This window comes from Myxocyprinus asiaticus, chromosome 45 (genome assembly GCF_019703515.2).
Source record: "Myxocyprinus asiaticus isolate MX2 ecotype Aquarium Trade chromosome 45, UBuf_Myxa_2, whole genome shotgun sequence".
NCBI classification, from domain to species: domain Eukaryota; kingdom Metazoa; phylum Chordata; class Actinopteri; order Cypriniformes; family Catostomidae; genus Myxocyprinus; species Myxocyprinus asiaticus.
In genome coordinates, this window is record NC_059388.1 from 1,452,811 (window position 1) to 1,524,899 (window position 72,089).

The following is a 72,089-nucleotide window of genomic DNA, read 5'->3' on the forward strand; positions in this document are numbered from 1 at the left end:
TCCCAGTAGTGTTCACAAAAGTTGTTCCCTGGTTGACTTCCTCTGAGCTCTGTGGCAGTCGAGTTTTCGGAGAGACTCGCTGCCGGCCCAGTACACGCACTAACTAAGAGCCCGGTTCTGGGGTAGGTGCTCCGCATGTGGTGGTTCCCTGTAAGGCTAACCCCATGCGATCTATATCTTCCGCTAGTTCATTTCCCCACTGGCAAACTGCGTCTTCCTTGGGCAGAGCCCCTCAGTCTCCATGTTGTAGTAACTCCTCCCCCATTGGGCAGGATCTACCTTGAAGGCTCTCCACATGGTTGGAAAGACCATGTGATGTATTCTTCCACTTAAATATCCCCCCCTCTCTTGGGGCGAGGTGTGGTCTCCGCGGTGTCCTCCCCTTGGGAGGGACACCCCCCGACTAGACCTGGTGGCCCAGTCAGATAATCCCCCTTCTTTTTTAGGGAGTGGAAAAAGAGAAGGGGAAAGAGGCCACGACTGCGTTAAGCCTGTCTCTATCTCTGGGTAGTCGACTTGTCCCCAAAAAGGGCCGTTCGACACTCATAACTGTGTTGTGGGAGGTTATGTGTCGACCTGGTGCGCTGGCTATGAGGCAAACAGCAAGTCTGCCCACCACACACCGCCAGTTCACGTAACACAGTTCAGCCTTGTGGCATTTTGTATAGGGACCCCTAGTGTCACTACATCAACACCAACGTCGAGTGAGTGACAGATAGGGAACATCATGGTTACTGGTGTAACCTCCGTTCCCTGATGGAGGGAACGAGACGTTGGTCCCTCCTGCCACAACGCTGAACTACCCGCTGAAATGGCCGGACCTTATATCGGCTCCTCAGCATAAAACCTGAATGAGTGGTTGCATACCAGCTCCTTTTATACACGTATGTTCGGGGGAGTGGCATGCAAATACCACTCGCCAATTTTCATTGGCCTTTTATCAAAGACCAGAGGTGTCTCGGGCTCCCAAGAGTGACCCCTAGTGTCACTACATCGACACCAACGTCTCGTTCCCTCCATCAGGGAACGGAGGTTACACCAGTAACCATGACATTTTACTTGAGTATTTTTCACATGAGCAGCATTAAATGTAATGTAGTCATTTACCATAAAGGTATCTTTAATTTGACTTAAGTATGACAGTTGGATACTTTATACAACACTGTTTAGGACTGTCACCTCACATATGTACATATACAGTATATATGTAGTACGGTCAAACATTGTATTATAATGATTCATAACAGGTTTAAAAATGTTGTAGACATTATGTAGACATTTTGATAAAACAGATGAAAAAATTAGCTTTCAGGGCAATTACTTGTTTGTATGTTTTGTACGATTTAATCACTTGTTTGTTCTGTTTAGTGTCCCTTTATTGTTTATGTTTTTCATTTAAATGATCAGTAACTCAGTAAATTTTAATAAAGAAAATGTTTGGTTTTGCATAATTGTTTTACCTGTATTATTATTATGCAGTGTGGCTCCTAAAGGTGAGTTGTGAAAAACTTTGAAATTAAATAATAAGTCCTTTTATGAGGCATAATGATTTTTAAAATTATTTTATTGATCAATGTGAATAATTTAAGCTTCTCATTTACCCTGAAGTTTGAGTTTAAATTCATTTAGTAAAACATTCTTTAAAAATGGTCAAACACTCATGTTATAGAATACACCTTGTCAGTCCATATCCTGTATAGTCAACACAAACTTAAAGTATGCCAACCCCCAAAACAAAACTGAAGTATCACAATTAAATGATTTATTAACAAAGAAAACAAAGTTTTCCCAGCATTTGCATGACCAAATCAGAGCAACATAAGTCCAGTGCTGACTGCATGCATAATATCAAAGTGCTTGAGTCTCATTTATGGCATAACACTCATATGACAAGCCCAACATGAAAACCAGGGCCTAACAAATTATAATACAGAAATTCATTTTGAACTCATTCATTTATACCAAACCTTCCATGTCTTAAAGAGAGAAAAAAACAAAATAATATATCCTAACAATGATAAAATCAAGACATTTATGCAGGATGTTTTCTAAAAACACATGTTACTGCCATAACTCCTTTGTTTTATAACCCTGGCAGTGATTATTATTACATGTTATTGTATTTGTCTCTGATGTAGTTTCTGTTGTGTACTTTTATCTATATGGTGTAACAGATATTGCATTAGTATTTGATTTAACATAATGTATCAATTCCCAGTCATTACCATCTTTCTAAACTACATAAATGACATGAAAAATGTAAATGTCCACTGTTTTGTATTGTATTTTATTCTTTAATGCTTCATAATAGGTTAGCATTTCTCAAACTGTAGACATCTATTTTCATGATAAATAAACATTACTCTGGTATGAACCTACAGTATGAATGTATTGTCATTGTAAAAAAATTATTTTTCTTTATTAAGTATTTTTTAACTCTGCAATTTTACTGGCTGTCTTAGGCAAAGCTCCACAGTCATGATGTTCAGTGTGTAAGTGAATATCGTAAATGCCCTAAAGTACGAATTAAAGGGATAAGATGCTGTATTTTTCATTAACATATAGACAAATCAACACATTGTCTTTAGATTCTTTATTTGACCTCTAATACTTGAAGTCAATCTTGTACAAAACCTATAAAAATATAAACCCTGATTAAAGTGCTTTAGGTTTTGAAAGACGACATTTACACTCTAATTAAAGGTATTATTTTTAGTACTGACACTGATAGTAATGGCAGTTTCTATCAATTACACTGTACAGATACAGACCTGTGCATTATAGAGTACTGTCAGCAGTTTTGCTTACATAGCATCATTCCAAGTTGACTATTGTTTTCTCTGTTGTGAATTCTTAAAAATCTCTTACTAATTGATACATTTGATTTCTCTATTTTTATTATTATTATTATTATTTAGGAGAGACCAGGGCTAGTTGTCACAATGAAATTTAAAAGTCCAATTCCACAAATGTGTTTTCTCAGTATCGTAATTTTGCAACAGTTGTTGGATAAAACAAGCAAACACAATAAAACCACACTAGCATACATTGAGAAAAGAACCAACCACAGTGCATAATGAAGGTAGAATACATATGTCTTGTATTTTGTTCCTGTGTAATAACAGTGGACATGTTCAGTAGCTTTTTTTTTTTTTTTGCAATTAAGACTTTATGGAACAGTATGTGCCTATACAGATATTGACTTTAAAAAATAAACCCACCCTGAGAAACATTCACTGGAGTAAAAAAGTATGACAACTAGCCCCGGTCTCACCTATGATTTATGGACATGACAATTAAAATGTTACAATAGAACAGCATAGTTTGAATTAAGGTGTTTTGATGAAGCCATTCTTAATACTTTCATTCCACAATTGCTTTATCCTCTCTGAATCTATAGGACAGGAGAATTTGACTAGATATGAAGTTTTGAAATCACAAGCATACTATCCTTAACCTACTGAGGTAGATCCAAAGAAACCAATGACTGACACACAGACATTACAAAAGAATACATAAAGATGCTCAGAAAAACAAGAAAACACGACAGTAAATGTTTCAATGTTTTTTTTGTAAAGCAATGACTGATGCAGAGGGTATATATTTAATTCTACTGTATGTACAAGGACCATATCCTAAAACACTGTCCTAGTAGTTCTAGAATTTTATTTGAACTGTCATGCACCCTCAGTGCATGCTTAGATATGGAAATGATTCCCTCAAGTGTAAGGGTTCTTACTGAAACTATTGCACATGGACACACTCTGTGTGAGCTTGAGGGCTGAAGGCACTATTAACTTGTAATGAATTATTTTCTAGAGAGAAACAGTAGATAGATAGACAGACAGACAAACAGATAGATATTAAATCTTTAGATCTATAGGTGGAGATATGAAGAAAAAAAAACTGAGTGAATAAGTATTAAATATTTACATATTTAAAAGGTTTAACTAATGAAGCCATACTATCTAACTTATAATACTCACTTGAACAGTAGATTTAAAATACTTTTCTGAAAGTTGTGCTTTTAATGAGCAGTGGTAGTACTGTCAGTTTGACAATATGTGGAAACTGTTATTTTTAACATATTAATTATAGCAGGATACATAGTACCATATCGAAAAAACCTTACATTTTCATAAAACATGCCATGATCTGCATAATTAATGAACTGAGACTCGTTGAACATTCAGTTTGTAAATGGTTATCAGTAGCCTTTGGCAGACACAAACAAGCAAACAAGCAATAAATAAACAAAGAAACAAATGTTGCACATTTGTAAAAAACAATAATTCTACATGCTGATAAAATTCTTGCAAAATGAGTCACTGAATAACTTATAATCTTTTGGGATAAGGTGCATTGCTAAAATATTAAAAAGTCCCACACAAGCAGTCATCAGTAGAAGCAACTGCCTTCCAGTGTACCTATGCTGCCTTCAAGTGCTTTTGGAATTATCGTAAATATAAGTTTCCTATTCAGAATTTGCACATTAATGCTCCCTCAAATCATAATTATGACTTTTGAAGAGTCCGAGTTGGGAGGAGACGTAAACTTTCAACATTGCAGAGAAGAGCTTGGTTTCTATAGTTAATGATAGGTTTTATTATTTTTTCTAAATGCAGCTACCTTGTTATCGCTTGCCTTTTCGGTTGTAAACATTTATGTATACCAGTAACCATTTAATGCATATTGTACATTTTTACACAGAGAAAATAGCATGTATTTGACCAAAATGACATTGTCGTCAGCAAGCTGACTGACATCTATACTGTAAAACTAAGATTTCCCCAAGAAATATCTTCCATGTTTCCATCAACAAAACAATCAAACAAGACACACTCGTAATTACGACTTCAGAAGTGGGAAGTAGGATAATTCTGAGCATTAAAGGCAGCATTAAAGTAGTTCATTTCTATCTGTCTTTAAATGGGAAGTGCACATATTTTTGTTTTAATTCTTACTCATATCCCAACTTAATATGCAATGACAACTATAAGTAAACCATTTATATGTTGTTTCCCCCCAAAGTGTAAGCACTGTGGTGCCATAACTTGGGGGAAGGCTGGGACGATTCTAAGGGCCCTGGACAGTCAGGGGCACTGCAGAACCCCTGACTCTTTCCGTGCATGATGAATGGCCAATTTCGCATTGGAAACTAAATTGAAGACTGCTCTTACTGGATGATAAAAGATGATCTAGTTTGTGGGACTCCTCTTAAGATGTTTAGTGGTTTATTGCAAAAGTGCTTTTTTATTTTAAGTGCTAAATGTGCATCCCAATGTTTTCAGTGCTGCACAACTCCTTGCACTGGACGCGTCATAAGCCAGGCTTAAATGGATCATGCAGAGTGGATTACATTAAATGGCGCGGTGCAGGTGGCCATGATGGATCTTGCAACCAAAGTTGGCTAACAATGATTTTGGGAAACACAACACAGCGTTGCACAGCAACACTAGTCAGCCAATGGCATGAGTTTGGGGCAGCACTATCAGTTTGAAAACCAATGGCAAATGGGGGAGTGTTCCAGAAATCTGTTTAAAAACATTATATTTGCAATTCCATTTGGTTCCAATAGTGGCACAGAAATTACACATCTGAAAATTATGCAGTATTTGGTGTCCATAGGCAGGTTTTATACTATCCTTCTTTAGACAAAATTAAAGGAAATCATATCTTGAGATAAAAAATATGTAATGAAATAACCCAATCAAAGTATTTATACTATTAATAGACTACAATATGTACAGTTGTAGAATCTGTAGAATCCCCTAGAATGAAACTATAGATCTATACATCTGTGAGAAGCTTCCCTTTGTTTACACAGTTCTGATTTGCAACTGTACAGTTCCCAGTTCGCAGGTTCGCCTCTCTAAAGTTATCAATGCTATTATTTAGGTTATCATCTATTTCCATGTATTCTGACTTACTGACAACAGAGGAACTGCGCCGACTGGAGTTGGAGTCGGATGCGATGTTTGGATTGCTCACAGTGAGGAGTTGGGCCTGTTCCTCACCTTCAGTTTCTCTGTGATAGAAATAGTTAAAGTTGGACACAATCACAGGCACCGGTAGTGCGATTGTCAAAACTCCAGCAATGGCACATAGAGAGCCCACAATTTTACCCCCAATGGTAACGGGGTACATGTCTCCATACCCCACAGTTGTCATTGAAACCACCGCCCACCAGAAGGCGTCTGGAATACTCGTGAAGAAAGACTCCTTCTCCTCGGCCTCAGCGAAATACACCGCACTGGAAAATAAGATGACGCCGATGAAAAGAAAGAAGATTAAGAGGCCGAGCTCTCGCATACTGGCTTTCAGAGTCTGACCTAAGATCTGAAGCCCCTTGGAGTGTCTCGAGAGCTTGAATATCCTAAACACCCTGACCAGGCGGATAACCCTGAGGATGGCCAAAGACGTGGCCTGCTCCCCTCCACCCTTTGTCTCCTTTCCACCTTTGTCCTCTGCCATCTCGGTTCCAAGTGTTATGAAATATGGAATAATAGACACCAAGTCGATTGTGTTCATCATGTTTTTAAAGAAAGCAGGTTTACTTGGGCAAGCAAAAAAACGAACAATCAACTCGAAGGAAAACCAGATGATGCAGAGTGTCTCCACGACAAAGAATGGGTCGGTAAAAATATTTGGTTTGTAGTAAAATGTGCTGTTGCCTATAATTTGGATCCGTCCTTGTGGATCTTCTTTCAGCTCCGGTAGAGTCTCCAAACAAAATATAACAATGGAAATGAGAATAACCATGACAGACACTATTGCTATCCCTCTGGCAGGGCCTGAACTCTCGGGATGCTCAAACAGCAGCCAGACCTGTCTTTGAAACTCATTCTCCGGCAGGGGGCGTTCTTCTTCACGAATAAAGCCCTCGTCCTCACGAAATTTCTCCATAGCCTCTTCTCCAAGCTCATAAAACTTAATTTCCTCTGAGAACATGTCCAAAGGAACATTGACGGGTCTCCTTAACCTTCCTCCCGATTGATAATAGTAGAGGATGGCATCAAAACTTGGACGGTTTCTGTCAAAGAAATACTCGTTCCTTAAAGGGTCAAAGTAGCGCATCCTTTTCTTGGGGTTGCCCAGCAGAGTGTCTGGGAACTGGGCTAGTGTCTTGAGTTGCGTCTCGAAGCGAAGCCCTGAGATGTTGATAACCACCCGCTCGCAGCACTCGGGGGAATACTGCGAATCCTGTGGATGCCCCTGCAACGTGGAGGAGGTTTCGTCCATGTTATCTCCACCCACCACCACAGTCATCCTGGAGCTCCAACTCACAGAACTGGATGGGAGTGAAAATTCAGTCGGTTTGAGTGCACATCCAACAGTCCTGTCTTGTTCAAACAGTCAACGACCCAATGGGTCTTCCAGCATCATGTTCCACCAAACGTCAAACATCTCCATGTTAAGTGGAGCACTACGCCTGCTTCGTGTGCTCACCTTGTAGGCTAGAAAATGAAGGGGAGTAATGAGATACATCCGATACCATGATGGACAAATAAATATTTTGAAATGTAAGACATTTTTACAGGATTCCTACTGGAATTTTAATTTACCATATTTTACGCTGAAAAAAAAAAGAAGTTTCTTATGAGTATTTTTGTCTTGTTTTCTAGTAAAAATATCTAAACATCTTTTAAAACATATACATTTACCTGAAACTAAACAATGCATATTTTTAGTCTTATTTTACTAGAGTAGTTACTCTTGGAACTTGGCAGTACAGTACAGCAGATATTGTTGACTTTTGTATGACAAATTGCTTATGTTAATCATTCGTAAGTCGCTTTGGATAAAAGTGTCTGCTAAATGACTAAATTACTAAATGATATTTTGGCTCACCCGCCCCCCCCCCCCACCCAGAAATTAGCAGACTTTGGCATAACCAGAAGAGTATTTTATCTTGTTTAAAGCGTATAAGACAAAATACTCTTCAAGATTCTCTGAAAACAAATAATATCTTGCACAGTTTTGCATAAACATTTAAAGGACATATAGACATTTTTGACTGGAAAACAAGACCAAAGTACTTAAGAATATAATTTTTCATTTTTCAGTGCACAACCAATCCTGGAAGATCCTAATGTACTATAAATAATATTGTAATGCATTCTAGCACAAAACTCAAATCTTTCAGAAAACAAAGTTCCCAACAGGACTACTTTGATTGCTGGTATGAGGTTATCAACAAATAGGTATTTAAAAGAAACTTTTTTCTTTATATAATTATAAAATTCCTGAAGCTCCCTGTGTGAATTCCTACTGTCCAGTAGCAAGATATTCCAGTACAGTAGGCACACAGGACTCTGATAAAGATTGTGGAATATCCAATAGTGTTCAAAGAATCAAATAAGATCCTACTGGATGAAATTAATTTGAGTAGGGGCATCCATGATTTGGGAAACGGTGTCCTGAAAGCAGAACCCTACAGAGGGCACCCAGCGTCACATATCCTCCAGAGAGCCAGAGATTCATTTTTATTCACTCTAGTGCACATCTGCTTTTAATAAAATCTCTGAGACTACATGCCACTATTATAGTTTCTGCTGTATATTAAAGAGGACATCCTTGCTTTTACGGTCATACTCTGTATATGTAGCCTATGCATATTCTGTTATCATATCCTATATGAAACTAGTATGTTTCTTATGAAACAAACACAATGACGTTAAAAATAACAAAACGCTGGCTCTCCGAAGACAGTAAAGCTGCCTATACATTGCACAATTTGTCAAAATGAGCATGTGTATTTAGAACTCAAATAACGAGAAGGACACCAAATGATGCCGATAGTGATGCTGTAAAATGACTGTCTTATACTAACGTGGGCAATATGTTTCTTATGAAACAAACACTATACTGATGTTAAAAATAACGAAATGCTGGCTCTCAAGAGGTATAAAATGTGCCTATTCATTGCACCATTTGTCAGTATGTATTTATAACGCAAATCACGAGAAGGACACAAATGATGCCGATAGTGATGTTATAAAATGACTGTCTTATAGGCTACTTACGTGGGCAATACGAATGGAGAACGGTGCGGCAATTTCTGCGCAAAACCTCCCGTGTGTTTTTATATAGATCTCACATTACAGCCCCATGCGTGCTAGTGCTTTCCTCAAATATCCAAACAGCAAGAATATAATAGATCCACAATATTCATCCTATATAGCAGGTAAAGTAAGTTCCCCAAACCCGTACTGCAGAATAGAAGAAACACACACACTCACACACACACACACACACACACACACACACACACAGAGAGAGAGAGAGAGAGAGAGAGAGAGAGAGAGAGAGTTGATGTGTAATGCGCAATGCAGACAGATTCGATCATGTTGCCAAATGTCCTTCTCCACACATCTGATGGGGAAACACTACAACTGAATAGCGCAAAAATAACAATAAGAAATTCATATTAAACTTGACTATTTTCATTGTTACATTATTAGTTTGTATTACAAGTTTACCCCATAATTACGTTAATATGTAAGAAGACGTTTATATGTACGTACATTTAGTATATTTACATTTTTGGTATTTTTTGTAAACATTTCATGTAATTTCAACAATTCATCTTACAAAAACATCTTATAGAGCCATTTTAAATGTGCAAAAAAAAAAAAAAAAAAAAAAAACTTTCAATCCAAATCGTTTTACACTCTAGGTGTAGATTTTACATTTTCATTGCTACATGTAGCACGTGCTCTTTCAGTTGAGTTACAGGAACACAGATTATTGGTAACTGTCAATTTTTGCTCATCTTCACATAGAAATTGTGCCAATCAGGCAGCAAATATTAAATTAAAGTCTGGTTCATGCTTAGTGTACTGTAAATACTCAAAACACTGGAACACCCAACATACTGCTTGTATGTGTAGAGTCATTCTTTATCAATATACACCATTGCCCTTACAGTCATATCTCAGGCCTATTCATGTCCAGCCTCTAATGAAACAGTATCTGTGTCTACAGATTAAATATTAAATTCAATTTAAACATAAACCCCAATCTCTATGACTTATAAATGAAATTTATCATCACTTTATGCATAATCAAATATTAACAAAACACCTATGATCTGCATTGACAAGTCAAACCATAACTGAAATGTTAAATGTGAAGACGGTAGTTGTGTGAACATGATGCAGCTCTTGGTGCTGTAACTGCACTGTAGCAGTTTCATACAGCTGGAGGAGAGAGATCAACACATTTCTCCATGGCAACCAGGACTTACTTAAAGAGAGAGAAGAAGGTGGAGAGGATACTGGTGTACAAAAAATAGAAACCTCACCACACCATGTTATAATGGGTCAAGACATGCAAATACTTACAGGGAAAAGTACCAACATTATATTTAACTATGTAACTTATACATTATTATATATTTATAAATGCAATTATTATTTAATTACTTCTTTTTAAACACAATTCACAATCGTATTTTATCAAACTACACAATGATGACTCTAAGGCATTGTAGATATTCCAGTTTCATTTTCTGTTAATGCATGATTTCCTGTAAAGCTGCTTTGAAACGATGTGTGTTGTGAAAGACGCTATACAAATAAAAATGACTTGACTGACTTGACATGTAACTACAGTGAGAATCCTAGCTGCTTTTCTGCATTAATTGATCATAAAATGTTATCCCATCTTCATCAGAGACACAAGTATAGACAAACCAATGTGCTTAAGCTAACAAACAAACAAAAAAAGCAATTATAATCTTTTATGTCTTTATTGAACACATCCCATTAAACATTCACAGTGATGTGGAAAAAGCAAGTGAACTCTTGGATATAATAACTGGTCATAAGATGTTTAGTGTCATTGTCCTGCTACATCACCCAGCTTCTGAGCTTCAGCTGGCACACAGCCACCCTGGCATTATCCTGTAGGATATCTTGATAAACCTGGGTATTCTTTTTTCCCCAAATCATGGTGTTCCCTCCACCATAATTCACTGGAATTATGTTTTCATGTTGGTATGCAGTGCCCATTTTACGCCATATGTAGTGCTGCGTTTTCTTCCCATACAATTCAACCTTAGTTTCACCAGTCCATAAACATTTTCCCAGTAGCATTGTGGAGTGTCAAGTTGGTCTTTGGCAAATTTCAGGTGTGCAGCAATGTTTTTGTTGGAAAGCAGCAGCTTCCTTCGTGGTGTCCTGCCATGGACACCATGCCTGTTTAATGTTTTCTGTACAGTAGACTCATGAACAGAGATGTTAACTAGTTCCAATGATTCCTTTAAGTCTTTAGCTGTCACTTTAGGGTTCTTTTTTTACCTCATTGAGCATTCTGCAGTGGGCCCTTTGAGACATCTTGGCTGGACGGCCACTTCTAGGGAGAGTAGACACAGTACTAAATCATCTCCATTTATAGACAATTTGTCTAACTGTGGACAGATGAATATCTAAGCTCTTCGAAATAACTTTGTAAACCGTTCCAGCTTTATGCAAAGTAACAATTCTTGATAGTAGGTCTTCTGAGATCTCTTGTTTGAGTGCTATTTATAAGTCAAAGTAGCTCTAGCCTACACCTCCAATCCCATTTCATTAATTGGATTCCAGGTTTGCCAACTCCTGACTATAATTAGCTTTTGTTGACATCATTAGCCTAGGGGTTCATATACTTTTTCCAACTTACACAGTGAATGTTTGAATAATGTATTCAGTATGTACAAGAATAATACAATAATGTGTGTGTTATTAGTTAAATCAGATTGTTTGTTCATTATTGTAACTTAGATGAAGATCAAACCAGATTTTAAGACAAATGTATACACAAGAGCAGGTAATTCCAAAGGGTTCACATACTTTTTCTTACCACTGTAAATAACTACTGGTCGATCATCCAATAAGGGTTTTTTAATGGCAGATGCCAATCTCTAAAGAGCATGGTGGCTGATGGCTGACATAATGCAGATATACACAGTATGTAATATAATGGCAGCAAATGAATTAAATTAAATGAATACTTATTTTACACAATTTAAAATTTTTAAATACACAACATTTTAAGACATAAATTGTGTATTACTATAATGTTGATTTTGGAACTGACACAAGGGGGTCATAACACTTTTGATAATTGGTGAAACTTTACACATTTATCGGCCAATGGCGTTAATGTTAAAATGGCCAAAAATGGTCCGATTAATTGCTGATAAACAATATGCAATATTGTTAATATAGTCATGGTGAAAGGGTGTTGTTAGACACAACATGCAGTGGAGTGACTATATTCACAATATAGCACAACTTTAAGTGCCTTATTGCTTTAATAAAGCAGTTACTATGGGAAAAAAAATATTCAGGACACAAATTTGAATGAAAACATAATTTTATTAAGCTAATTCATTAAGTGACATTCTTCCACTAGAAGATGTAGTCTGTGACATTGTAGAATAACATTTACATTGACATTTACATTTATTCATTTGGCAGATGCTTTTATCCAAAGCGACTTACAAAAGAGGAAAACATAAGCAAATCATTTAAGGAGACAGTGGTATGAAAAGTGCTGCATTACAAAGTTTCACTAGTATCAGAATAGTATTCAAAACAGATTAAAGTGCAAAGAATTATATATATATATATATATATATATTAGTGACTGGTTAAGTGCTTGTGGAAAAGATGTGTTTTTAGTCATTTTTTGAAGACAGAAAGTGAGTCAGCTTCACGGATGGAGTTGGGAAGGTCATTCCACCAACGTGGTATGATGAAGCTGAAAGTCTGGGAAAGTGTTTTGGTGCCTCTTTGTGTTGGTACAACAAGGCGATGTTCCTTAGCCGACCGCAGGCTTCTAGTGGGCGCATAGCTCTGTAGAAGTGATTTTAGGTATGCTGGAACAGACCCTGTTCTGTATGCCAGCATCAGAGCCTTGAACTTGATACGTGCATCAACCGGTAGCCAGTGAAGAGAGACAAGGAGTGGTGTAACATGCGCTCTCTTTGGTTGATTAAAGACCAGATGTGCTGCTGCATTCTGTATCATTTGCAGGGGTCTAATTGGACATTCACTCAGAGACTCTAAAGCTCTGCGTGCGATCCAAATAGATGCGTAAAGCGTGCACCGGACACAGCAACATCAGGGCTGGGTCTGCCTCCTCCTGGGGCAGCGCTTGCAGGTTCACCACCTGATCCCTAAATGGGGTCATGGGAACCTTGGCACATAGCCCGGTCGGGGTCTCAGGATCACGTGAGAGTAGCCTGGACTGAACTCCAGGCACGTTTCGCTGACAGAGAATGCTTGCAGGTCTCCTACCCTCTTGATGGAAGTGAGCGCAGTCAGAAGGGCAGTCTTTAAAGAGAGTGCCTTAAGCTCAGCTGACTCCAGGGGATCAAAGGGGGCTCCCCATAGACCCTGAAGTACTACAGAGTGGTCGCATGAGGGAATGAGGTGCGGTCTGGAGGGATTCAACTTTCTGGCACCTCTCAGGAACCTGATGATCAGGTCATGCTTCCCTAAGGACTTACCATCCACTGTGTTGTGGTGTGCCGCTATAGCGGCTACATACACCTTCAAGGTGGAGGGGGACAGCCGCCCCTCTAACCTCTCCTGCAGGAAGGAAAGCACCGATCCGACTGCGCATCTCTGGGGGTCTTCGCGTCGGGAAGAACACCACTTAGCGAACAGATGCCACTTCAAGGCATACAGGCACCTTGTAGGGGGAACCCTAGCCTGAGTGAATGTGTCTACCACCGCGGGTGGTAGGCCACTTAAGTCTTCCGCGTCCTGTCCAGGGGCCAGACATGGAGATTCCAGAGGTCTGCTCATGGGTGCCAGATGGTGCCCCGTCCCTGAGAAAGAAGATCCTTCCTCAGCGGAATTCGCCGGGGGGGGGGGGGGGGCTGTCGCGAGGAGCATGAGGTCCGAGAACCATGTCTGGGTGGGTCAGTTGGGTGCTACTAGGATGACCTGCTCCTCGTCCTCCCTGGGTCTGTGCAAGTAGGCCACTGGGGGAAATGCATATTTGCATAGTCCAGGGGGCCAGCTGTGTGCCAGCACGTCTATACCGAGAGGTTCCTCAGTCAGGGCGTACCAGAGTGGGCAGTGGGAGGATTCTCGGGAAGCGAACAGGTCTACCTGTGCCTACTCGAATCATCTCCAAATCAGCTGGACCACCTGAGGGTGGAGTCTCCACTCTCCCCTGAGGGTAACCTATCGTGACAGGGCGTCCGCTGCAGTGTTGAGTTCGCCCGGGATGTGAGTGGCTTGCAGCGACTTGAGGTGCTGCTGACTCCAGAGGAGGAGACGGCGGGCGAGTTGTGACAAACAACGGGAGCGTAAACCACCTTGATGGTTGATGTATGCCACCATTGCTGTGTTGTCTGTCCGAACTAACACATGCTTGCCCTGGATCAACGGCCGTAACCTCCACAGGGCGAGCAGAATTGCCAACAACTCGAGGCAGTTGATGTGCCAATGTAGCCGTGGGCCCGTCCAGGAGCTGGCGGCTGCGTGCCTGTTGCATACAGCGCCCCAGCCCTTTTTGGAGGCGTCTGTCGTAAGCACGACGTGCCTGGAGACCTGCTCTAGGGGAACGCCTGCACATAGAAATGTGAGGTCGGTCCAAGGGCTGAAGAGGCGGCGACAGACTGGCGTGATGGCCATGTGATGTGTCCCGTGGTGCCATGCCCATCTCGGGACTCGAGTCTGGAGCCAGTGCTGAAGTGGTCTCATATGCATCAACCTGAGCGGAGTGGCCACTGCTGAGGATGCCATATGCCCCAGGAGCCTCTGAAACAGTTTCAGTGGAACCGCTGTCTTCTGTCTGAACGCCTTCAAACAGGTCAGCACTGACTGCGCGTTCATTCATGAGGCGCGCCGTCATCGAGACTGAGTCCAACTCCAAGCCGAGAAAAGAGATGCTCTGAACCAGGAGGAGCTTGCTCTTTTCCCAGTTGACCCGAAGCCGTAGTCGGCTGAGGTGCGAGAGCACCAGGTCCCTGTTCACACACAACACATCCCGAGAGTAAGCTAGGATTAGCCAGTCATCGAGATAGTTGAGGATGCGAATGCCCACTTCCCTTATGGGGAAAGGGCTGCCTCTGCGACCTTCGTGAAGATGTGAGGGGACAAGGACAGGCCGAAAGGGAGGACCTTGTACTGATACGCCCGACCCTCGAATGCAAACCACAGGAAGGGTCTGTGTCGAGGTATAATTGAGACGTGGAAGTACGCGTCCTTCAGGATCTACTGCCGCAAACCAATCTTGATGCCAGACGCTCACTAGAATGCCTTTTTGCATCAGCAACTTGAACGGGAGTCTGTGTAAAAGCCCGGTTCAGTACTCGCAGGTCCAAGATTGGCCGCAACCCACCACCTTTCTCCGGTACAATGAAGTAGGGGCTGTAAAACCCCTTCTTCATCTCAGCCAGAGGGACAGGCTCTATCGCATCCTTATGTAGGAGGGTAGCAATTTCCGCGCGCAAGGTAGTGGCGTTCTCGCCCTTCACCGAGGTGAAGTGGCGCCGCTGAAACTGGGCAGATGCCTTGCGAACTGAATCGCGTAGCCGAGTCGGACGGTCCGGACCAGCCATCGCGACAGGTTGGAAAGCGCAAGCCACACGTCCAAGCTCCGGGTGAGGGGGATCAAGGGGACAATCTCGTCGGATGTACCGGCGGGTGGGGCCTCGCGACGGGGCGGAGCCTGATGTGCCAAAGCTGGGTATGCAGGGGCGGGGAGACCACCGCTGGAGTGCCAGTGGTCGTGATGACGGCTGTGCGCACCGGGTATGTGACCCAGGGAACAAGGAAACCGCTCTTTTGCTGAACTCTTGGGTACCGCAGCCACTTGGGCATGCGGCGAAATTAAATGAAAAGGTAACAAAAGATTCTCCTCCCGGTCCTCCACCGGGGGATGGAGTGGTCTGCTTACCAGCTCCAGAGCAGCGGGTTTCCTCGCCCCTGGGTTGTCCGTCTCAGGGCTGTTTGGAAGCCTTTCTCGGTTTCTTGACATGCAACTCTACTTGTCTTTCGAGCCCAACGACACCACAGTGACTGCTCGAATCTCTGCCTGCCTGGCAGACATCTCGCCCTGGATGAAGGAACACCACCTGCAACTTAACCCAGCCAAGACCGAACTCCTTGTCTTTCCTGCCAACCCTGCTGTTGAACACAACATCACCATGCAGCTGGGTGCAACTACAGTAACACCTTCCAAAACGGTCAGAAATCTAGGGGTAACCATCGATAACAAACTACATTTCACAGACCACATCTCAAAGACTGCAGGATCATGTAGATTTACACTCTATAATATCAGGAAGATAAGACCCTTCCTCTCTGAATATGCCACACAACTTCTTGTTCAGTCACTTGTCATAACAGACTGGACTACTGTAATGATCTCATTGCAGGATCTTTGTCTGCTTTGGTGGACATCGGAAAGGAAGCACTGTCTCCAAGCAGAGGATCGCCCACAGGGTCATTGACGCCATAGCAATGGCATATCACGCTCAGGACGTGCTGCCTCCTGCAGGGCTACGAGCCCATTCTACCAGGAGTGTGGCGACCTCCTGGGCCTTGACCAGTGGGCCTCTCTAACAGACATTTGCAGAGCAGCTGGCTGGGCAACACCCAACACTTTTGCGAGGTTCTACAATCTCCGGGTTGAGCCGGTTTCGTCCTGTGTAGTGGCAGGCACAAGCAGTTAAGTCCGGGACAGCTGGCCGGGTGTATCGCTTGTGCATAGCCCCTTTCACCTCCCCTGAGCTGAAGAAGTGTGCTGGTGACTCCCAGTAGTGTTCACAAAGCGTGTTCCCTGGATGACTTCCTCCAAGCCCTGTGGCAGACGAGTTTGCGGAGAAACTCGCTGCCGGCTCAGTACATGTGCTAACTAAGTCCTGTACTGGGGTAGGTGCTCCGCATGTGTTGGTTCCCCATAGGTGACCCCATGCGACGTATATCTTCCGCTAATTCGTTTCCCTGTTGGTAAACTGCGTCTTCCTTGAGCAGAGGCCCCTCTGCCCCAGTCACCATGTTTGTAGAAAATCCTCCCCCATTGGGTAGGACCTACCATGGGACTTCTCCATATGACATACTTCCGACAAGGCTCGGCAAGACCATGTGATGTATTTCCACTCAAAATACCCCCCCTCTCTCTGGGCGGGGTGTGGTCTCCGCGGTGTCTTCCCCTTGGGAGTGACACCCCCCCGACGTAGACACTGGTGGCCCCAGTCAGTTAACAAATTTCACTCTTTTTTTGGGGAGAGAAAAAAAAGAGGATAAGAGGCCACGACTGGGCTAGCCTGTCCCTATCTTTTGGGCAGTCGACTTGTCCCCGAAGAGCCATTCGATGCTCATAACAGCGTTGGGGGAGGTTACGTGTCGGCCTGGTGCGCTGGCTACGAGGCATACAGTGGTCTGCCCGTCTCGCACCGCCAGTTCACGTAACACAGTTCAGCTAGTTGTGGCGTTTCGTATAGGGACCCCTAGTGTCACTACATCGACACAACGTTGAGTGAATGACAGATAGGGAACGTCCTGGTTACTTTCGTAACCTCCGTTCCCTGATGGAGGGAACGAGACGTTGTGTCCCTCCTACCACAATGCTGGACTACCCGCTGAAATGGCCGGGACCTTGTCTAGGCTCCTCAGCACAAAACCTGAATGAGTGGTTGCATACCAGCCCCTTTTATACCCGTATGTTCGGGGGAGTGGTATGCAAACTCCACTCGCCAATTCCCATTGGCCTTTTTCGTTTCGGGCTCCCAAGAGTGACCCCTAGTGTCACTACATCAACACAACGTCTCGTTCCCTCCATCAGGGAACGGAGGTTACGAAAGTAACCAGGACGTTTTAATAGTCATTTTGTAGTAACCATGAGCATGGTTTCTGTGGGACTCCAAATACAATAAACATGCTGTAGTGATGGTCCTATACTGTATGTTAGTATATATATTTGTGATGCAAATAATAGTATGTACCATTATTTGCACCAAGTTTGGGGTACAAATTATATCTGCTAAATAAATAGCATCCAACATAGCATCTGCCTTAGTAATTTCAGTCTGTTCCTCACATAAAGCTATTATATGATTTTAGAAAACATGGAATGTAACAAGTCGTATCGACTACTTTTTACAGTCCTAGTTATTCACTTTTATTCTAAAGAGGCGTCGTTACAATTACAGATATACAGCAGTGTCCTGAATGTAACATCAGCCATTGTATCATTAGGCTATGTCTACATTAATCCAGATAAATGTGAAAAATGCGTTTTCGTTTTCAAAACACTCTCCGTCCACACTGTCAAAAATGTTCCAAAAGTTGCTCTTCCACACTGAAACATCTGAAAACACTTATATTCCTGTACTGCGCAAAAAAAAAAAAAAAAGAAAATGTAAAAAGCGTCATTTTCAAGTACGATCTGAGCAATTGTCTTTGTGTTCCGTAAGTGAAGGTTATACAAAGTAACATTTATATTTAACAATGCTATCAGAGTGAATAGCAGGCACAAAAATGTAGCTACAACATGGGCTGCCATCTTGATTGTTTTAGGTTAAATGGATCACATGACTGCGTCACATGACAACAAATACATCGTTTTTGAATATATCAGTTTTCCCTATCCACACTACAATGCGAAGTTTCACTTGGTTTTTGTCCAGTTTTCGCTGGACAAAAATGCTGTCTCAGTGTAGACGGCCGAAACTTAGTGAAATTAATGTGTTTCAAACGAAAACGTATTACTGTGGATGTGGCCTTAATTTAATCGTATCTGACTCGATTAAGTTATAAATTGTCACAGTTAATGACTGACGTCAAGCTTTAGACAAAACATTGTCTGAATAAATGGGCAAAAAACAAAAAAGCATCACATTTATTCCTGCTCTCCACTGTTGGCATAATGAGGAATTCTCCATTCACAGTCGTTGCTGATGCAGAGACAGTAATATGAAATGAATTCCGCTGTGTATATGTCTCATGCGCTGAACCTGCTGATGTCGACTATCTGCTTTTTGCCTAGCAACAATCGCTAGTGTATTACACATCGTTCTGACAGCCTCCGCTATGTTCACTTCATTTCATTTAAAGGTCTGCAGCAGAGCTCATTTTGCATTCATCACATATTGATCCTTCCCCTCAGTGTAAATTATATCAATTATAAAATATCACTCTTACCATTTTGCACATTTGATTAATCTATTATTCTTTTATTATTATATTGTTTGTATGATTATAATATTAATATAGTATATATATATATATATATATATATATATATATATATATATATATATATATATGTGTGTGTGTGTGTGTGTATACAGTATATTGAATTTCTATTCGCACCTCCTTATAAATGCTAATTGCATTTCACTGGCTCTGTACTTGCATTTTGCATAATAGTTTCAGAAGGGCAATCACATTTACATGAACACTCTTAAGGAATTGCGATTATGGATCCAGATCGCACATTTCCAAACATCTCCACACATGAATAAGATGTGAGAGCTAGAACAACAGCTGAGGAGAAGTGCAGTAGTCTTACAGTATGAATGCAGCCCCCACCTCCACTCATTCATGAATGCACCAGGCTGTTATATAACACTTGTACTCTATTTATATGAGCAATAACATGAAGATGAGAGTGAGACTCACGTGGTGCCCTTCAAGAAAGTGCTGAAGCCTCAGGGGCTGTTGAGTGCGACTGTTGGGTGCTATTATTAGCTTTGTGTCACTCCACAACCAATGGAAATGGAGTTGAACTGAGAGATGTGTGTGTGTGTGTGTGTGTGTACATTCATTGGTAATGTGCAGTCATATGTGCATGAACAGCACATTGGCCAGATTTACTGCACTGCACCATTCTGCATTAAACACACACATACGCACACACACACCCCAGACATGTCATTTATCTCATTTACAAGAGCATATTCAAATTGGTTTCCATTCCAGAGATTGTGAAGCTGAGTGCAATCGTTTTAATTGATGTGAGAATGTAATAATTTAATCACTGGTTTATTTTAAATGGCATTTCTGGCAGCTTGTGAATTTTCAAAACTGTTAAAGGAATGTTTCAGGTTCAATACAAGTTAAGCTCAATCAACAGCATTTGTGGCATAATGTTGATTAGCACAAAAATTTATTTTGACTAGTTCCACCTTTACTTTATAAAAAGCAAAAATCTGTGTTACAGTGAGACACTTACAATGGAAGTCAATGAGGCCAATGAAAGTGAACGTGGCCAATTTTTAGAGGGTTTAAACACAGAAAAGTGAAGCTTATAATTTTATAAAAGCACTTGCATTAATTCTTCTGTTAAAACTTGTGTATTATTTGAGCTGTAAAGTTGTTTAAATTGTCATTTTTATAGACGTTTTAAGGTTTGTTGACATTACATTGTCATGGTACAATGATACAATGGCTGATGTTACATTCAGGACACTGCTGTATATCTGTAATTGTAACGACGCCTCTTTAGAATAAAAGTGAATAACTAGGACTGTAAAAAGTAGTCGATACGACTTGTTACATTCCATGTTTTCTAAAATCATATAATAGCTTTATGTGAGGAACAGACTGAAATTACTAAGGCAGATGCTATGTTGGATGCTATTTATTTAGCAGTAAAATTGACAAATTGTAAAATTGGCTATAACTTTACACAGAAAAGGTTTGTAAGTGATTTTATCACACTAAAATCATGTTTATACACATATCCTTTATGTCTTGTGGTTTTGAAAAAGTGAGTATTTTAACATAAAAAAAATTGTCCTACATTAACTTCCATTGTAAGTGCCTCACTGTAATCTCAATTTTTACTCTTTTTTTTTTTAAGAAAAGGAGGAACGAGTCTAAGTTAATTTTTGAGATAATCAACATTACACTACAAATGATTTCGATTGAGCTTAACTTGTATTGAACCCGGAACATTTCTTTAAAACACACTGGGTCTCATTCACTAAGCATGTGTACATGCGTATTTGCATGTAAAACCTGTGTGCAAATGTTTCTACAGAAATCAAGATTCTGGTTTGCACTTACAGGCCATTCCTGGTGGCCTCAGAACTTCTACAGATGTCTGCTAAAGAGGCACCACTGGTCAGGGCCCAGGAGGCCACCATGCTCCTGGTAGAGTGTGCTCGTAGCCCCAAGGGGGGCGGCACGCCCTGGGCATGATATGCCATGCGATGGCGTCAATGACCCAGTGGGCGTCCCTCTGTTTGGGGACAGCGCACCCTTTCCGCTGTCCTCCAAAGCAGACAAAGAGCTGCACAGAGTGTCTAAAGCTATGCGTGCGATCCAAATAGATGCGCAAAGCACACACCGGACACAGCAACGACAAGGCTGGGTCTGCCTCCTCCTGGGGCAGCACTTGTAGGTTCACCACCTGATCCCCTTGGGCACATAGCCCGGTCGGGGTCTTGGGAACACGTGAGAATATTCCGGACCAAACTCCAGGCACGTGTCGCTGACAGAGAATGCCTGCAGGTCCCTTACCCTCTTGATGGATGTGAGTGCAGTCTTCAAAGAGACCGACTTTAGCTCAACTGACTCCAGGGGCTCAAACGGGGCTACCCACATAACCACGGAGAGATCCCATGAGGGAATGAGGAGCGGTCTGGGAGGATTCAGCCTCCTCGCACCTCTAAGGAACCTGGTGATCAGGTCATGCTTCCCGAGAGACTTACCGTCAACTGCATCGTGGTGCGCCGCTATAGTGGCCACGTACACCTGCAAGGTGGAGGGGGACAGCCGCCCCTCCAGCCTCTCCTGCAGGAAGGAAAGCACTGACCCAACTGCGCATCTCTGGGGGTCTTCGCATCGGGAAGAACACCACTTAGCAAACAGATACCACTTCAAGGCATAGAGGCACCTCGTAGAGCGAGCTCTAGCATGAATGATCGTGTCTACCACCGTGGGTGGTAGGCCACTTAGGTCCTCCGCATCCCGTCCAAGGGCCAGACATGGAGATTCCAGAGGTCTGGTCACGGGTGCCAGATGGTGCCCCGTCCCTGAGAGAGGAGATCCCTCCTCAGGGGAATTCACCAGGAAGGGGCTGTTGCGAGGAGTGTGAGGTCCAAGAACCAAGTCTGGGTGGGCCAGTAGGGTGCTACTAGGATGACCTGCTCCCCGTCCACCCTGACCTTGCACAGGGTCTGTGCAAGTAGGCTCACTGGGGGGAACGCATACTTACTCGCCTCGGTCAGGGCGTACCAGAGTGGGCAGTGTGAGGATTCCCGGGAAGCGAACAGGTCTACCTGTGCTTGACCGAATCGACTCCAAATCAGCTGGATCACCTGGGGATGGAGTCCTCGTACTGTCCTCATAATCCGTCACAACCACCCAGGTGTCATGAGCTCCTCATGCACCTCCGGGAAGAAAGGGACCGGGGCGGGGCGCGGCCATGAGCAGCGCTCCGAGCCCAGGAACCAATCATCAAGCCACAAGGGTTCAGGGCGGGGCGGAGGGTTCCACTCCAGCCTGACGCTCGCAGCCGCCCGGGCAAGCATGGCCGCCAGCTCCACATCAGCCTGCGACTGGGCGACTGCACCCGAAGTTGAGAGCCCAGTCTTGTCCTCGGTAAGACTGAACCAGCCCGCTCTCCGATGCTGCTATTGAGAGCTCATCCATATCACGAGCCCAGAATGAGACCGCAAACTCGCCCTGAGATGAACCGGCGGTCTCATCCCAGAACTCGAATGGGGTGAACGAGCATGCTGGGGAATGGGAGGACCGTGGGAGGTTACCCGGCGAAGCGGCTCCCATTGGGGTCCACAAATCTGAATGAGTGGTTGCGAGCCAGTTCCTTTTATACCCGTATGTCCAGAGGAGTGGCATGCAAATTCCACTCGCCAATTGCCATTGGTCTTTTCTCAAAGATTAGAGGTGTTTGGAGCTCCCAAGGGCGACCCCTAGTGTCACTACATCGACAAAATGTCGAGTGAGTCACAGATAGGGAACTTTTAACATTTTCAGCTAAACTTGTAAAGTAGTGAATGGGAGATCAAAGCAAATATTATTTTTGCTAACCTACTTGCTCCAGCAATAAAAGAAAATGTCCACTATTGCATGACTTTCCACAAGAGTAAAAATAGAAAGCGGTGGACTACGACAGTCAGAAGAAAGAAGATGCCAAATTTACTGTCATTCCCTCAGCAGCTGTATTAGATACCCTGAAACCATAATGTCATAAATTTACATTAAATAAATAAAAAATGTAAAATATAAAAAAGTTTGCTAGATTTATGCTGCTAAATAAGGTCATCACAGTCTGTGAATAAGGTCTATTTCATAATCGCAAGACTACTAATTCCTCGCCATAATAACTCCTTCCTCTCTCCATTTTGCAGCTGCTGTGGCGTTTATCAAATAAGTCCTTGTGCCTTGATTTCAAAGACGAGAGCAGCTCCACATCCAACTTCAATGCAGTTTCCTAATTGTTCTTCTTTAGGTGTATAATATCAGTTTGCTAAGTAACTTTTGGTGTATTGGCGTTAACAACACGCTGAATTTTGTAGCTGCAACGGCTCAGGACACATGACTAAAAGCACTTAAAACAGACGCAAAGCTATGGGTGGGTCTGGTGGGCATGGGCCCGCCCTCTTAGAAGCCTAGCCCACCCAATCAGGAGTTGTAGATTTCTATACACTTGTATGAAATAATTACATTGAATTATAATAATATTATTATTATTAATAATAAAACAAAATCTCATCATACTTCAATGTTATATTTTTTAATCAAAATAATGGTTACAAGTTTTGTACAATAGTTCAATGTCAATTTCTGGGACAGTTTCCTATGCTTCCCCTTACTATAGGTGCTTGGATAAAAGTTAAAGGTGATTCTTTGATTTTTGTTAGTCCCACCCACAACGTTACCTGTACGATGTAGACACTTAAAATTAATGTTGTAGAGTTTATGTAGTTGAGCGCTGAAATGGCGAAACAAATCTCTATCAGTAATTACTTTAAAAAGCCTAAATTGGATCGCCCAACTGAACTAATGCAAGAAACTGAGCCTACCAATGAACCCGGGCCTTCTGCTAATGAACCCGGGCTGTCTACTACTGAACCACCAGCATCAACTTAAAATGACATGGGAAACCTTGGGACTTGTCTTCACTGGACGAGCCACCCATGCAGCCTAATTTGCAAAGATTTCCATTTACTATAATTTCAGGAAAACAGCACTGTTTTTCCTCACGGTGGTATGAGAAATTAATCTGGTTGGAGTACAGCACTGCAATTTTTTTTTTTTTTGTAAAGCCTGCAAGCATTTTCCCGCGCAAAACGAGACAACATTTTCATGTGATGGATTTAGAGGCTGAAAACATCTATGCCAAGCCTGCATGAAGCATCAGGTTAGTAAAGGGCACCTTGACTCCACTTGAAAGTCCGGTTGACTTCCTGTTGACTTCCTGTTCCGGTTGCTACTGGCACGCTGCATGAGTGTTTGTAGCTTGCTAGCCTGCTTAGCATTGCTTATTCTTATTCTTATTCTTATACGTTCATCATTTTATCCTTTGCCATTTTACCGAGTGCTTCGTGTTTTTCTGCTTTTCTACTGTTTCAACTGCGTGTATTTTTCTGTGCGCACCCGTTTTCTCTTTTTTTCTTTTCCCGCTTGTCTACATCTCGCGTCTCAACTGCGTGCATTCGTTTTCTTCACTGTGAATCAATCTCTACATCAAACATCTACATCAAGCCACATCCATCTCAAACCCTTGCCGCTCAAGAACAACCATAACAACAACAAACAACTGCGGTAAGTCATGGCATCTGCTCATGTTATTTCTTCCTGCATTGCATGCCACATGTTTACTATAGCTTCTTCTGTCAGCAGTGAGGGATACACATGTGATAAATGTAAGGAATTATCAGGCTGACGCAGAAGGTTAATCAGTTAGAGACACGCATCCGAACACAGAGACACTCGTCTATGATGAATATGAGCTCAGTGTTTAACCAAAAGCCCCATCGTCTCAGACTGATAATGTAAGATATCTTCTATGGTAAGTACAAACATTTTCTCAATGTTTAGTTTAAAAAAAATTAAACTGTAATTCTGGTTGTATTCATATTAATGTCATACTTGTTGGAATGTGGGAAGAGCCATTTTTGTTTCTCTGGAGTTGTTAAACTGGTTGTAGTTTTGCTTGCTTGTTCAAGATGTTTTGTGCCTTATGCTGCGGTATATTAGCCTACAGTGATTTATGGCAATTTTGCTTGCAATTCCCAAATAATGCGCTTTGCCCACCTTGTTTTACCAAGGCCCATCCCCTCAAAAATTTCTGGCCTAGCCCCTGAATTAAAACCTTTGGGTTGTCAGTGTATGATTTGTCATGCTTAAGGAATTCGTTGTTCCTTTTCAAAAGCTTGTTCAAAACAAAAATTTGGCTTAGTACAAATAAGCCTCAACACTGAAGTGTTTATACATAACTAAGTGACCCTACAATAAGTCTTATTTATTTCAGAGTAACAAAAATGGTGTGTTATACCCAGGGTTGGGAGGGTTACTTTTAAAATGTATTCCACTACAGATTACAGAATATATGCTGTAAAATGTAATTTGTAATGTATTTCGTTAGATTACTCAAGGTCAGTAATGTATTCTAAATACTTTGGATTACTTCTTCAGCACTGGTAGATTTTTTCACTTGTTTTGACTATAAAAACTCTGCCAGTACAGTAAGACAAAATACACGTTAAAAATACATTCTCTGAAAAACTGAAATATCTTACGCAGTGTTGTTTCTAAAACAAGATCAATCAAATTTATGTTGTTTTAAGGATTTTTAGATATTTTACAGGAAAACAATAAAAAAAATATTATCAAGAATATGATTTTTGCCCTAATATCAAAGGTTTTACTAGAAAAAAAGAAATTATGATCCAACGTGAATTTTCTTGATAAAAAAACATGATCGTGTCTGGTAACGTGCATGTAAAATGGCTAGAAACAGCATTTTATCTTAGCGTAAAGCTGACAATTTACACAAGGTTTATTTCTATTTCTTCTGCTCCAAACGTACTTCAAACGTACTTCTCTGTCTGCTCGTATGAATGTAACACATCATAAGAAAGTGTTTCACCGCTGTTCAAATGCACTTTGGATCACATCATTTATATGTTTAAATGTTTTCCATCTGAAAGGACTAAATATTAAATGAAACAAATGACAATAAAATGCAAAGTAATCTCTTCAGTAATCTAAATACTTTTTGAATGTAACTGTATTCTAATTACCAATGATTTAAATTGTTACTGTAGTGGAATACAGTTACTTATATTTTGTATTTTAAATATGTAATCCCGTTACATGTATTCCATTACTCCCCAACCCTGATTGTTATTTACACAGGGCAAATATACTATTTATCAAATGTACTTTTATTACATATCGTATTTTAATGGGGATACAATTAATTACAGCTGACAGTTACGTGAGCAAACAAGGTTTGAACATCAACCATAACAAGATGAAACTGAAATTCACAGCTTTTTAACACTTATGTGTACAAATTTGAAGGCTCTTTATTGGATCAATTAAGGTAAACGTCATATTATGCGACTATGCATTACTTTACGGAGACCTCACGACCTACTAGCTAAGTCTTGCCTTAAGAACAGGTGGTGCAACCAAATTAAGCACTGATTAGTTACAAACTAACTACTAGTTACTAAGCCCTTAGTGTGAACTTTACGTCCTAACTTACGGGAGACCTTATGCACAGCTGGTGCAACCCTACCCTGTACCCTTGTTACCCTTTGATGCAGAAATTATGGCAAAGCATTGCTTGCAATGTGCACTTACATAGCACTTTATTAGGAACACTATGGTCCTAAGAAAGCACCCAATGTGGTTTTCTGCTGTTGTACCCCATCAGCCTCAAGGTTCAATGTGTTGTGCAGTCTGAGATGCTATTCTGCTTACTACAATTGTACAGAGGGAATTATCTGAGTTACTGTAGCCTTTCTGTCAGCTCAAACCAGTCTGGCCATTCTTTGTTGACCTCTCTCATCAACAAGGCATTTCTGTCCACAGAACTGCCGCTCAGTGGATGTTATTTGTTTTTGACATGATTCTGAGTAAATTCTAGAGACTGTAGTGTGAAAATCCCAGGAGATCAGCAGTTACAGAAATACTCAAACCAGCCTGTCTGGCAACAATCATGTCATGGTCAAAATAACTGAGATCACATTTTTTCCCCATTCTGATGGTTGGTGTGAACATTATCTGAAGCTCCTGACCCGTATGTGCATGATTTTATGCATTGCATTGCTGCCACACAATTGGCTGATTAGATAATAGCATGAATAAGTAGGTGTGCAGGTGTCACGTTTCATTGTACCCTTAGCTTTGCAGGTGTTCAAATGTCAACAGAGACGTCTAATTGAAACAAAATTGTGGAAGATAAACACTGCATTGCAATGGTATCATTTGCTCTGTAGGTGCTTGATTATCAACAGAGTAGAGATGATTTACACACCTGCATCTGCAAACGTTTGCTAAACAAATAAAGGTTTTGTCATATAATGTAGGAACTTTGACTTATTAATGCATTTTATTTTTGTTTAAAAGTAAATGTTTATCATTGAAGTTTCCAAATGGAAAGCCTGACTTAAAGTGACGTTCTATTTCACATTATCAAGTTGGAAATTCTGACTTTCCGAGCTGAATGAAGCACAGCATATGAAGTAGCAAAGCTACTCGTCCCACTCAAGCGTTTCATCACTTAAATATGGTAAATATACGGGATCTCTTCATATCGGCCAAAATATGGGTTGTCCCAGCTAATACAGGACAGTCTGCAACCCTATGCAAACATAAAGTAGATATAGGGACATATCATTTTGAGAATGATAAGGAGACAAATCCAAGGCATATATTTTTGAAATGAGACAGAAATTGTATTCAAATAAATTTTATTGCATACATTATGTACGTTTATGGTTAAAATATATAGAGATATTACCTCAAGTAACTCTATAACAACATATTTTGCCAAATTACTGTATGCTATACATTTACATAATGAACTAAACATTGAATTCATCCCCCTGTTGGGTAAGTACACTAGACAGTAGACACTACTGGACTCCTGATTCAAAGTCATATAAGTTTAAGGTCTCTGATGAATTTTACACAATACAATTATTCTAATGATTGTTTTACAGAGGCAGTTAGAACATGACAGATAGTTAGTACACAAACTCACATCATAATAGACATATTAGACATGTTTGTATGGATTTAACATGTTACAGAGTGCTAAGGCTCTTGTGATAGGGCTAGCTGAACTACACACATTTACACACACACAAAAATACAAGCGATATAAAAACTCATGATGACTCAATGGAGACTGTTGGTAGTTTAAGTTCTTTGTATTTTTATCATACTCTTATTGTTAAACTAAATACAAATCTGATCATTCTTTTATGGGGTAATGCTAAAGCATTTTATTTAACACTTAATTAGTTCCCTTTCAAGTCATTCACTTCAACGCTGCTACAGTAGCTAACGCTATGGGAAACTCCTCCCAGGAGTGACCATCTCTGAAACCCTTTAGAATCATGCCAATATGGATTCGCAGATGGTGCTTGATGCTCTGCCCCTCTTGTGTGCATCATTGTGGGCACATAAACCAGAATGCAGCGCATTGTGATTATATCTCCCGTGCTCTGGAAACCTGACTCTTCAATTCATCATTTGGATTTGCACCCCTTCACAGCGAGTGGATATTTATTCTTCTCCCTGTTGTGCTCCGATTAACAGCGTATCTTTTGAACACTTCAGTGTTTCATATTATTGCATTGTGTTTCTTTAATTGAAAAAGAAACTAAAAAAGCATTTTGCTTAACAATGTCTTTAAAAAGATGGTGTTTCGCAATGTTTTTCTCCATACGAGTGATATTTTCCATTGTCATGTGCGCAGCTTTGTTTGCCTAGGCCAAGCTGACGTGGAAGCAGCGCTCAGTGAGACTGATTGCGTTCACTGTGTATGCATGAAACTCAAAATGCTTTGCTTTCGGCTCGATTTTTGAAGGATGACGGTGGTCCCCCCACCTTCTGCCACTGAGGTGGCGTGCAAGGCCAGGATGTAGAGCACAGAGATTTTAAAGATGATTTTTCACAATCTCAGGCCTTGGGTGTGTCCTCTTCTCCACATCAAGCGGCTTCACCCATTCAGTATGTCCGTGAAGATCTTTCCCCACCACTGGTCCGAAAAGTGTGATCAAGTTTGCCGGTGACGATATATCGCCAGGCCTCTGACGGCGAGACCTGGTCACACTCAGTCGATGAGTTTGATGGTATTTTCCCCTGCGGGCTGAAAAACCAAGTGAGATCTGCCTCTGACGCTAAATTAATGGAGGTTCTCTTCAAGGCGGTCGAGAAACTACAGCTCGAATGGCCCACAGTTGATGCGCATGAGCGTTCTTGACTTCAAGTCCTGCCATCTGGTGCCATTCTTTCCCGAGCTGTTCGACCAGCTGGTCAAACATTGTGTGCTCCATACTCAGCGAGAACACACATCTCCAGTGCAGCGGCCTTTATGTCAGGCTCCGGGATATCAAGATTACTACCCAGGCAATTGGCAGATCTATGGCAAGCCTGGCATTAGCTTTGCATCATATCTGGCTTAATTTGTCAGAGCTTCACGACACAGACAAAGCCGTTCTTTGAACACTCTGGTGTCGCAGCAGTGACTCTTTGGTGATGCAATGAATGCTTTCACAGAGGGATTCCAATCACCTAAGAAGCAGTTGCTGGCCTAAAAGCACATCTTGCCAAGGCGAGGTGGCCCTGTAGCACAGCTGGCTCGCTCACGCTCTTCATTAGGGCAGAAAAGCAAAAAAAGCAAAGCGCCACCACCACTCAAGCTCTTTAAAAGATGGAGACTGAACCAACTGTGAGCCCCCAGTGGCCATGGCCAAAACACAAGATTGCGCCCTCCAGCTCTCGTCCCAGTGCAAAACCTCTTCCTGGGCGAAACAGGAATTCCTTGTAGTCTGAAAACCGTAAAGCGGGGACTAGAGCATACAAAACAGTTTACTCCGGTTCCAAATAAATAAATAAAATAGGCCCGGAACACTTCTCCGTGTCCCTGTCGAGACACTCTAGGTCTCCCTGCCATTCTACGCCAGGATCGAGATCATTCTATCAGTGTTGTTTCTGTTTGTGCTGCTGTTGGCAGCATGCAAAATGTTTACCATGTTCCAATAAAGAGTCACCAGGTGTTTAAACCACGTTACAGTTGCCCAAGACTCAAACATAAGCTAGCAAATTTCAAGTTTTTAAAACTTGGTAAACTGACTGAACATCCTGCCGAGGGTTGGTGATGTTCAGGCCCCAGTGGGGACAGGTGTACTCCAGTGTCCTCTGGCCCGCTATGTGGATGGGTCTTGGGAATGAAACTCTGACAGACGGACAAACTCAATCTATCCTCTAGTGTTTGACAAGTTTCAAGCCAGGGAGAGCCTTACTGCTGCGACAGTTCAAGTGGGCATTCAGGTTGCTGGCAGCCACGGCCACCATCATCCCTCTGAGCTTGTTATATACGAGGCCTCTCCAGTTCTGGGTCAACTGGAGAGTCCCTCATCACATGTGGAAACATGATCGCTTACATCTCCTAGTGAGGCACCGCTGTTTAGCTTTGCTAGCTAAAGTGGCACATAAAGTGCCTAGAATTTCTTGCTGTCCTTTTAGCTCTGAGAGGTGCGGGGCTTTCACATCCGTACAGACAACACTGCAGTCAATCGCAGGGGAGGAGTGTGGTCTTGCCTGATATTGGCTCTGGCACGCTGGATTCTCCTCTAGAGCAAGTGTTATCTCCTGTCGATAAATGTGACGTACGACGTACAGGGGACTTCATCCTCAGACAGATCAGCTTGGATGCCGTAGCTCACAAATGGCCATCAAATTCAAATATGTGTTCGCTACTGTATGGATAGGTTCCCCGTTTGAGTCCTAGAGGTGGTAAACTCACGCATACCCTCCTTGAAGACTGTGCTGATACTTGCTTGGCTTCAGTCAAATGTATCGGGGACCTTCTGGTCTTGTTTTTCAATGACTCATGTTTGGACCAGGCTTATCAAAATCTGTTCTCAAGCCTAGAGAGGGAAATGTGCCCAAAATGCTGTCCACCCCCTTGAGGGGCTCAGGTTGTTACCTTGCAAGCTTTCTGTCCTCCTCCCTTTGAGTTGGACAAGGCTAAGAGACTGCACATGCTATGTCCCATTATGACTTTACATATGTATATTGAACACTTGGAAGACATCTGTCTGGCTGCAGACTGGGCTTTCACCAACACACAGGTTCTATAACTTGGATGTTTTCTCTCTCTTCCCAGATTTTGTCTGCAAAGGAAGGTTGATTTGTCAATGTCCTTTACCCTGCTTGGCTAGTGTCATTGCTGTTGGACTGGTCTCATGACCATATTGTCCAATTTCTCTGTTACGACTGTAATCTTGGATCCCTGAAAGGAGGGAGTGACACACTACTAACTTTGCTTTGTAGCACTACTAACTTCTTGCTGTGAAGGGCCCCAGATCGCTCTCCTACCTTCAGTCAGAAAATCCTGAGGAAATGACGCTGTGCTCCAATTTACATGCCCGCAATGATGCGCCCATAAGGGGCAGAGCATCAAGCAGCATCAGCCAATCCAGAAGGGCATGATTATAAAGGATTTCAGAAATCATCACTCCTGGAAGGAGCTTCTCAAAGTTTCAGTTGGAACCTACACGTTAACAGTGCTGAGTGTAATCTGAATGCAAACTAGTTAGTTACTGTAATAATATTACTTTTAAAGTAAAAATAAAATGGAGTGTAAAATGTTAAATTTTACATTCTTGTAATCAGATTACATTTACAATCTTTCAATTAAGGTAATTACTTTTAAGTACTTGGGTTCCACATATTTCTAATATAATATTATTTATGTAGAATACATTTAAAATATGAATTTTGTTCATATGTATGACTGTTTGTATTTTCTTTGACAGGTGAAGGGTGTGTGACAATGGACGAGGAGGAAATATAGACATTATTTTGAACTCATTGAGTGGAAAGTCTTTTAGAAAGTAACTTTAAAGTAAAGTAAATAGTTATATGATTAGTTTTTCACTTAAGTAATTGGTCATTTTAGAGTAGTTAGTTATTTTTAGTAACGTTTTAAAATTCATTTTATAGTTGCATGTTAACAATTGCATTAACTAACAATGACAAGGAACTAACAATGATCAATTTTACAGCATTTATTAATCTTGGTTAACGTTAATTCTATACTAATAAATTTGTTAACATTAGGGGAAAATTCACAAAGAATGAAAAAATGAAACAGTAGTATATTTATGTGTATAATAACATTAATGAAAAATTATTGTGCATTGTTAGTTCATGACACCTAATCAAATCCATTCCTGATACCTAATCCAATCCTTTCCTGATACCTAATTCAATCAAATCCTAATCCAATTTTACTTTAAAGTGTTACCATATTTTGTTGGCATTTCAGAAACTAGATAAATGTCATGGTTTGTACACTTGTAGGACCATGTTTCTGTATTGAGTTTTTGCTGTGTTTCATTAATTCACATTTTGTGCAGGTAAATCAAAGGAAAGACCCAATTAAAGACTTGAATTGTGGCATAAATTGAAACATGGGGATCAAAGACATGGGATGTTAACATTTGTGTTAATAAAGAACAATACAATCCAAGGCAGACTTTGAGTGCATTTACATTCATATTACAGAAAGAATCAAATAACTTCAGTGACATTATCTTCTCAATATACATGATCTGGAAGGGTTAGCATATCCATTCATGTGATATAAGGCACTATTAAAGAAATATATTTATATGAACAACCAGTTAACCATGTGCAAAGCAACAGATTTATCATGCATTATTGCTTACTATGAACAAGTAACAACTAGACAGAAACTAAATGTGCAACGCTGTTTGATCATTTCTCACAGCAGTATTCATCAATGATGGGCATTTGCATTTGAATAAACCACTTGATTAACAAGGTGGTATTAAAGGAACATGTTAGATATGCACGTACAGTTTCTATCCTAGTTTTGCACAGTACACTTTGTAGGCAACAGTGTAATTTCATATGTGAGTAGATGCATTTGACACTCAACAGTGATATGATGGAACATTTATGAAAATATATAGCAAAATATATATATACTACTCTGAGTGTGATTAAAGAAATAACAAATTGCCCACGGTCTCCCCTAAAAAGGGCTCTCCTATTAGGTGGATCAGTCAGTTACTGGAGGCATTACAGTTTGGTGACATTATAAATGATAAAACATCCGCTGTGGGAGAGATGAGCTGTTTCTTTACCCTTGTATGTTCAGTAAACCCGACACCTATGCCTATGTGCATGATAAACATTTTGGAATATTTCTTCTCTCCAAGGGCTACAGCAGCACATACACTGCAAATGATAGCATTAATAAGATAAAAATAAAAGTGTTTTTTTTTTTTTTTTATCACCGCTAAATATCAGGTCTGATAAAAAAAAAAAAAAAAAAAAATCATTAACAATGTCTATGCCAATCATTCTAATAGTAGCGATGTCTGATTCACAAGTGAATCATTCTTTTGAGTTAGTTCTTTTTAGTGATTCAGTAAAACTTTGATTCACTAATTAACTTAAATTAAAAGAGAACTATGGCTATGTTCAGAATACCATACTAACATAATGTACTCTTACTATGTCTGCTGAATATAGTTACTATTTAAAAAAATATATATTATGGAGTATACCATGTGTACTGCACAGTATTCAGTAAGATTATTCTGAACATAGCCTCTGTTTAGGAGTAAACCTGTGAGGTGGGTGACATCATAAACCATATTTGACTCAATCTAAGTACCGTAATTGAAAACATGAACAAAAAAAGCTGTGCAGGGACTTCAGGGAAACCTTTGAGTGATGCCTGAAACAAATCAGCAAATCTTTTAATTGAAACTGCAGTTTCCCAACACTGCTCTGGCCCATACAATGTTATTTAACAGTAATATCCAATCTAAGTGCTGAGAGAAGATGATACACTTTTTTATTTATCAGAAAATAATGACAGTCACGAAATCATAATAAAGTAAAAGCATCTTGATTTCTCATGGAAGACCATCAAAACTTACACAACTGAAATTTGTTTAACAATAATGTACTGATGATAAAAGAATAATGGACATTAATTTGACATAAGACACAGACATATGTTTCTATGTGATATTGGCTAACATGTAATAACAGATGAATGTTTGATACAGTACATTTGTGCTTGTGAACAGGCATGATCATGAATAACTGTTGGTTGTTTTAAACTGAACACAAGCATTTTACTTAAATATTATTTTATTATTTTATATACACTTTTACTAGAGAATTCTACTGCCATAAAATTATCTCTCAAGTAATATTGAAACTCTTTGTCTCGTGCATTGCAACCGCCAATATTTTACCTAAATATCCAATGTATAATTAGGGTAAAAAAAAACAAAACAAAAAACAATGTTCAGTGCAAACCACTGCCTTACAAATCACCATATTACAGAAAACATTTCATGAGGGAAAATACATTTTCGATACCTTTAATTTTGTTTTGGGGCATATTGAGACTTTTCATTACATTATCAGTCAGTATTATTTATATTTTTCTGGCCTTTTTACAGAATGTACACAGCCAGATCACCGCACATGGAGCACTGCTTACAGTCATGAGGAAAACCATGACATATGCTCAAGCTGCTTCCAGAAATATGGCCTGTGATGTGCTTGATGTAACTCAACACAGTGAGGTAAACGTGCAGTAAAACAGCCAAACAGGACAGTGAGGTAGATGCTTTCAATGACAAGTGATAAATTATACTGAAATGATATCAAGGATTGTAAAATAAATAAACAAAGACACAAACATTTGTACTGCATAAACCATCCGATGCGGAAAGGTGCTGTAATTCATTTTTACATTTTGATTCTTTTCGCTGTAGGCAAAATAAACTGAATGAAATACAGAAAACTGAAAATCAATTAGAAAAATTTAAACAAAGCTACAAAAATAACCTTACACCAGTTTAACAGATTCCATTTTTATATAAAACCTATGATACTTTAAAAAAATAGATATTTTACAATGTTAACCTCAACAGTCAAGTAATTTATCATAATTGATGTATGTCGTCATTGTTCCCATTTTATATGACTGATTTCATGTACTTTTGAGTTTGTTTGTAAAAATTGAATAAATTAAAATAATAATAATCAAGATTTATTCCATGGCCAACTTTCCACACATACCATAATTTGTTTTGGTATAGCACACGATATGTAACGTTTAAACGTAATATACTTAGCTGGTATGAGGACATATATGCACACACGCACACGCACATACTGTACATCCCAATAGCAGGTTTTTGTTTTGAGCAAATAAACAATTTTTTTTGTGCATGTCATCTGTGATTTCAAGTTTAAAAAGCATCTTTACATTTACCATAGTACCCCGTTGTCCATGTTTCCTCTGTTAGATTCCACATTTGACAGTACTATCCCTCATCAAACTCTTTTGAGGCGTTGTACATCTCAAAGAGAAAAATTGTCGACTTCCATACAGTAGATGTGAATGTGTAGTTGTGTGGTGCTGCTTTGCTGAAGGCTCATGTTATCCTTGATGATATTCTGCATAATATCAGACACCCATATTCATAACTGCACCTGAAAATCAAAAGAGAACAAAACTCTAATATACTGTTTATTGTCAGGATGTCACAAAACATGTCAAATGTGTAATTTCTACACCACTAGTGTCACTTGATTGAATTACAAAAGTAATGTTTTTAAAAAGGTTTCCTGAACACTCTGCCATTGGTCGGATAGTCAGATAGTCCTGACCCAAACAATTGAGCCAGTGTTGCTGTGTCGGGCTGGTCAGAAGGTTTTTTAAAACTGAAAGCTGTGATTTTCAGGCCTAAATATGTCTTTGTTAGAAAGAGTGGGAATCATATACATGAAATATTTGTAATATATTTGTATAGATATTTATAAAAAGTATTGTGTCTCACTGCAGGTCCATTTTTAATGAACTAGTGAAGGCAAAAAGGTGATAAAAATGGTGAAAAACATAAAAAAGGTAACCAGTTACAGCACCTAAAATATACACTTTCTCTTATTAATTCCTAGGCGGGTTGATACTGTATAGTTATCTCATGATTCGGTTCGATGTACGATTCAATATCATCTCAATTCAATTTAACAACACTTAAATGACAAAGAATGACAGACAATTGTGTTCCGCAAAATGCACAGTAAAATTTCTCATCAGAATAAATTTCTCTAATACACAATATAAAGAGCACATATAACTTTCTCTATGAGAAAAGATCATAAACCAATAAACTGGACCAGGTGAAGGACAAACAATACCTGAATAGAACAAAAATATCACTGGTTGCAATCAAAACTTTTGGCTGTATAACACACAGGGGCTGTACTTTACTTTGCTATTCACAAGAAGCATCTCCTGACATGGATCATGCCTTGCAAAAAAAGAGATCTCAGAAGACCTACAAGCAAGAATTGTTGCTTTGCATAAAGCTGGAAAGGGTTACAAAGTTGTCTCGAAGAGCTTAGATATTCATCTGTCCACAGTTAGACAAATTGTCTATAAATGGAGACTTTAGTACTTTGATTTAGTACTGTGTATACTCTCCCCAGAAGTGTCTGTTCAGCCAAGATGCCTGAAGTTTCCAAAGACCACCTTGACACTTGTTTTGTGGACTAATGAAACAAGGTTGAATTTTTTGGGAACAACACGCAGCACTACGTATGGCGTAAAAAGGGCATGACATACCAACATGAAAACATCATCCCAGCGTTGAATTACAAGTAGAGGGGGCATCATTATTTGGGGCTGCTTTGCTACTTCGGGGCCTGGACCACTTGCGATCATCAAGGGAAAAATGAATTCCCAAGTTTATCAAGATATCTTACAGGATAATGTCAGGGTGGCTGTACACCAGCTGAAGCTCAGTAGAAGTTGGGTGATGCAGCAGGACAATGACTCTAAACATTGAAGTAAATCCACTACAGAATGACTTCAAAAAAAGAAAATTCACCTTTTTGAGTGGCCCAGTCAGAGCCCAGACCGTAACCCAATAGAGATGCTGTGGAATGACCTCAAGAGAGCCGTTCACACCAGACATCCTAAGAATATGGCTGAGCTGAAGCAGTTCTGTAAGGAAGAATGGTCCAAAATTTCTTCTGAACATTGTGCAGGTCTAATCCTCAGCTACCTGAAACGCTTGGTTGAGGTTATTGCTGCCAAAGGAGGACTAACCAGTTATTAAATCCAAGGGTTCACTTATTTTTTCCACATCACTGTGAATGTTTAAAGGGATGTGTTCAAACATGACATTAAAGATTATAATTGTTTGTGTGTTGTTAGCTTAAGCACATTTTGTTTGTCTATACTTGTAACTTTGATGAAGATGAGATCACATTTTACGACCAAATAATGCAGAAAACCAGCTAATTCACAATACTTTTTCTTGCCACTGTTTGTGGACATTTCACCTGAAAACTGGAGCTCACAAGTGCCTTTACCTCCACAAACACTCCCTGCGTCGGATTCTGGTAAATTATTTAGATTGTCATTGAATGTACCGTTTATCTGCAATCTGCCTCACTTCTTTGTGTCGCGTTCAGTGTGAAAAGGCCTTAAGGCTGAAATTATCTACTTCAGGTTAGATGTTTAGAACTAACCCTGATGATTTGCAAACACTGTAAATTTCATCCCCTTGAAAGCCAGAACTAAAGCCATGCTGTTGTATTCACAGTGCACCAACAACTGCAGCAAGCCACAAAGTCATGCTGACCTCCTCAACACCTGTGAGCTGTAACACAAGCCAATAGCACAAGTGCCACACATGACAACACCATTATGCAGGCACTGTTGTGTCTTGCTCACCATATTTTCCAGAGTCAATGCGTATTTAGATCCTTAGACGGAGTATTCAGGGGTTTTCATCGGTCAAGAGAAAAAAAAAATTCTCATAACAGACACTGATTAAATATTATTTGTATTTATTTTATGATTATTTACTCGCCCTCATGTTGTTCCAAACTCATATGCTGTTATTTTTTTCCCTGGAACATGAAAGGAGAATCTTCACACAGCTCTTGTCCATGCAATGACAACTGATAGTGACCACGGCTGTCAAGCTCCAAAAATGACAAAGAAATACTATAAAAGTATCTTAAAAGTAGTCCATATGACTATGTGCACTATATTCCAAGTGTTTTGATGTCATCAGACAGTTCTGTGGGAGGAACAGATGACAATTTCTATAATTATCACTGATAATCTTGCCCTCCAAAGAAGCTAGTGTCTAGACTAGCATTGTGTTCAATTAGCATATATGCAAGAATGTGGGATGGGAATCATAAGGAATTTAATGATTCTGGTTCCGATTCCGATTTCTCGGAATGACTTGCGTTTCAGTACGTTTTTCATTAACTAAAAAAAACAAAAACAAAAACACAGCTGAAAAGAGTCATTTGTTCATGAGGTTTTCAGTTGTGAAGTCAAACAAACTGACTCATAAGACCCATAAGGAATCGGACTACACTTGTCATGCTTCATGAAGTTTTTATGCAATTTAGATTAAAAAAAAAAAAAAAAAAAATTTAATAAGAGTCATTTGTTCGAGAATCTGACTGAATGTGTCATTCTGGTTTACATGGGGATGTGGAGTAATTTAATAATTACCAGAGCTTCCCTATGACTTTAATTATATCTGAAATGGTCATATAAGTCATTTTTCCAGACTTTATAAGGACTGCACATTGCACGAAATTTGAGCAGAGTGAATGCGGGAAATTGTGTTGAGCCCCGCGTTTTGGAACATAAAATTACTTAATGTGTGAAGGGATTCCATATTTTAAATCAAGTATATATCAAGTAATATATGATTGCAGGCTTGTTAATGTCACCACTTCTGTTGTATTTAGCCAGAAGTTCCAATCAATTTCTTCTAATAATCACAGATATATTATATGCTCATGTTTAATATTTCCTGCATAATTAATCAGCACAGTATACATTTTCTAATAGGTTAGTTATGGGTGACAGCAGAGCTTAAATGCTGTCATGACACACCCATGTCTGGGATTTTTACAAACATCGCTTATCCCGTGCAAATTGACTGTAAATATTACAGATGTCCACAGTAATAATTACTTTACGGACATATGTCCGTAAAACTAATCCAGTCCGAATAGGGCTTAAAACACGGCAAGTAAAAATAACCCCAGGTTATACTGATCCCATGCAAATTGATATAAGGGTAGAAGGAGAAAGGAGTTCCCTATCTGTCACTCACTCGACGTTGTATCGATGTAGTGACACTAGGGGTCACTCTTGGGAGCCCGAGACACCTCTGGTCTTTGATAAAAGGCCAATGAAAATTGGTGAGTGGTATTTGCATGCCACTCCCCTGGACATACGGGTATAAAAGGAGCTGGTATGCAACCACTCATTCAGATTTTCTCTTCGGAGCCGAACGGTCATGCTCATTGAGCTGAATTTCTACTGTTCATTCACCTCTGCTGGATCTGACGGCACATTTCAGCGGCTTCTCCCTCCTCTGCACTGGTGCACTGCAGGGAACGCCCCTGGGCGCTTCGGCAGAAAAAAGAGAGTATATTTTCTGAAAGAGTTTAATTCTCTAAAAGAGTATATTTCTCTAAAAGAGCAGCACACACGGAATGTCTTTTTGAAGATGCCTTTCCGATTGTGTGTTATTCTTGGTTGCGGTTGACCAACCGAATCTCTCAACTTCGGTTGGTCATGATTGCTGTCTTTCATGTCTGGGCGCGACCCACATGGAGGCAGCGTTCATGGATGGTTCATGTTCTCACTGCGAGAACATGACCATGGCAACATTGCGGTCGCAGCTTGCTTTCGGTCCTTCTACCTACGGGTATGAGGCCAGCGCGGCCAGCACTGGGGGTGATTTGGGGACCCCAATAGGATCGCCTCCGCCGGGTATCCCCCTGCGGACCTCCCATTTCCCAGCACGCTCGTCTGCCCCAGTCGGGCTTCTGGATGAGTCTGCCGGCTCGTCTCACGGTGAGTCTGGCCTCTTGTTCGGAGCCTGTGAAGATGATGAGTTCTCGAGCGCAGCATCGGAGAGCGGGTTTGTCCAGTCGGACGCAGAAGCCTCAACTGGGCTCCCCCCCTCGGGGACGATTGCCCAGTCACAGGCTGATGCGGAGATGATGGACATGCTTTCCCGGGCGGCCGTGAGCGTTGGGCTAGAGTGGAACCCTCCGCTCTCCCCTGAACCCTCGCGGCTTGCTGACGAAATCGTGGGGGGCACCTTTTACTGCCCGGCCCCAATTCCTCAGTTCCCCTGCCCTCACTACTCTCGATGGCGGGGCAGCCAGGGGCTATACGGTGATTCCCCCGGTGGATAAGGCGCTCGCGGAGCACCTATGCCCGCAGAGTGCCACCACCTGGTGCGGACGCCCAAAGCTCCCGTCCAAGCCCTGTAGGTTCACGTCGTCCCTGACGGCTAAAGCCTACAGCGCTGCTGGACAAGCCGCCTCTGCCCTGCACGCCATGGCTCTCCTGCAGGTCCACCGAGCCAAGGCACTACAAGAACTGCACAAGGATAGTTCCACCCCAGATCTGATGCAGGAACTGCGCTCGGCGACCGACCGACCGAAGGTTACCCTTACCCACGGTGGTAGACACGATCACTCAGGCTAGGGCCCCCTCCCTCCAGACCGCGCCTCGTTCCCTCATGGGACCTCTCTGTAGTTCTTCAGGGTCTACAGAGAACCCCCTTTAAGCCTTTGCAGTCAGCTGAGCTTAAGGCACTCTCCTTGAAGACTGCCCTCCTGACTGCGCTCACTTCCATCAAGAGGGTAGGAGACCTGCAAGCATTCTCTGTCAGCGAAACGTGCCTGGAGTTCGGTCCGGGCTACTCTCACGTGATCCTGAGACCCCGACCGGGCTATGTGCCCAAGATTCCCACGACCCCTTTTAGGGATCAGGTGGTGAACCTGCGAGCGCTGCCTCAGGAGGAGGCAGACCCAGCCCTATCGTTGCTGTGTCCAGTGCGCGCTTTACGCATCTATTTGGATCGCTTTAGAATCTCTGAGCAGCTCTTTGTCTGCTTTGGTGCACAGCGGAAAGGACGCGCTGTCTCCAACCAGAGGATCGCCCACTGGCTCATTGACGCCATAGCTATGGCAATACAAGCGGATAAGCCCGGGATAGCCGGCCGGGTGTATCGCTTGCACATAGCGCCTTCCACCTCTTTTGAGCTGAAGACGTGCGCCATTAATTCCCAGTAGTGTTCACAAACTATGTTCCCTGGTTGACTTCCTCCGAGCCCTGTGGCAGTCGAGTTTTCGGAGAGACTTGCTGCCGGCCCAGTACACGTGCTAACTAAGAGCCCTGTTCTGGGGTAGGTGCTCGAGATTAAATTTGTACTGCGTTTACAGATGACTGTACTGTAGTAAACTCTATATAATGATGAATATAATGTATAATAATAATGCCAAGGGTCCTGATATTTGATCGTCCTGATAATGCCAAATGTAATGTCTGATTCCACTAGTAAATTTGTACCATGACAAACATTATTTTACTTGATAAACATCACATATTTTTTAAAAGAATATTTTAGAAAAATGTAATCTGCGACAATACTATTTTAAAACCTACAATATCAATTTAAAATACTTAAAATCAGTGGCAATGTACAAGCATATGTATCTAACATAATTATGTATAATTTCAGCTGGGCAGAATTATTAATATTTCTATTCTGGTGTCACTATTGCCCTCTGCTGGGCTGATTTTTGTCCCACTCCATCCCCAATGAATCATTTTACTCTTTAATGAACAGTACTTTGATCAATGAACTTTGTTCTACAAAGTTTTACAAGTAATGAAAGGAACTGTTTTGCATATGTACTGAAAGTAATAATAATAATAAATTCAAACTTAACTTTTCATGATTCAGGCCTTGTTCAAAGTTTTGTGAGAGTATAGAATCATGAATTCAGTAATGTAATCGAACCAAATCCTTATGGCCTTTATAATTTCTGTTTTTAAAAAAATCATATTTTAATAAAATACAGGAAATAACATTTATTTTTTTATCTGATTAATCGAAGAAATAAGCGAAGATTAATCGAGTATCAAAATAATCATTCATTGCAGCCCTAGTGTCACCTATTCCTTACAAAAGCATTGTAAAGTGCTAATTTGGTACTAAAGAAACTTTTCTTATTATTAGAACAATTGAAAATGGTTGCTCTGCCATACGGAAATCACAATACAGTGGCTTTTTTCCCCCCATTTGTTGCGGCTCTGATGTGCAGACCGTTTGAATGAGACTGTATTACACAATGGTCTATTATTGTACTAACACAATGGCAAGTAAAAAAAAAAATGTTTTTAAATGTGATTGGTCATTTTCATGTCTCAGATGTTTCACATGCAAGCAGGCGATTCTCAGTGCCCTCCCAGCCTTAAGATCAAATCGGCGAAACGGGAAAATTTATCAGCCGATGCAGATAATTAAAAAATTCTGAATATCGCCGATATATCAGCCTCTGCAATATATTGGCCGACCACTAACAAAAATGACCCATAATGCAAACATTTTAAAAACCTAATTGCTGCAATTGTTTGGTAATCAGCTTAATAAAACTGTGACAGATCTGTTTAGGTTTACGTGTAATACTTAATCCTAAATTAGCCCTTAAATAATGAATAATGGTAACCGTAGTTTCCACCAAATTACCATAGTTATTACAGATATGTCACTACTGTAAAGTTATATAATATATTAATATGGGATCTCCTTCAAACAGCGTAAGGTTTCAGAATATTTCGCCATGTTGTCTTGCCATGAGGAATAGTGTTGGAACTAGATTATGTGCGACTCACAGGGCTGTTTTGAATCGACAACTATGCTTAAATGACACAGACACACCCATCTCAGCAGTTTCTACAGAAACTGATAATCCTGTGCCAAAAGACAATGAACATTATGGACCTCTGTAGTAACAGTAACTTTATGAACATATGTCCGGAAAACGAATACCATCCGAATCAGGCTTTATTCTGATTTTTTCTACTTGGTACTGGGCTTAATTCTCCATCTACGCCACTACGTGTCAGCACAAGATATCATTGAGTGCACCTTTAATGCATATAGTCCTAGTGCACGAATTGTATGAAGCTCTTTATAGTGCTTTTTGACCTTAACAGATGTGAACTGTCATTGTCAGTGTTAAGTGTATTCTGATTACTTTTTAAGTAATAAAAAAGTAGTGTAACCAGTAGCTTGCAGTCAGCCTCTTTAAATCCTTCAGAGAAGGGGTAAAAAAAAAAAAAATCTTGCATGGAGATGCAAAAGTTATTTATTTAAAAATGTATACAGTGCACTCAGAAAGTATTCAGATGATGTGCGTTCTGGAGAGGGTATTTATTGTTTGATAGATGATTATGCTGACGGATGACAGAAATTCCCAATTCATCCATGCTACACAGTTCCCTATCTGTCACTCATTCTACGTTGTGTCGATGTAGTGACACTAGGGGTCGCTCTTGGGAGCCCCAAACACCTCAGATCTTTGAGAAAAAGCCAATGAGCATTGACGAGTGGAATTTGCATGCCACTCCCCCAGACATATGGGTTTAAAAGGAGCTGGAATGCATCCACTCATTCAGATTTGTTCTTCGGAGCCGAGCGGTTGTGTGTCAGCAAGCTGAATTCCACTGCCGGTCCATTCACCTCTCAATGAGAAGTGCAGAGTACGCCCCTGGGCGCTTCGACAGCGCTAAAAGAGTATATATTCTGAGCAAAGAGTATATTTTCCTCTATTAAAGCAAACACATTGATGTGAATGTCTTTTTAAAGATGCGTCTTTTTAAAGATGCCCTTCCGTCTCTGTGTAGTTTCTGGGTGCGGTCGTTACCTCTCCACCTCGACCCTGACGGCCACGATCGCTGCCTCACGTGTCTGGGCCGTAATCACATTGAGGAAGCGTTTGCAGATGGTTCATGTTCTCATTGCGAGAACATTGCCCCTCATCTCACTACCTGGCACTAAGACCCCCAAAAAGGCTCCTAAGCACCCCTGAGATGGACGACCCAAGGATGAAGATGTCTGCTGGAACTCGGGAGCTGGTGACCAGACCACTCCATCCCCCAATGGAGGGCCAGGAGGAGAATCTTTTGTTCCCCTTATGTTCTGTATTTGCCACACCCCAAATGGGCTGCGGTACCCACTTTGTTGAAAAAAGAGCAGTTTCCTCTCACCTTGGGTCACACAGCCGGTGCCCACGACCATCGTTACCTTGGCCGTTACCTTGGCCGTACCTTGGCCGTTACCTTTGCCGTTACCTCGTGAACGCGGCCCCCCCACCTTCACGCGTCCGGCTGCACTGCGTAAACTACACCCCCGGCCAGCCGGTTGTGACGAGTCTCGAGGACGGCCCAAAAGGCCCTACTCAGTCACCAACTCGCCCTACGCCGGGTACGCAGAGCAAGGTAAGTGCTTCGAGGGTTCCCTCAGCGCAGCCACCTAGGGTCGAAGCGACGCTCCTCAACGCGGCGTTTCCTGCTCCCCTCCACCGGGAGGCCCCACCCCCAGGTACGTCAGGTGCGATTTTCCCTTTAGTGCCCCTCGCCTGGAGCTTGGACGCATGGCTAGCGTTTTCCAACCCGTCGCATTGGTTGGCCAGGACCATCCGACTCGGCTATGTGATTCAGTTCACCAGGCGACCGCCCCGGTTCTGTGGTGTCCACTTCACATCGGTGAAGGGCGAGAACGCTGCCATCCTGCGTGTGGAAATCATGGTCCTTCTGCAGAAGGGCACGATAGAGCCTGTCCCTCCAGCCGAGATGAAGCAAGGGTTCTACAGCCCTTACTTCACCTTGCCGAAGAAAGGCGGTGGGTTGCGGCCAATCCTGGACCTGCGAGTAATGAACCGGGCCTTGCACGGACTCCCATTCAAGATGCTGATGCAGAAGTGCATTTTGGCATGCATCCGGCATCAAGATTGGTTCGCGGCGGTAGACCTGAAGGACACGTACTTTCATGTCTCGATTTTACCTCGACACAGACACTTCCTACGGTTTGCTGTTTGCTACAAGGTCCTCCCCTTCGGCCTGTCCTTGTGCCCTCGCATCTTCACGAAGGTCGCAGAGGCAGCTCTTGCCCCGCTAAGGGAAGTGGGTGTCCGCATACTCAACTACCTCGATGACTGGCTGATCCTAGCACACTCTAAAAAGTTGCTGTGTGCACACAGGGACGTGATGCTCTTGCACCTCAGCCGTCTAGGGCTTCGGGTCAACTGGGAAAAGAGCAAGCTCTGAAGAGCAAGTTCAGAGCATCTCTTTTCTCGGCATGGAGTTAGACTCGGTCTCGATGACCCCTACAGCAAGTGTCCTGGCGCGTCTTGGTTACAACAGATGCCTCCAAGTCAGGCTGGGGCGCTGTGTGCAATGGGCACGCAGCCGCTGGCTCCTGGACAGGATGTTACTGTCTCAGTTACTGTCGTAACCTCTGTTCCCTGATGGAGGGAACGAGACGCTGTGTCCCTCTTGCCACAATGCTGTACTACCCGCTGAAATGGCCTGGACCTTGTCTCGGCTCCTCAGCACAAAACCTGAATGAGTGGATGCATTCCAGCTCCTTTTATACCTGTATGTCCAGGGGAGTGGCATGCAAATTCCACTCGCCAATTCTTATTGGCCTTTTCTCAAAGATCTGAGGTGTTTAGGGCTCCCAAGAGCTACCCCTAGTGTCACTACATCAACACAACGTCTCCTTCCCTCCATCAGGGAATGGAGGTTATGACAGTAACCGAGACGTTTTATTTTGATGTGGCCAGCAAGCGCAGAGTTGTCAAAACCTTTATCTCCGATGTAATTGGGTCATTTCAGTTTGTGGGAGAGGTAAATGCATCTCTAACTAAGGTTATAATAATAAAAACACTCGCAATTCAGGCGATACCTTTTCTAAAGATCAATGTCAACATTATAATATTTATAATATTATAATATTATATTATTAAAATGCATTGACTCAGTTGTGATTCAGGCGATACCTTTTTAAATGGTCAATGTCATAATAATATTCTAATATATGTTTTTAATGTGGATTGACAACAGCAGTCATGCTTTAGATCGTTTGTAAGTCACTCTTAAGGAGTTAGAAGTCCTCAGGATGACTTCTAAGCTGTTGTGGGTTTAGAAGCTACTTTTAGCATTAAAATGCTTTATGAAAATTTTATGAGTCCTAACATTAGGAGTGACACGCCCCTGATTTTTAAGAGATGCTCCTATATTTCCGCATTAGGAGCTACTTTTATCCTTAAGATTTTTTGTGTATATAGACCCTGATTGTTTCAAACTCCTTCAATGTATTATGGAGGCCACTGTGCTCTTGGGAACCTTCAATTCAGCTGAAATTTTTTGTAGTCTTCCCCAGATCTGTGCCTCAACACAATCCTGTCTCTGAGCTCTGCAGGCAGTTCCTTTGACCTCATGGCTTGGTTTTTGCTCTGTTATGCATTTTCAGCTGTGAGACCTTATATAGACAGGTGTGTGCCTTTCCAATTCATGTCCAATCAATTTAATTTGCCACAGGTGTCTCCAGTCAAAGTGTAGAAACATCTCAAAGATGATCCAGAGAAATGTGATGCACCTGAGCTAAATTTCAAGTGTCATAGCAAAGGGTCTGAATACTTGTGATATTTCAGTTTTTCTTTTTAATAAATTATCAAAAATCTGGTTTTTGCTTTGTCATTATGGGTTATGGAGTGTAGATTGATATGCTTAAATGCTTTAAATTATTATTATTTTTTTTTTCACAAAGCTGCAACATAACAAAATGTGAAAAAATGAATGCACTGTATGCAATTCACAAATAAAATGTATTAAAATACAGTAATATACGACTTCATCAACAGAAGAAACAATACAAAGATATCTGAGGTAGTCTACAGTAATGTTAAGTTATTTTGAAGTGTAAGGATCCTTGGCAGCCAATTAAAACTGCTCATTATCAAGCTGTAGCTCTGTTACTGCGTCCACATTCACAGTATATTTTAAAGGGTTCTGTTTATTTGTATTAGCAGAGTGACATAAAATCTGACCAATCAAACGTATTATTTTCACCTTGGGTTTTGAGGTTCCCAGGGTTCCCGATTTATGTACTGCACACCACTGAGTACAATGCATCACATTTTAAATTCCTGTAATCAGATTATTTAAATACAGACTTTCAATTAATTACTTTTAAGTACTTGGGTTACACATATTTATAAAATATTATTATACAGAATACATTTCAAACATGTTATCAACATGAAAAACATAAATTAGGTTCATATGCATGTCTGTTTGCAATTCTGTGAGCTGAAGGGCATGTGACCCCTAATGAGTCATTTTAAGGGAGAAATATGTAATGCTGAGTGTATGACTTGTGTGCGACAATGAACAAGTAAATATAGACATTATTTTGAATTTTTGAGCAGATAAACAAAACTTTTTCTTTAAAGGTGTTTAAGGAAGTAAGTTAAAAGTAATGTAATTAGTATTGTGACTACTTTTGCACATTAGTCATCAGTAAATTAATCTAATTAAAATTTTAAAGAAGTAATTAGTGATTTGTAGTGGATGACTTTTTTTAATTATTATTAATTATTTGTCTACTTTTGTGTTCCACTGATGAAAAAAAAGTCATATGTGTTTGAGTGTGAGTAAATGATGACAGAATTTTCATGTTTGGAAAAACTATTTCACGCAAGTGCCAAAGGATCCTTCTGGATTATGAAAAGAAACCACAGCTTGAAATAACATGACCTTTGGTAAAGTGAATATAACAGTCAAGTGTGTGTGTGTGTGTGTGTGTGTGAGAGAGATCTATAAGGAGAACAAACAACACAATGTTGTCTCACTCTTATTTCTGTCTATTTTCCATGTGACCAGACCAGCATTCCCTTATAAAACATTAAACACACATGCACATTGTAACAGAACAAAGTTGTAGTGGGTCAGGAAATACCCTCATGTAACTTGATATGGCCGTTTCAACAGCTGCAGTGGACTGACACTCAATTCATGACTGTATTCTTACAAAATATATTCTAAAATAATTTATATTTAAATTGGGAATTGGGCATTCCAAATTGGGGAGAAAAGGGGATAACATTTTTTTTTTTTTTTTAAATATGCGCTGAGCGTAACACTTCTGTGAGACCAGCTTGTGTATTATTACAAGCTAACAAAAAGGTGAACAAAATGATCAAATAAAATGTCTTCCCCTGCACATTTAACAGCATTAGCTGAGAGAGAATGTTTTCGTATATAGGCAAAATGGACATTATAGGCAAAACTGAAATATACAAAAATGAACTGTAATCTAATCGAATTGAAATCTTAATGAAATAAAGAAATCTGGAGTGAGACCCAGCCCTGCTTAGATAATATATTGCCTGTTCTTCCAAATCCATTTCTAAACTAAATTCTCTATAATAAATCTATAGCAGAAAGCTCTATGATCAATCATGATTATATTCCTGTATGTATGCAGGAATTCAAGCACACTTAATATTAATAAATAAAACATAATTTATCATGGAGCTTTAACAAAGTATTTAGAATACATTACTGACCTTGAGTAATCTAAAATAATACGTTACAAATTACATTTTACAGCATGTATTCTGTAATCTGTAATGGAATACAGGAGGTCTAGATTCTGAAGAATAGTCACTATATTATCTTCTAGTATCTTTTTTTGTAAATAATAAAATCCAAAATTCCATCTGAACGCATACAACTTTATGTGCACCTGTTTTATTGTTCACTTTAATTTATTATCTCAAGTCAAGTGTCATGTGTGTGTCAAACAGCCGTGTTGAGTATTAAGTAGAACAGACTAATAATGCTCATTAGGTCAATTATTACAGGAAGGATGTTGATTCAATATAATAAAAAATTAACACACACTGCCCTCTAGTGTTTGAGAAAACAAACTAGTAAAGATGCAGAATCTTTATTAGTTTCACTGAATCCCCATCAGCTATTGATCTATAGTGTAATTAGCAATATAAATCTACATTTAGATGTGTCAATCTGATTATACTGGTTTAAGATGTGGCTTGTTTAATTCAGACATTTTCAGGAAACCTACAGTAAGAAATGTTATTGTAAACAATGTATGTATTATTGTCTTTTTTAAAATAAGACACAATATAAATATTTCTTATATATTTTTCTAACACACAAAGTCATGTTTTGTCTGTGTTGTTGCAGTGTTAACATACCTCATCCTGCGCAAATCCTTCATGTTAAGGTGAAAATCCAATTAAAAGAACAGAAAGTTTGTGGAGGTAGTTGATGATGTGGTGTGGCTGGAAATATTTGCTTTCACGTTTAGTTATTCCATTATTGACATTGCAGGAATTCTCTGCGGTGTTGATTCTCCTAATCCAGCCAATAGGCGGCCAAGGTTTTCCCTCCTCACTGTGACGTCACAATGAATCCCTTTTTTGTGCTGTACGCATGATGTCCTCCTGACGTTGGTGCAGAGCAGAAATATTGATGTTTCTCAATTTTTTTAGCTGCTTTTTGATTGGTGTTGCCTGTGTGTGTGTGTGTGTTTATATATTATTATTATTATTATTATTATTATTATTATTATTACACTGTGTTTTATCCTCTGTGATGTTTTGAATGAGCCTTTCTGGCTTTATTTATTTAAACTAGGCCGACTAATAGGCTAACATTCCATCGAAATGCCTGGGGCTAAATATGTTGCTGAATTTATGAAAGAATGTATTTTGTTTTGAATATAAGCACCAGCAGTCTTTCTTGTGAACACATTTAAGGAACTACATATTGCCTAATGTCTCGAGAATAGTCTGGAAGGTTGCTATGGAAACACATTTTCTTCTTGCAGTTTCAGCCTTCTCCACTAGATGTCACTACTGGATTTTAAAATGACCGTACTCCGATTTAGGCGCCAACCTGTTCATTCATTATTCCCTACACATCTGTTGATAATATGAAGTTATTTTCAAACTCACTGCTGATCAGCAAAGTTTCAGCCCTGCAGTGCTCTGTCTTTGCTCCTACTTAGTGCTAAAAATGGATCAATATTTTAAGAAGCAATAACCTGTAAAGCAATGCTGCAAAATGTATTGTTGTCACTGCAGAAACAATTATGACAACCGTAAAAATGAAATATATTGCAGTATAAAGCTGGTTCGCTCTTCTACCGATCTTCTTGAAAAAAATAAAGCATTATAGCTACGCACATAGCTAATAGAATTGATTGCCATTGCTGGTGCAAGTCGTTTTTCCAAATGACCTTGCAACTGAACTGTCATCCTCATCAAACAAACAAACAATCGAATAAAAAATGCTATAAAATATATATATTGGTCCTAATATTTCTCTCCAAATAAGCAACTTGTATGTAAACGTTATTATCGCACAGCTGTCGAATTCGCAAAAAATAAATACATTTTAAAATAAGTAATTAACGCATCAACGAATTTGTTAATTAAACCTACATGAATAAAGTGCTACACATCTATTGAATAGGGCTTGTTTATAATATACGTACCTATATTTTTGCGTATTCTTTATTTGTATTTCTTTGCGGCTAGATAGCTACAGTTTCGTTTTACGTCTGCGCGCTCCGATGATCGACGATCACAACAACACAAGACAGTTTCGAAAATAAACGCGCATTAAATATACTGTTAGCCTTTTCAAATAAAGTGTTCCTCACGGTTATTAGACATCTACTCAAGCCGGAGCGAGCGATGAGGATGTACTCACAGAGAAAAGTGCGTTTCTTTGGTTGTGTTTGTCCACATTCATACATCGGGAAGTTTCTCTGTACACGCTTTATGGGGGCTGCAGTTGGTGTACTTGACCGAATCTCCATCTTCTGAATCTGATTTCGAGAGGGATGGTGTGCTGTCGTTCCTTTTAAATTCGCCAAATGACGGTTGCTGCTGGCCACATGTTACATGCGTGTACTGTAACTGCTCCTCGTGCTCGGTCTCCCGGTGGTAAAAGTAATTGAAATTGGACACGATGACGGGCACCGGGAGAGCAATAGTGAGCACGCCAGCGATCGCACATAAAGAGCCCACAATTTTGCCACCTATGGTGACTGGGCACATGTCCCCGTAGCCCACAGTTGTCATGGAAACCACTGCCCACCAGAAGGCATCAGGGATGCTGCTGAACCCCGAGTCGGGGTCGTCCGTCTCGGCGAAGTAGACGGCACTGGAGAACAGTATAACTCCAATGAAAAGGAAGAATATGAGAAGACCGAGTTCCCGCATACTCGCTTGTAGGGTCTTCCCCAAGATCTGGAGCCCCTTGGAGTGTCTGGAGAGCTTGAAGATGCGGAACACTCGCACCAAACGAATGACCCTCAGGATGGCCAGCGACATGGCCTGCTGCCCGTTGCCCTGATGCTCGGCCAACTCTAGACCCAAGGTGATGAAGTAGGGAATAATCGCCACGATGTCGATCGTGTTCATGATGTTCTTGAAAAAGGCGGGCTTGCTCGGGCACGCGAGAAACCGCACCAACAATTCAAAGGAGAACCAAATTATACAAAGGGTCTCCACAATGAAGAAGGGGTCAGTGAAGGGATTTGGCTTCTTGGATCCAACAGTTCCGTTGGTCGCGAGGTGCTCCTGGTGCATTTTTCCATCTTCCCTAAACTCTGGTAAAGTCTCCAAGCAAAAGATGACGATTGAGATCAAAATGACGAGCACGGACACTATCGCGATACCCCTCGCGGGTCCAGAGCTCTCGGGGTACTCGAACAAGAGCCAGACCTGCCGCTGGAACTCGTTTTCTGGCAAAGGTCGCTCTTCCTCCTTAATGAAGCCCTCATCCTCTTTAAAATTCTCAATGACTTCTTCTCCCAACTCGTAGAACTTAATCTCCTCCATAAAGATGTCCACGGGAACGTTGACGGGTCTCCGTAACCTGCCTCCAGACTGATAGTAGTAAAGGATGGCGTCAAAACTGGGTCGGTTTCTGTCAAAGAAGTACTCGTTCCTCAGAGGGTCGAAGAAGCGCATTCGTTTCCTGGGGTCGCCGAGTAAGGTGGACGGGAATTGCGCCAATGTCTTCAGTTGGGTTTCGAAGCGGAGCCCCGAGATGTTGATGACCACCCGCTCGCAGCACTCCTGGTCAGCTCGTTCGGGGTCGTACACATCTTGGGAGAGGGCTGTTAGTGCCACAGTCTCGTCGAGGTTCTCCCCGGGCACCACGGTCATGTTTGTCCCCTCAGAAGGGCGAGTGTTTTTCGCGCCTCAGAAAAAGCGTGCGAGAACTTGTAGAGCGGCGCGTGTCGCGTCACTTAGCTGTTGTCGCGCGCATTTTCCTCCCCAAGTTGGCACATTCACAGCATTTTAAGCAGCAAAGCCCTCCCTTCCTTGCTCACTCCCTCCCTCCCTTCGCGCGCGGTGTCTATGAATATTTACACAATTATTATTATTATTATTAAAATGTGATCGCGTGTCTAGTTCATATTTCTTTCTAAACATTCTTACCTGCAACATGAAACTGCTTTGCAATGCGTTGAAATTATATTGACATCAAGTTTTAAAACGTTATTGGAACCCAATGCTCACACAGAAATCTAATAAATGGCAATATATTCAAAACACATGTATGCTTATTTACTGTATGGTTTTCACTAATAAAAGTCAAAAAGGCTACAGGTGTGCAACATATATATCTCAAAATACTATAAAAATGGCCGTTCTCATATATGAAATGTGTTCCCAAATACAAGTGGAATTTGAATATGTACATATAATCTCAAATATATAATATATATATATATATATGCTCATATATGGCCATGTATCAGATTTATGTATTCTTATTGAGATTGTAGCTACTACATTTTAGTGTTACACCCTTATGACATCCTGTTTCAAAATCCCACACTACAGAAACATGTTCAACTATTATGCAAGTGTCTGAAAAGCTCAAAATGCTTCAACAGAGCACTCACTGGTGGGTGGAGTTTTGGGCCAAGCTGAAAAGAATAATGTGGAGACCCAAAATAGCAATAGATTTCTTTTCCCATGGAGTAAATCCGGGAGCAGCACTGGGGGGAAATTGCACGAGGGTCGTACACTTTGTTCAGTTTGACAATTGCATAGTTCATACAGTTTCAAGACATCAGTGTGGTATATTAATGTTCATATTTGAGTGGCACTGCAGGTTCACTCTACTTCTATTATAAATAGAAACCATGTTGTCATAGATAGATAGATAGATAGATACAGTATCTGTCTATCTCTCTATGAAGGAAAAGGTCAAAGTGGAAGAGAAGAAAGTCATCCCTTCATTTATCCCTTTGTCGTTTACTTTAATGGTCTCCCATTTTCAACATTTCATCATTTAATTTCAGGTGATTATCCAAGCAGGATAGATTTGTTTTATTACAGATGCCTCCCTTCGATCCATGGGCTTAATCTATAATTAGACTCATTAACATATTTGAGTGTATTCGTGACCTTCATGCTTTGACTATTTTGACTGGTCACCCACCCTTGAAACACGGCAGTGGTTTAGAGCATCATTGCTCTCATTTTCCATCTTAAAGAACATCTGGAAGAGACATCTGTACACTTTTTTTCATAATTGAAGGCTGAAAGATCAGAGGTACAGCAGTTTGGAGATTTTTCTACCCTCTGATGTTTTTGCATTTTGTTTCTCAGCTCATTGTTTTTTAATGAAAGTGATTCCCAGGATTCTAAACATACTGTCTTGATCCAACAGTTTTAGTAGCTTCCCCAATGAAACTGAACATAATTTTTTACAAATAACACACATACACTCTGCTCAGGTATCCTACATCCAGCGGACTTTATGAAGGTGACTGTCGCTCTGTCAGTGAGCGAGTGCCGCAGTGATTCATGTGTCTTTGAGAGGACGTGTTTTTATGCTGCTGTGGAGTAGATCAGAAAAGGTTCTCCTAGATAGTCCATAATTTAGTCCAGGGATGCATTAAGGAATTGCACAGGTCACTGCCGGTGTCCTGGGACTCAGATGAAGATTAAATTTACAGACTCCACCTTTATGAGAGCTGCTGACTGGCTGAAAAAAGGAAGAAGGGTGACTCTTATTTTGAGTTTGAGTGTGTGTGTGTGTGTGTGTGTGTGTGTGTTGGACACGATTCTATAACATTGAACATGCGTCTTATCAACATTGAGGATAGCAAATGTAAATGGGTATAAATAAAAACAAGGTTTTAGATTAAAATGTATGTATTTGTATAAGGGATGTTTCACACTAGAACTTTTGGTGTGCACACAAGTTCCTTTGTCATCATAGTTCATTTGGTTAGTGTGAAAGCTGATCTCGGGTGCAAACCACACTAAGTTCGCTTGAAAACGTGTTCATGTGAACTCTTGTACGGTTTGCTGTTGAAGAACTCAGCCAGTGATTCTCACAGAACTTCAACTTATGTTTCTATATATGTCAACATTTTTTTCTTATTTTTCCTTTTTCACTCCTAAATCAAAACAAAAATACGAAATGATATTTTGCATGTAGAAAATGAAGTCTATTTTTTTTTCACAATTAGGATTTTTTTTTTATTACGCACATTTTCCCACCCAATTCTTATTACCGCAATGTGAAAAAAAAAAGAATGTTTTATTTAAATTGTAAAGTATTTATACATTATATTAGTACTACCTTGGTACTGCCTTTAATTGTAGTTGATTTTCATTTTATAATTTTTACTGTAATATAATAAAAAATGACTGTGTTACGGTAATGAGAATCATCATTGAAAACAATGGGAATAGTCAAAGTAAAGCATCCAGGGTCTCGTTTCCCAATAACGATTGATCTAAGCTGTTAAGAGCATTTTCAATGAGCAATTTTACAAACGTTAGTTATTTTTTATGTGCGTTTCTCAAAGCTGCACTTAACATGAATGTGAGAGGACACACTTCATGTCCTACTGAAGAGAGTCGCTGTCCAATGTGAAGTGCTGAAATGTGACCGTGTAGTGTCGCTTGTCATTATAACTTCATTATATTTATACAAAACTTTAGAAATATTTATTTTTAAACATTTACCATGCTGGGGAATGTCTACAATTATTTTCTTAAATACTCAACCTAATTGTACTTATTAAATTTGTAGTTTTGTTCATTTTTTGCCGAACTATTCATAAGGATACTTTTCCACAATCACAGCTTCATTCATTAGTACGCCTCTTGTCCTGTTTTTCGGCGCTGAAGCAGTCGAGCCCTGATGGATGGCGCTTCCCACATTGATGGCATTGTGTCCTGTACTGAAGCTTAAAAAGGCCCAGGGGGGCCACTCTCCGCACCCCCATCGAACAGCGCAGTCCTATTTAAGCCTAAAGTATACTTCGGTTTTGACGTGAATGCTTAGCGTCTGTGTACAGTCGAAGTAAACTTCATTTGACCGGTTAGAAAAATCGGGGTGCGCGCGTTCAGTGCTTGAGCACTCTGCTGATGACGAAATTTGTGTCAAGCATCCTGTACCTCTGTTTGGGGTTAAAAAAGACCGGGGCATTTTCTGGACAGGTTTAGTGAGAATTACCCAGTCTGTCCTAAATCGCGGAAGTGCGTAATGATGATGTATAATTTGCATCATAGCTGCTTGTCTTAAAAAAAAAAAAATGACTGTAGAGAGCTCCAAGGGTGTAGATTTGTCTTGAACGTTGCAGCGTGAAGCACTTATATGTTTTCATTGATCATGATATAAATATTGGGAGGGTTGTACTTGCTTGTTTTGATTACTGGAATCTACACCCCTGGAGAGCTCTTTGCATCTCTTCAAAGATTCGTCAAGTGTTGGTTTATAATTTCAAAGGGCCAGACTGTATACTTTAATAACTTAGTGAAACTTGTGACTTTTAATCTTTACCTAGTTCCAGGAGTAAACAGCTGCTGCTAGTACTCACAGAGTACTTAACATCATGATGCAGTTATTCCACGGTTAAACTTTTTGATCAACTTTTTGATTTTACTCATTCATTTCAATGGTTCTTCTGTGTGATGTCTGGGGGTCTTATGAACAGATACACATACATGCTTTAGAGAATTTCATAGTCACTCACGCAGTCATGGAGAAATGTGCTTTATTAAAGCGTAGATGATCAGTTCATTTGGTAATAACTCGTCACATTCAGACCCAATTAGCTCTCAATACAATGAGAGTCACACTGCATTATCACAGATGTTCAATTCATGCACATTTAAAACACGGCAAGAACACTTGGAGATTTTGTGCTTGAAGATGATAACTTGCAAATATGGTCAGGGCTTCATTTGTGCTAGAACAAGCTGGATCTTTATCCGGCACATCCAACATTGGATCCGGTACCTATTTTAGTGGATCCCCCACCTCATTCACCTCTGAAAGTACATTTATACTATGACCTGAACATCTTTCATGAAAAAGTCTATAATATTGTTGTCTATAACTGGCATTATTCCTGTAAAATAAACTCCCCACCACTTGTCAATGCACTAACGCTATCAGCGCACCTTCCAAATGTTTTCATAAGTTTTCATATGTTCCTGACACACCTCCCATACCAACTTACCAGAACTGTCTCAACTCCTCGTCCTGAGACCTCACAAATACAAATTAAGAAATGAACATCACTGTGTGTAAAATGCACGAAATATAAAACTGTACAAAATGTACAAAAATATGTACTTTTGTCCTCTTTGACAGCTGCACTCTTTTGAGAAAGGGTCGGGACCAAGCTACTTTTCCACATCCCTCTATACAAGTAACATGAAGTGATAGAATATGATTGGTTGACCCTAATGAGCTGCTTGCAGATTTTCTTAATAAGTTCCATTTGCTTAGAGTGATTTAATTCATGCGTAATTATCTTTTACTAACATAATCTCCTAGGAAAAAACACAACTAACTCCATGAACCCTATGAGCTTCAATGACATTACTAAAAGAGACAAACCAAAAATTGTAATATATTTTTAAACTGTTTCACTTAACTTACTGTTGTCCTCAATAAAAAGGAGAAATCTGTGACTGGTAATCCTTGCTTAGGAAAATGTTGTCTGTTGTTAAATGTGAAGTGTGTAATTACTGCGCAACTAGCGCTACCAAACAAAATTGCAAAAAAAAAAAAAAATGAATATTTTCAAACAAATTTCCTGAATACTCCCACATCTGCCAATGGTTGGGCAATAAATAGTGCCACCCTAAACTCATGCCATAGACCTTATTCACAGCAGTGCCATCTTTGATTTTTGACGGGAATGACGTCAAACAATTAAAGTGTTATTGGATCGTTATGCGGATATAACATTCAAAAGACATATTTTCAAGAACATTTAGTAGACAAAAAACTCCAAACAACATGAGTTGTTGAAAATCAGATGTGATTTAGGAGTTTTTTACAGCTTTATACTGTGCATGCCATTGAAGAGATGGTAAGTCTATCCCTCACAGCCTCATTTTCATTCCCATTAAATTCACGGCGCTACTGTGAATAAGTTATATTGGTTGAGCCAATGTTGATGTGTTGGGTTGGTTGGGATCCTCAAACAAACAAAATGTTTTGAAAGCGCCACAGAGTAACAGTGTTTACACAGTGTCTTTTCAGACTGAACTCACATTGAAATTGGAAACAGTAGGTTGAATTTTCTTAAACCAAAATTATTCTGTGCTTATCTGAATTGCAAAACACTGCCCCTAGAGGCCAAAGCGACAAGATTTGTTGGCCATTTGAGTACGCGTGAGCTCCATTTTCCAGGTGAAATGTCCACTGAGAGGCAGCAAAAGTGAGTTGTTTTCAGCAGTACAGGATGTAATACAGTGAAGAGGAATGAATATTTTTCAAACTGAAACCTCCAACCCCAAACCTAAACATAACCATCATGGAGTAAAAATCTTATGTTAGAGAGAAAAATGCAAACTCCAAATCACGCTGGTCACTGATTATGTGAACGTGATTACTTCATAGTTTCAATGCGGGATCTTCCAGTCGTGCCACAGGGGAAGGTAAACACTGTGGAGCCAATGCAAAAATGTCTGATAGGATATGCCGCTTGTCGGTGAGTTGGCATAATGTTGCCTATACTAGGGTACCGAAACTGCATGCACGAAACTAGCATGCCGACTTCCCATATGATCATGTTGTTTTTGGGGGAATTAATTCAGCACAACCTACAAATGGTTTACTTATAGTTGTCTCTGGAAATGAAGCTGAGATAGGAGAAAGTATGTAAACATCTAAAAAAAAATGTCACACTTCTGTTTACAAGTGAAGTGCAATCTGGGGCATAACAGTGTAGAAATTACACACTTCACCTTTAAATTAAGATTGGTTTTAATGTTTGGAGTCTATCTAATTTTTCTTTGAGCGTTACATTCTAAACTATTTATTTATTTATTTATTTATTTATTTATTGGTGCATAGAAAAGCTGAACTAAAACATTTTCCTATAAAAACATTATTGCCAATATGGTTAAATTGAGATCAGTTAAAAAAAAAAAGTAAAAAAATATCGAATTTTCTAAATGAAATGCTGAAATTCTTTAGTTGTACCTTAATGAATGGATACATAACCTTTTTGCAAAATGTTGCATCGTAAAGCAACAAAACTTTTATGGGTGAATTTACTCAACAATTGCAGCACTTTTTTATGGTATTTCAGCACAAAATCTGCATCTTATTCACTAACCACTCACAAATCTAGTTTAAGCAGGTGCGATCGGTGCTGAAATAGCACTGCGCCATAAGTATTTAAATAAAGTCATTGTCATTCTTTTTGTTATTAACAGTTTTATTGATTCCAAACATAAAACATACAAAAAACATACAACATAAATAACGGAATCAATTATTCACATTAAACCCCTCCCCCCGAACACCCCCCACCCCCGCACCCCCACCAAACACAAACACACACTGTGTTTATGTGGTCACCAACAGCATCAAAATAAAATAAAAATACAATATGAAAAACAAATGAAAAACAAGATGTACATTCAAACAACATCAATAAAACACACACCCAACTAAACTACAAATCCCACTCCACAGCCCCTCCCTGAAACCCCCCCCCCCAATTCCTGACAAACAAATCCCATTTCCCCAGCCTTCTAAAAACATCTCCTCATCACCTCGCCCATCTCCCCCCACAACTCCCTAGCCGATTTCCATCCCCTGAGGATGATTTTCCTACCAATCATGACTCCGGCTAGGACCCAACTTATTAAATATCTGTCCCCAATATTAAGAGTCCTTCCATCACCCAGGATACAGAGTTTGGGGCTAAATGAAAATTCAGTGTCTAATACCTCACACATACAGTTCTGAACCCCCAACCAAAATTCTTGGATCTTTACACATCCCCAAAAAACATGTGTTGTGTCCCCGTCTTCTGATTGGCACCGCCAGCAGGTGGGTGTGTCTTTAAGACCCAACCTATACAATCTAGAGGGGGTCCAGTAGAATTTATGCAAAATCTTAAATTGCATCAGACGGACCCTTGCATCTCTAGATGTTGACTTGCTGCTTTTTAGAATCCTAGCCCACACTCCCTCCTCCAATACCAAGTTTAAATCTTTCTCCCATAATCTCTGAGAGAAGACGAAGCTCCATCCCCCAAACTCTGAAATAACAGGGAGTAATACACCGATGCCTCATGACCTTTTCCAAAAGCAGTAATCACCACTTCCAGAGTATCTGCCACTTTAGGGGAGTGTATACTACTCCCCTAATCTCAGCACTCCTCTCTCATATAGGTCACCAAGTGTAGTAACCCCCCTCCCAATCCACTCTGTATCTATATAGTGCGTATTGTATACTGTACAGTGTATGTTATTATTTGTATATTGTTGAGTGTAATTATGTGTATAACAGATGTTTAAATTGTGTTGTGTTAATTTGATGTTATTGTAAATTGGTATATGTCTCATCTCTGTCACGACTGCTATGTTGATCGGAACTGCACCCAAGAATTTCACACACCATTGCACTTGTGTATATGGCTGTGTGACAATAAAGTGATTTGATTTTGATTTGATTTGATTTGACCAACAGAAAGGGGACTTATTAATACATAATATAGGGTTCAGCTATATGCTTGAGGCGACATTTAAATAAATGTCAGAATTAAACACTATGAACACTTTTGTCCAAACCACATGCAAATGCGAGATAACGGGGTATGACTTAACTTCTCCGGTTAGTTTGATAGAAAGGCTTTGCAATGGCTAAATAGGGGCAAGGACTTCCTGTTCAATACGAAACCAGGGAGGGGCTCTCTCAGGTGGAAGCGACCAATGAGCTAAATGTCTGAGACCGAATGCATAATAATAAAACAAAATCTTGGGTAGGCCTAGCCCACCTTTGTCAATCAGCCTATGTAACTTGTTGAAATGTAATCTGGGACGTTTACCATTCCAAATGAAGGACTTCACTATACTATCAAATTGCTTGAAATAAGAGAGGGCGACATCTACAAGGAGAGATTGTAGCAGGTAGTTGAATGTTGGAATACAATTCATTTTAATAATGTAGGGCCTTGGCCCACTTAAAATGGCAGCAGAGACCGCATGGCCCTTTGTTCTATGATCAAAAGGAGAGACATTGAACTCAGTTTCCCAGGATCCTTCACAAATTCACAACTGGATGCAAAGTCCCGCCCATGGACCCAGTCTCAAATGCCATTGGTCGAGTGGCCTACGACCGATGACGTCATCTCGTCAACAAAACCCGCGGACAGATGAAGTTCGGCCTCTCTGTGCTAAGCTCTGCCTGGCTGTTAAGGGACACCTGAACTGTGAACGTACTGAAGGAGTTTTCCCTCCGTTTGGACTGAGAACAAAGAGACCACGTTTTTCTAACCTCTCCATTTGGCCACAGTAGAGTAAGATTAACTTAGCTTTGTTCAAGTCTTATAGTATACTTATATCAACCAGTTCAGTTTCACTGTAAAGCAACAGTGAATTTATTTTGAAAAACGGAAAGGCGACCAGTTTCCCTTCTCCCTCTTTTTCATTCAACGTTGACTACTTTCTGCATTCTTCTCCATCGCTGGATCCGAAGAATAAAGCAGAGACGTGTCTTTTCGCTGACGAGCGTAAGACAAGGAACCATCCAGACCGTTTCTCCTGACCGCTCAGTGCAACAGGAATTCCAACGGACAACCCTACTGAAATCACACAGGATTTACCAAGTAAGGCTTGATATCTGGGCAGATTTAGTTTAGAAACTGTGATTTTTTCTTGTGAATCTAAATCGTATTTTTGATTCTAAATGCTGATGTTTTGAGTATATTTGTATGTTAAACTCTGCTCGCTGTTTCGAGTTGGGAGATTTGTTTTTAGTTTCTTTTGGGGTTATGTTTGTTTTGTTGAGTGATTTGAACTAGTAATTCAGTCCCGCTGTTACGAGCGGTTACCCTTAACTAAACTGCATGCATTTTTCCTCTCTCTCTCGCTCTCATTCTCTCTCTCTCTCACTGATATTCATTGAGCGAGCGGCACCTCGGTTTGTGTTCGACTCAGGCTGGTGAACCAAATTCTCCCGCCTGTTTTGTCAGTTCCTTTGTGTGTCCACTCATTTCCACCCGCACGTGGTATCAGCTCCATTTTGGATTTAACCCTCCATTTTGAACCTGATCCTTCATTTTGATTCCTTTGTTACCACACCTGGACACACACACACACACACACACACACACACACACACACACTAGCATATAGCTCCACTGTTTGTTTAGGATTTCCTTGATTTATTTTTGGATTATATTCGGATAGTATTGGCTGTGTTCACTGGCTGGTGAACCAAATTCTCCCGCCTGTTTCGTCAGTTCCTTTGTGTGTCTGCTCATTTCCACCCGCACGTGGTATCAGCTCCATTTTGGATTTAACCCTCCATTTTGAACCTGATCCTCCATTTTCATTCCTTTGTTACCACACCTGGACACACACACACACACACACACACACACACACACACACACACACACACACACACACACACTAGCATATAGCTCCACTGTTTGTTTAGGATTTCCTTGATTTATTTTTGGATTATATTCGGATAGTATTGGCTGTGTTCACTACTGCTTGATTATAATAAATCTTGTTATATTATAATAAGTACCCCTGTTTGTTTTTTTGTATGAATATTGTGTTGAAGCCAACCTCTGCCACGTGAAGAACTCCCAAATTACCTCAGAGTACTGTTATTTTATTGGTGTTAGAAACTAACTGTAACTAGATTACTATTAGATTTGTATACCAATAATTTAACTAGTTTTTCCCTTTTTTGATTATTTTGATTAACAATTAAGATACTCAACCTTCAGGGTAGATTTTGTTTTATGAGACTCAATCAGTAACTTGCTATCATTTTTCTCTTTTCAAACAGTGGTGCCCCGAGAATAGAGTTTAATGAATTAAATTATATTTAATTACTATTTAGTTATTTAATTGTTATTTGATTATTCCATAACAATTAATTATTGATTATTTCTGGAGAATAGTTTAATGAGTTAAATTCTATTTAGTTATTTAATTATTTGATTATTTCTGATAGTAAAACTGATTTAAACAACCAGTAGCACCTACAATAACATTAACCTTCCCAATCATAGATAAATGTAATGAAGCCCACCTACTCACATCACCTGAAAACCTTTTTATTAAAGGTTGGAAATTAACTCTAACTAAATCACACAAATTAGCTGGGAATAAAATGCCCAAGTACCTAATGCCCTATTTGGGCCACTGGAAGGTACCCGGCTGAAAAGCCATTACTGGGCAGTACGTTGTCAGAGCCAAAGCTTCGGATTTAGACCAGTTGACTCTGTATCCTGAGAATTTAGAGAAGGAATTAATAATCCTGTGGAGACAAGGCATAGATCTAATGGGGTCAGAGACAAATAATAAAATATCATCTGCGTAAAGCAAAAGCTTATGCGCCACACCTCCCGCCATCACCCCTGGAAAATCATCTTCTCTTCTTATCGCGGCTGCTAATGGTTCCAGGGCAAGACAGAATAATAATATGGAAAGATACAAGAGTAAAATAATCTGAAATTAATCCATTTGATTGTACTGCCGCTACCGGATGTCTATAAAGCAACTTAATCCATTCAATAAAAGTATTCCCGAACCAATACATTTCCAAACTCTTAAAAAGATAATCCCATTCTATCATATCAAATGCCTCTTTGGCGTCAAGTGAGATGGCAGCGACCGGAGTCTGATCATTCGCCACTGACCACATGATATTGATGAAACGTCTAATGTTATCAGAAGAGCTGCGGCCCAGAATGAACCCCACCTGATCTATATGTATAAGAGATGTCATAACTTTCCTCAATTGGTTAACCAAAATTTTTGAAAAAATGTTAACATCTAGCTGGATCAGCGAAATTGGATGGTAACTCTTACACTCGCTTGGATCTTTGTCCTTTTTAAGAATCAGACTGATCCGGGCTTGTGTTGTGGTTGGCGGATGCTTTCCATTCTTTAATGATCCCGTATAAACTTCTAACAAAAGTGGAGCCAGTTCTGTAGCATAAAATCTAAAAAAATCAGCGGCAAAGCCATCTGGCCCTGGAGCCTTGCCTGTAGGCATGGCATTAATTACCTCATCAAGCTCCTCCAAGGTTATCTCAGAATCAAGATAATTTTTTTGCTCATTCATCAATTTTGGGAGTTCTAATGGTTCCACAAATTTTTTAATATCTTGATCAGTAGACGAAGACGTGGAACTATAAAGATCAAGATAGAATTCTTTAAAAGCATTATTAATATCAATGGCCAAGGTAAATATTTTACCCCAACAGATTTCACTGAGGGAATGGTAGAAAAAGACTCTCTCTGCTTTATATAGCTAGCCAAAAGCTTCCCTGCTTTGTCCCTCAACTCAAAGTATGACCGTCTTGCCCTGAATAGCCAAAACTCCACCTTCCACGACAAAATAGTATTATATCTGTATTTCAATCGGGTCAATTCTCTGAGACCATCAGACGACATTTGGTGCTTCAATTCTTTCTCGATACTTTTAATATTCTCTTCCAACTCCACGAGTTCATGTGTTGAATGAGGCATACTGCATGATCCGAACCCTAAGAACTGCCTTAAGTGCCTCCCAAGCCACACCCACAGAGGATACTAAACATTGATTTCAGCCTTTAACATTTGTTGGAAATCAGGATTTTGCAAAAGGGATACATTAAAGCGCCAACTATATGATTTCTTTTTCTCCATATTTGGCAAAACTTCTAAACTCACCAGGGTGTGATCTGAGACTAAGATGTTTCCAAATGAACAATCAACAACAGATGAAGTGAGGGACTTAGATATATATAAAAAAAAATCTATTCTAGAATAAATCTTATGGACTGATAAAAAAATGTATAGTCCCTACCAGATGGGTTCAAAAGTCTCCAAATATCTGTAAGACCAAGATTTTTACACATCCTGTGAAGCATCAATGTTGCTCTAGGGGGCTTACACACTTTTGCTTCAATATGATCAAGGACTGAATCCATCAACAGATTAAAGTCTCCTCCCAGTATTATATCATGTGAGGTGCCAGCGGCTTGCAACATCCCTTCAAGATCTATAAAAAAGCCCTGATCATCAGCGTTAGGTGCGTAAATATTAGCCAAAATCAACCTTTGCCCCTGAATATCTGCTAAAACAGTAATGACTCTTCCTAATTTATCTTTAATCTGTTTGAGACATTTGAATTGTAGATGTTTACTTATCAATGTAATGACTCCCCTGCTCTTACTTGAGCCAGCACTATAAAAAACATGTCCACCCCATATCTTCCCAAATTTTTCAGCTACCTGCAGGGAAAGATGCGTTTCTTGAAGAAACACTGTAACATATTGCTTACGTTTAAGAAAATAAATAACCTTGCTTCTTTTTATGGGTTGCCCCAACCCATTCACATTCCACATGGAGAGAGACAATCCACTCATATTAACATTTGACATTTTGATATATTAGAGAAAATAGATTGTGTCAAAAATAAAATTACAAAGACCACATTCCAACATTAGTGCAACAGTCAAACCCCGAACTTCCCCCCGAACCAAACAAACAGAAAAAAGAAAAACATGCGCATTAACCCTGCACACGACAGCACCAACTGGCGTCCATTCCTCTAAACTCAAACAGTTCATCTACGCCTATGAGAGTCCCCACGACAACTTTGCCATCAGATTGCTCAAGTCCGGTGCTTCTGTACAAATTTTGTGAGACAGAATTACATAACAGAAAATAATCAATAAAACAAACTCCAGCCAATAAGCAGAATAAACACAATGAACGTGTAGATTCATTCACAAAACTGTATCGAAGGTGTGTTCCTCCACAAAACAAACTCCAGCCGCTAGTGGAACCAGCACACAAAGAAGAAGAAAAAAAATCTGTTCAGTTTTCTCGGACAGTCAAACGAATGTTCAGTGAGCCGGCTGTTCATGAGTGCAGCAGATGAACTAATCCTTCCAAAGTTCTGCAAAAAATACTCCACAAAACAACCTCCAGCCAATAGGAGGCATAAGCACAAAGAAAGAGTCAGATTCATCCACAACTGTCCCGAAGGAGTGTTATTCCACAAAACAAACTCCAGCCGCTAGGTGGAACCAGCACAAAAAGAAAAAGAAACGCGCCCAGCTTCCTCAGATGGTCAAGTGTATGTTTTGCAAGACAAGCTTACTTGGGGGCAACGTGAGAAACACACCATTACTTCCTCAGTCCATTGATTTTATTAATGACATCCCTTGTTGTGGGCATGCAATTATTTTGCGGCCATCCTTAGTATCTATTCTCAATTTGGCCGGAAACATCAGTGCAAAAGCGATCCTCCATCGATGCAAGAGTTTCTTGAAAGAGTGTTACTCCACAAAACAGACTCCAGCCGCTAGGCGGAACCAGCACAAAAAGAAACAAAATGGCGCCCAGCTTCCTCAATTTGGCCAGAAACATCAGTGCAAAAGTGACCTTCCATTAAATGTGTTGGGCCTCATGTATTCAGATAGAAAACAAAGGCAGGCCTAACACAGTCGTAAAACCTAACTCAGGCCCACATACAAAGTCATAAATCTTACTGATAAAAACTGCGCCAAAATCAAACAAAGGGAGTCCAAAACAGACTACAAATCTCACTAAAGAATCAAACTTTCAACTCCTATTGGATGAGGCACACGACAGAATGCCCCTCAACCATGACGTCATCAGGAGTAGAAATACCTCTGAAATGCTTCTGGGATTTGCTTCCAGTAACTTTGCTCACCGTGTGTAGACGCAGCTCATCGCTGCTCTCAGGTGTAGCCTCGTGGCACAAGGAAGTAACGTCCTTCTTGAAACTGTGGCCATACAATCTCCATCTCTCTGGACGAGTTGAGATTACTCTGTGTCCACCGAACACTCTAACGGATCCGAAGGAGATCGCTGAGCAATTCGCATCTTCATCCGTTTGCCTGCAGAAGTGAAGAGATAAAAGATTTCTCTTCCATCTTCAATCAAGTCAACGTCGCTGATTTCTCCGCCAGCCCACCGAGAATCAGCAGCCGTACCGCCCGCCGACAGAGCGAGGAAACGGCCTCCCGTCATCACCCGAGCCTCGAGGAACTGAGTCGGAGTTAAACGATGGATGAACACACATTCGTCTGTGTCCTCATGCGATTCAAGTAAGAGGTTTACGTCTGGGCAGAGATAGAATATTATAGTGTGTTATTCTTGTGTATCAAGGTTATTGCTTGTACAGTTTACGGACCACCGAGTCCGTTCATTGCGGCTAATGCTCAAGGTATTAATTATCAAGAATGAGATTTGCTGTACTGTAGTCCAACAACATTGGACTGTTGTGCATTTCCGCAATCGCGGGTGAGACCGGCAAACTGAGTTTATCCATTAAAGAACCAAAGACCACGGGACGGTTTACGAGCCGTCCACTGCGTCTCTGAGTGATAAACTAACAGCTGCTTTCTCTCCCACGATCGCGAAACCAGCTTTGGAGCCATCACTTAATTCTCTCTCTCTTTCATACTAACCACACACACACACACACATGAGACCCCTCACAAACATTCTCACACACATTTTTGGCTAGTAGATAGCTTCGTGATAAAACTCAGCTTTGTCCCTAAGCTATCGTACAAGCGGATACACGCGGTAAACTGGTAGACGCCATTGACTGTTTTCTCTCCGCCCACATTCGCGGCCATATTCTCTGGCCGGAAATCTCGCATGACATACTCTCCACGAGAGTCACATCCGCCATTTTGTGCGCGTCCCTCCTTTCACACACACACACACACACACACACACACACACCCTCATGTGTTATAGGATTATTTTGGTTTCCATATATAATCATATCACTGTTTAGTTTGTAGTTGTAAGCCGGAGGTTTATTGACTGCATTGTATTAATTATGAATTGATATTATTGCATAAATAAACTTTGTTATATTTCAAAGAGAAGTGTTTTGGTTTGTTTTGCATACACTTGTGTCACATGCTGACGGGATGTAAGTGCTCGGATTCAAGCCTTCATTCATTGTTTTTTTTCCGAAAATCGATATTCTTCGGATGTCGATTTTCCTAAGAAAACAATCTAATATTGAGACTGTTATACTATCTGGTTATTAGTCCCTGATTCCAGGGTGGTGCCCCGGCAATATTAATCCTTATTAATATTCTATTGATTTTTGATAATTGATAATTATCTTTGATGATTGTTGAATTTGAAGGATCAATAAGCTAGTGTTAATTTTAATTAATGTTTCATCGATGTTAATGATTAGTGATTATCTTTGATAATTGTTAATCTAAAGGATTAAAAAAGCTAACACTGATTCTCATCAATGTTCTATTGATTTTAATAATTAATAATTACCTTTGATAATTATTAATTATTGCTAATAACCAAACCCGCTCCTAAACGTAGCGCACTACATTTACTGGAGCCCCATATGAGGTTTTAATGAGTTAGATTCAATTAATTAATTTTAATATTAATTAATAACTAAAGAAATAATTATTAATTATTTCTGATAGTAACACTGATCTAAACAACCAGTAAAGCCCTACAAATGTAAGAGTTTCTTGCATTCCTTGAATCGATCACGTTTCTCTCTTGTCGAATTCGCAAAGTCTAGGAACAAGAAAATGTTGTGGTTCTTCCAAGAAAGCCTTCCTTTATTCTTCACCTCACGTAACATTAGATCTTTATCGGATGATCTCAGAAATTTGGCCAGAATTGATTGGGGCCTGTCTCCCTCTGCAGATCTCCGAGCCGGAACTCGGGAAGAGCTCGTCTAGGAATCTCGGCCTTCCTCGTTCTCAGGAATTCCAACAATTCGGACATTGTTTTGCCAATTACGATTCTCAAGGTCTTCCAACTTTTCCCAAACGTGTTCCAAATCTGCTTTGGTCGCTAGCAGATTAGCAGCTAATTCCCTCTCCGATGACTCCAGATAATCGATCAGTTTCTCGACGTCCCCAATTCTTGTAACCAACTCAGAGAATTACGCTTCCATGGCCATAATCGATCTACATATTACAGCAAGATCCTCCAGGTCCGCTATGACCTTTGTCAGCATTACAGACATGCTCGCCAGTTGCTGCTGGATTTCTCCCGCCGCACCATCCAAATTGAGTCCCTGGTCTGCGGCCCTGTCTGGGGTATAAGCTTGAGCACATAAGTGTCTTTTAATATCTCCAGAGCCCAAAGATTTTGAATTATTTGACATGTTGACTTTCTCACCTGTTTAAGACACAAAAAGAATTAAAAAGTAGCCAAGTGTGCAGAGTTCGCCATTCACATGTCCGAACCCCGCATGGTACCACGTGACTCTCCCAAGTCATTGTCATTCTTTCAGTGCAGTCTTATAAGGAAATGTTACTGTAATGACTTTTTTTCCCTGCACCATGAAAACGTCACAGTCATAGTGTTCTCACCACAGTTTGGAGGATTTAGCCCTAGGCTTGTCAGTCTTCAGATAATACTGTGTGTGTTAAACCACATTGGGCTCTATTTTCATGACCACGCTAGGCGCAGCACAACGACCATGCACAACGTCTCATTTTGTGAGAGCACTAATTCTAAGTGCAATTTTTGTGCCAGCGCAAAGTGCAAGTGGGCGTGGGTGGGAGTGTTTGCTCTGTGGGTGTATGCACGAAAACTGTGGGTGTATTGTATGTTAATAAAGTGGCGCAAAGCGCAATTTACTAATTTCCTGAGAAATAGGTCATTGCACTAACACGTTTTAGGACCACGTCTGTTTTCAGCACAAAGTCTAAAATCAGTTCCTGCAATTGCAGTTTGGAGATTCCAGCAGCAGCTGGTAAAAACATTAGTCCAAACTGTCAAGTTCACAGAGAAGGCTCAGGACCCAAAAGCAGACACCATGCTCTGGACATGAAACAAGACAGGCTGAAGAGTGCACAGCAGGGAAAAAAACCGAAGCCGTGTGCTCACACGAAGACAGACAATGAAACACAAGACCGACATGGGGTGATGATGTCACGGTCCTGTCAGACAAAAACCCAGACTGACAGAGTGACAGGACCCTGACACAAACTCTGAAAATATAGGAACATCAAGTCTCGTCCCTGTCAATCACTGTTGTAGACGTTTTATGAAACAAAAATGTATGAGATTTGTGTAAAACTTTCTAGAGCTCATGGATTATTTTTCAATTATTATTATTTTATATTTATATTTACAATTGTATTTCCACCTGATGTCATAGAGTGATTTTTAAGTCACAGCAAAAGTGGAAGTTGGAGAGGGTAAAATGCTTGGATTTGGGGAGGTGGTTATACACGATTTTCTGACCACTTTATTATTTTGATTATATTTTAGTTTCATTTGAAGTGTGATTTTAATTTAGAAATATTTTTTGGTTCAGTTTTTCATGTTTCAATAAATAAATTACATTTCTAAAGCAAAATTGACTGGCAGAAGTGAAGTGTATGCAAAAATCCATTGATCCACAGCCTAATCTGAAGGCCGATATAGTCACTGTTAATATTAGCCATGATGTGTGTCAGTTGATCAATATGATTAATAATACTTATATTCTCTATAATTTAAGGGAGCATACATACAAATCCTGACAAGAACCACATTTTCCATGCATATAAAATGAGTGTGTCACTGTTATGTCTTTTTTATATCGCTGGTGCTCGACAGGGAATGGACTATATAATTGGATGCAGACGGTGCAATAACCGGAGAAGAACCTCAGAATTTAATTGCACTTGACCCAGCCCATTTGTGCCTTGCACACGCAATTTCACCAAACCCATTTTTGCACCTAGACTAAGTGCATGTTTGCACAAAAATACCAAATCTTCATCACCATGCCCACTGACTTTGCACCATATAAAGTATAACATAATGCTGCACTTAGTGATTTTATAATAAATTATATTTTATTACAGTATACTTACAGATATACAGTGTACTTACATTACACTATTACAGTATATATACATTTATAAGCACCAAACCACACCCCTAAACCTAACAAATTGCAACAATATAAAACATAATGGGCAGATAAAAGTACAGTCACAATATTGTATTGAAAGTTTTTAAAAAAGCAAAATAAATGTATTCTGAACGACTCATGCTGCATTCCAAGTTTTCTAAAGCCACACAATAGCTTTGTGTGAGGAACAGAGTAAAATCTTTTTAATCACTGAAAATCTTCCTCTCTGTGAAGTCAGTCACATATTAACAATTGAAAAACAGTTCGGTGTGAATGACCCATTAAGCGTGCATTAATTACAGTAGTAACAGCACCACTGATCACAGCTCTACCAAAATACAATTTTGAAATGATTGCTACGCCCCTGCATTTGAGCATGGGTTTACAGGTATGGCATTTAAAAAAAAATACTGTATTGTATTTACTAGGGGTGTAACGGTTCTCTGTAAAAAAAAAATGAACCGTATGATTCGCCACCCGCAGTTCGGTAAGCATTTGGACCGCAGTTCATCTCTAGTTTAATAACGCATCTGGATCATACAGTTTGGCAAAGAAAATAAAGCGCAAATAGACATGCACAGTTATTACCTCCGCTAATGCAGCTGTATTGCTCTGTAGACGTGCTCTGCCTGTTTCACGTGGGTCAACTTTCTACAAAGAGAAGATGTCCTATTAACTGTAAGTATGTTAAATCAGTTGATGATATCACAGTTCTGCATGCATTAGTGTGAATTTGAAAACGGCAAGCTGAGAAAACAAGCTGCAAGATAGAAGCCTTCCTGTCTGGGAACTTTTTCTATTTGCGGTCAATCAAAACAGCGATGGTAAAAAACATTTACAAAACAGGCACTGTTTGCAGACATTGCTTGACGTGAGTGCTGTACACTGGTAATGCATTGGTGTTTGATTATTTACGATGAAATAATCGAGCCCCGTGGCCGTGCTGAGTCCAGGGACATCGAAGCACTTACCTGGCTCCTGCCGCCCACCATAAGATTGGTCGAGGAGTGGGGAGGAGGAATCTCGTCCCCGTAGTCCACTGGAACCAATCCCGTGTGGCCGTGTTTGTGCCACAGCTGGGCGCACAGGGGCGGGGGGTCCGCCGCTGGAGCGCCATACCTGCAAAAATGGGACGGTGGATGGTGTTGTCATGATGACAGCCGTGCGCACCGGATATGTGACCCAGGAGACAAGGGAACCATTCTTTTGTCAGGCTTTTGGGTGCCGCAGCCTCCTGGGCATGCGGCGACAAAAGATTCTCCTCGCCCTTGGGTTGCCCATCTTGGGGGCACTTCGAAGCCTTCCTCAGGTTCTTAGCAGCCGGCCGTGAGATGGGTGGCGTCTGCTTCCTGCAGAGGGCTCCACGCCGGAGCCAGGCCACGGTGGCGGGCTGCAGTGGAGCCGGTGTTGTTGCTGCAGGAGGACGCCCTTGGCGATGAGCAAATGGGGTGCGGGGTCTTAAGCCGCGCCGGGGTAGGATATGTTGT

The 72,089-nt window shown here is 40.5% G+C and overlaps 2 protein-coding genes across 2 annotated transcripts; both read right to left on the reverse strand.

The window, feature by feature from the left end:
- Positions 1-3,649: 3,649 nt before the first annotated feature.
- Positions 3,650-9,238, reverse strand: LOC127435333 (potassium voltage-gated channel subfamily A member 1-like). Its single transcript, XM_051688746.1, has 2 exons — positions 9,027-9,238; positions 3,650-7,457 (listed from the first exon to the last, which is right to left on the reverse strand). The coding sequence occupies exon 2, from the start codon at positions 7,267-7,269 to the stop codon at positions 5,791-5,793; it is 1,479 nt and encodes a 492-aa protein (XP_051544706.1). The 5' UTR covers positions 7,270-7,457; positions 9,027-9,238; the 3' UTR covers positions 3,650-5,790.
- An 18,673-nt stretch (positions 9,239-27,911) lies between these two features.
- Positions 27,912-52,709, reverse strand: LOC127435335 (shaker-related potassium channel tsha2-like). The gene is made up of 2 exons (XM_051688751.1): positions 49,371-52,709; positions 27,912-35,723 (listed from the first exon to the last, which is right to left on the reverse strand). Exon 1 carries the CDS (start codon positions 52,356-52,358, stop codon positions 50,931-50,933), a length of 1,428 nt encoding a protein of 475 aa, XP_051544711.1. The 5' UTR covers positions 52,359-52,709; the 3' UTR covers positions 27,912-35,723; positions 49,371-50,930.
- Between the last annotated feature and the right edge of the window lie 19,380 nt (positions 52,710-72,089).

Excerpts from the sequence above, each read along its gene's own strand:
- LOC127435333 (XM_051688746.1), bottom strand. The coding sequence starts at position 7,269 with ATGACTGTGGTGGTGGGTGGAGATAACATGGACGAAACCTCCTCCACG.
- LOC127435335 (XM_051688751.1), bottom strand. The coding sequence starts at position 52,358 with ATGACCGTGGTGCCCGGGGAGAACCTCGACGAGACTGTGGCACTAACA.